This window comes from Mytilus edulis, chromosome 2 (genome assembly GCF_963676685.1).
Source record: "Mytilus edulis chromosome 2, xbMytEdul2.2, whole genome shotgun sequence".
NCBI lineage: Eukaryota > Metazoa > Mollusca > Bivalvia > Mytilida > Mytilidae > Mytilus > Mytilus edulis.
The window spans coordinates 81,109,365-81,181,453 of record NC_092345.1 but is presented as its reverse complement, the minus strand read 5'-3'; the positions used below and the strand labels follow the sequence as shown (position 1 = coordinate 81,181,453).

At 32.1% G+C, this 72,089-nt stretch overlaps 1 protein-coding gene and 1 long non-coding RNA gene across 2 annotated transcripts; both read left to right on the top strand.

The window, feature by feature from the left end:
• The first annotated feature begins 16,601 nt into the window (after positions 1 to 16,601).
• Positions 16,602 to 71,810, top strand: LOC139513100 (protein lev-9-like). The gene is made up of 13 exons (XM_071301276.1): positions 16,602 to 17,009; positions 47,969 to 48,115; positions 48,680 to 48,886; positions 49,236 to 49,430; positions 53,318 to 53,497; positions 59,127 to 59,315; positions 61,338 to 61,511; positions 62,737 to 62,910; positions 64,112 to 64,196; positions 68,400 to 68,491; positions 68,605 to 68,790; positions 69,957 to 70,142; positions 71,181 to 71,810. Exons 1-13 carry the CDS (start codon positions 16,958 to 16,960, stop codon positions 71,474 to 71,476), a joined length of 2,163 nt encoding a protein of 720 aa, XP_071157377.1. The 5' UTR covers positions 16,602 to 16,957; the 3' UTR covers positions 71,477 to 71,810.
• On the top strand, positions 35,981 to 40,122 carry LOC139510695 (uncharacterized). Its single transcript, XR_011661959.1, has 3 exons — positions 35,981 to 36,068; positions 38,185 to 38,396; positions 39,629 to 40,122. It is a non-coding gene; the product is annotated as an uncharacterized lncRNA (long non-coding RNA).
• Positions 71,811 to 72,089: the final 279 nt, after the last annotated feature.

Genomic DNA, 72,089 nt, shown 5'->3' with positions numbered 1-72,089 from the left:
CTTCGTGACAGAAATACAGCACAACAACACGCAAGAACACTCGTCATAGAGAAACGCACAAATAAATCATACAATAGTCGACACAACATGTAGACAGCTGAACAACAACAACCATCTTCCATTAACGACAGACACCACAGAACATCAAAAACAGTGACACACTTACGTAACAAACATGCAATCTCGAAATTAATACAATTATTTTAACAATATCAGCCAAACTATTTTCGTGACCCTGGCGGCATTTAAAGGCTATTTTATAACTATTTGGACTTCAAACGATAAGACATCCAAACTCAGCTAATATACTGCCTATTAAAAATCCACCATTTTGAAAAATCATACTTTCACAGATCTTTACAATAAGTCTCAATATTCGTTTTTAACAGCATCTTTCATAGATTTGATTTCCAATGACTAAAATTGTGAAACATAACCCTAATTAGTGTAACTATGGCATCAATCTGCCTTTATTTGATACAAAATATTACAAAAAGGGGGATGAAAATGTCAGAAATTTCAAAAACATTTATCAAGCCAAAGGCAAAATTTAAATCCATTTAATACTTTTCTGAAACCACTGACATGCATCTATGAATAGATGATTTTAAAAAAGCACGTTTACATACAATTGCATTGCAAAGTTCGAGTGTATATAATCTGCAACAATAACAAATATTTCTGGCCGATACGGAAATGAAAATCAGAAATGTCCTATCAAATATGCACAAAATAAATCTTGTTGGTTATATCAACCCACTTTGAAGGCTACACTATTCTACAGCTTTCTAAAAATGAATTGTATTGCACAATAACTGTTTAGTTTTAAACGCGAAACCAAACTACTAACTGTGTATTGCAACCTCATGGAAAGTAAAATTTTATGATAATCAAAAAGGTAGTTCAGCTGTTGTAAATATTGAAGGAACATCATGATTGGAAATTATACTACCAGTGTCTTAAAAAACAAAACCTTTCTGGTTGATTTCTAACAGTGAGTTAACGTGTGTCCGTTTCATTATAAAAATAAGCAGACGTGGTACGATTGTTAATGAAAAATTTATCTATTAAATTTTAAAAGAAGTGGATTTAAAATGATTACAGGCAACCGCATGGCCTTGGAGAATGAGAAAAAAAGCATACTGTATAATCGGCTACAAGGCCCCGAAAAATATGAAACAATTTAGATGAGGAAAAATTACGGCCATATTTTTATGTTAACAAATTACAAAACAATACAACAGACATAAACCAACAACAACCACTGAACCACAGGCTCCCGACAAGCATATTAAGAACGTGGTGGGGTCAACAGTATATGTGTGAAGGCGCCAACCATTCTCTTCCCGTTTTTGTATTTTTAGAAGATAAACACATGGATTGCCTGTTGGAAATTTTGTAAAAGAAAAATGTATATATATGGATATGTGGAATCGCTTAATATATTACTCGATACAAAAGATCTCATCTTAATCAAACAACCGTCTCATCGAAAACAAAAATAGACATGCAAAAACAAACAACAACAAAAACATCTTCTGCAGATAGTCGGTCTTGATACAGACACACTATGTGGGTGGGTTAAACCAGTTGTATAGGCTCATAAACCTTCTTTATATATCTGCAATAAGAGGGGAATAGACAACTGAAACGATCATTTTGATCTAAACAGATCTTAAACGACAGAACGATACATTAGTCCACTATTTTCTACATAAGAAAATGCCAGTACCAAGTCAGAAATATAACAGTTGTTTTCCATTCGTTTGATGTTTTGAGCTTTTTATTTGGCCATGTAATTGGGAACTTTTCTTTTTTTAATTTTCCTTGGAGTTCAGTATTTTGGTGATTTTATTTCATAGTATATACACACCATCAACATTATGAATCATGAGCCTGAGTTTCTGAAAATCTCAAATTTCTTCTATTTGAGCGCTCTTGTATATTATAACCATAAAGATGTCCATCCATTCCTTTATTCAGAATAGTTGATATCTGCGGGTATGATAAGGTGAGGTGCAATACACGAATCATTTATACTTCGAAAAATACAGCAGAAATCTTGATTTTCTTGTTAATTTCGAAGTATAAAAGATAGAAATGACACCTTTTTTTATATAACACATTTAGAATATATTGTAAAGGCATAGACAAAATTCCACTTCATGACAGATGTAATTTTTCGGATCAATAGCAGTCGAAATTAGTGTTATAATTATCTGTAAAAGAGGATGATTACAAATGTTGTTTTTCAGTTTGTGTAAATTTTATAATTTGAGTAGAATAAGTCATGTTAGAACAAGAAATACGAATAAAGTATATACTAAGTTGTTCCTAAAAGGATTTTTGGCCAGCCATGATAAATGTTCCAATTCAACCGTAAAACATTATTTAGAAAACATGGATCTGGATTTGTCAATTTCATAAATAAAAAAATTGTCATAAGTTTCGTTTCATTGTGTATTTTTAAAAACAATGGGAATAAATTACATGTGTTTCGTGCTGAATGTGTGCTCCCTGCATCGCTGCTTTAATAGATTGTCCTGTAATATCTTCCATACAAATACGTCAACTTTATTTTCCACTGTCATTCCCTAGTGTTTTATACAAGTCTATTATGCTCTGTCTGAAGAATGTTGGAAGAAAAAATAAATGGTTTTTTCTCTGTGTTTGATATGAATAGTAAGTTTGAAATACTTATATGTAATATAGGCAACACTAGTTAACAGTTGCTCACAAATAATTGTGCATTTTCAACAATTGATATCTCTTCAGTGATGTTCGAGGCAGAAATATTTGAAAATCCTAAACATTGGAAGAGCTCGGTCGATTAAGAACAATGTTCGGATGTCCTGACAGATGAAGTTGGTAAAACTTGAATTGTTGTCGCAGGAGTCACAAAACGTTTGCATCTCACCATATCACGCACTTCTTTAAATCTTGCAATGTATATTATGGGATCTATAAGTGGGTTCAAAAGAGTGAGATAATTACCGACTAAAACCAACTTCAGTACAAATTCAGTTTGTTCAGAAAATGTACAATAAATAGCTATAATTTCTCTAGGAAAAACTGAGATAAATGTGACTGTGATTATTATTCCAAGGGTTATTATGTTGACTTTCATTCGCATCATGGCATTCTTCTTCTTGATAATTTCTGCTGATGTCATGCTGTTCACCACTAAGATTTTCCGTCTCTTAATCCTACAAATGACAATGCTATACACGAAAACAATGGTAACAGCAGAAAATAGAAGCGGCACATCCAGTGTTAAAACATATAATCGTCTAGTTGTGTAAGCAACAGTGCATGGTTGTGGTCCATACGATACCTCAATGATTAAGGGAATAAATGTGTACAACTGACACAAAAGAAACGATATCACAACAGATGCATTTGATGTTATTTTTTTCAAAGTTTTCACCTCACGATTGAAGGTGGCATGCAATCTTTCAAAACATATCAGGAGAGTCTGAATTTCAGAAAATCCAATAGTTCCTCCTATTGAATGCTTTAGTATCATGCAACCATATAGATATCCGTCCGTTCCTGTATTTATATAGTTGATAACCGAGTGTATTATAAATTGAAGAGCAATACACGAATCACTTATACTTAGAAACAAAACTAAAAAATGGAATCTTGATTTCCTTAATTTCTTCATAGTACACAGGATACAAATAGCACATATATTTGTTATGAAACATATGGAACATATTATAAATGCATAGACAAAGTTCCACTGCATGATAAATGCTAATGTCGAGGATTAAGATAAATAAAAAATTGTGTTTCATATATCTGTTAATATGGATGATTACATATGTCGTTTTTCATTATGTGTAAACTATAATTACCTATAACTTAAGTAGGAGACATCAATTTTAGACATTATGTTTCACATGAATTCTGAATTAATACTTACATGAACAAAATTATACTTCACTTGTCACATATGGATTATCTTGTTGTATAAGGGTCTGTTTACAGTAAATGGGTCTTTGAACTATAGGAATAGGAAGATGAAGTTTTTTAAAATGCCAATGAGACAAGAGATTCAGATTGATTAAAAATCGAATGATTGATTAAAAATCGAAGGAATGATTAAAAATCAAAGAAAAAATGTATTTATCTTTCTATTATATGAAAAATTACTGACTGAATACTTTCAAAACAGGTAAAAATTGGCATAGAAGTCACATAAATTTGGCGAAAACGTTCTAAACTTTATTTCAAAATCATCAAATCTTCAATTTCAAATACATAGATTTTCTTCTAAAACATACTTATATGTTGTTGAACATCAATTCAAATATTCGGCTTTGAGCGTTCCTTGTTAATGTACATAGAGAAAAGCGCTCCGAATGCATGAAATGTATAAAGTCTTGATTCATTTTTTCACAGTAAATTAATCATGTCACAGACTTTTATAATGATTTACATACCACTGTTATACGTTAAACTTGAACTTAAAAATTCAGGAATAATAGTAATGTATTGAAGAGTTGTCGCCTTCAAATCTAAAATTGACGGTGTCAACTCTTCAAAATCAGTATTGTTGTTCCTTTTCTAATGCGCTTCGTTATTTCCTATGACTGTCACTCCGACCGTCAATGGGTTTTTTTTCTAAATGAACACTACTTTAACATATCTTGTCCCCTCCGAATAAAAAACCCATTGTCGTTGATCCTAGATCATATAATGAGTTTACTTGATTAAAACTTCATAAGATCAACTCGTAGAGAGTCGTTGCCATTAGTCTATTCAAACTGGCGACCTCAAATTAACATGTAAAATGTATGTTTATTATTATTGTGTGAATTTAATCAAACTTTTTCCTCCTACACAGTTCTGGATTAAACGGCTGCACTTATACCTGTTAAGTATGCGTATTGTATTGAGATGAAAATATAACATAATTATATCAAATAAAATTTACAATGGAAATGGGGAATGTGTCAAAGAGACAACAACCCGACCATAGACAAAACAAGAGCAGACGGTCACCAACAGGTCTTCAATGTAGCGAGAAATTCCCGCACCCGGAGGCGTCCTTCGGCTGGCCCCTAAACAAATATATACTAGTTCAGAGATAATGAACGCCATACTAATTTCCAAATTGTACACAAGAAACTAAAATTAAAATAATACAAGACTAAAAAAGGCCAGAGGCTCCTGACTTGGGACAGGCGCAAAAATGCGGCGGGGTTAAACATGATTATGACATCTCAACCCTCCCCCTATACCTCTAGCCAATGTAGAAAAGTAAACGCATAACAATACGCACATTAAAATTCAGTTCAAGAGAAGTCCGAGTCTGATGTCAGAAGATGTAACCAAAGAAAATATTCAAAATGACAATAGTGCATAAATAACAACAGACTACAAGCAGTTAACTGACATGCAAGCTCCAGACTTCAATTAAACTGATTTAAAGATTATGATTTCATCATATGAATATCAGGCACAATCCTTCCCGTTAGGGGTTTAGTATCATACCATCATAACATATATGAAAAGAACATAACCCGTGTCATGCCAACAACTGGTTTTTGAATAAATGTGTTTAGTTCCGATGCAAAGACCTTATAAGTGAATCAATATTAACGCCAAAAAATGCAATCTTTAATGACCTGACAACAGTATCGGAACTATATCCCTTCTTAATAAGTCTATTTAAAGATTTTTATAGTTTCTGAGGTGAATACTGACATTTGTGTGCTTTATAAAGAATATTTCCATAAAAAAATTGGATGTGAAATACCTGAACATATAAGAAGTCTGCATGTTGAGCTATATTTACGAATGATGTCCTTATACCGATGATAAAATGTAGTAAATGTTTTGACTAGTTTGTGATATCGAAAACCCTGGTGTAATAATTTTTTAGTAATACATAAATTTCTCTCGTTAAAATCTAAAACATTGTTACATACACGAGCGAATCGTACAAGTTGAGATATATAAACACCGTAAGATGGTGACAAGGGAACGTCACCATCTAAAAATGGATAATTAACGATAGGAAATGAAATACCATCTCTTTTATCATAAATTTTAGTATTAAGCTTTCCGTTAGTGATATAGATATCAAGATCGAGGAAAGGGCAGTGGTCATTGTTAGTATGAGCTTTATTAAGTTCAACAGGCTAAATTTCTTTAGTATACATACTGAAGTCGTCATTATTGAGAGCCAAAATATCATCCAAATATCTAAAAGTATTATTAAATTTGCTGATTTTTGTCATAAATTGTAACTCATAGCAATACAAAAACAGGTCCGCAATAAGTGGTGCACAGTTAGTCCCCATTGGAATTCGGATAACCTGACGATATACGGAATCTCCAAAGCGAATAAAAATATTATCTAGTAAAAATTCAAGGGCAGTTATAGCATCAGAGCATGTCCAAATGACATAGCTTTTTTGTTTATTGCTACTAAAAAATGTACTGAAGTACTGAACATCAAGTTCTTGTGGATGGTCAAATGCACTTGTCTCAGAAAAAAATCGCATATCTCTTACCTGAAACTGAGGTTAATGTACAGATATATATTTTTTTCTGAGACAAGTTCGTGCGTGGATGATGAATAAATGACAGGAAATAGAACTTCACCGTAATAACTATTATGTTGTAGTGATGCAAATCAGAATACACTGATTTGTTGTTATATATTATATTAAAATGACAGTTACCTGTATATATGATTTCCATCCATTTGTATATCATTCCATTCTACTATTCTAATAATAGTGCAATGCATGCAAGTGCATGGTGGACACATTTCTGTAAAAAATCGATTTTTCTAAAAGATTGGATACGAGTAGGCATTCTTATTTTTCCGCAAAAACAATTACAGAGTTACCGGTCCTTGTCGGTATTGTCGCAATACGTTCTTGAGATATTCTTATGCACGCGTTAACACAATTTATTGGTACGTGTGCATTGATATTATCAATGATTTGTTTTACTTATATACTAGTAAATATATATATTTCTCTAATTTTTCGTCAATTTATCCCTTTCTGCACCCATTGTTAAATCAACGTGTGGTTAGTATGATATCATTTCTACATTGGTTAAAACCCGATTATAACGTCGAATTTTCTTGCTTTCCTCTGAATTTCCTATTGTGACGGCATGAAAAAAGGCGACCATGCCTGATGACGTCACATAGAAAGAACACATCTTTTTGCAGATCATTCGAAAAGAAGGAATACGTTTGACTGCATTTTGTTCGAAAATCATTAGAGTAACAGATTCTACCACCAAATCTCGTGTAATACGATATTTATCCACTCTCGACAGTTAAATTTTAAATATTTAAAACGATCGGCGAGCCTCGCGTTTTTAATTTGAAAATTTAACTGTCTCGAATGGATAAAAAAATAAATATGACCAGTATGAAACAACTACAACAACCACCAAGTTTTAGTGTCAGACTAAACTGACAAAAACTACAGGCTCTGAACTTTGGACAGACACAATAGGAATATGGCAAGGTTATATAAAAATCAGAGGTGGCATGATTGCCAATAAGACAACTCTCCACCAGACAACTAATGATGTAAATTTCCTGCAAACACAGACGGGACTACTGTAAACCAAATAATTTTTCGCGAATACTTTATTTTGCGTTTTATACTTTCTAGTCTACAATTCGCAGCTATTTATTTTTTCACGATTTTCAAGTTTACTTAATGTATTTTAATAAATGAATAAGGAAAGATACATATGATAAACAGTCCCGACAATTTATATGCGCACAATTTATATGCGCGTTAATATAAATAAATTGCTTGTGAAAATAAATCGCTCGTGAAAATTGGTTGGTTTACAGTAAGCAAGATATTTAAACATTTCCCTTAATTGAAAAGACACAAAGTTAAGTACTCACAGTAACTCACAGCTTAAACTAAAAATCCATAAAAACTAATGCATGTAATAAAAAACAGGTTTATGAGCACTCAACCCTACCCTAACTTTAGACAGTGGTTTAACAGCTCAACATATATATATAATACAAGTACACACCCGTGATATCGCGGGTCCGTGACTGATTTAAAGTATATAACTATGCCTAAGCCTTATTTTAGTAATTAGTATTGTCATCTGATAAAGTCATGTCGATTATAAGATACAAAGTTTTCTCTGATTTCAAATCTTTCTGTTTGAACCCGTCGACCTGGAACTTATCAATTATTGGTAATATTAATTATTTGGAAAACATATGGTCCTGGCTGTCCAGGAATGGAGTATTTTTTAATCAACAGCATTGTGCTATATTAGTTATCTTAGAAAGTCTTGCTGATTGCTGAATAAAACTACAATAGGGAACAATTTGACAATGATTGAATTTAGTAGTGTCAGCCCTTTGATTATGACCCGTGTATATAGCAAAATCCTAAATACACCGTTTGGTGTTGCGCCTGTCAAATGCGGAACGTACAGATAAGGTAATAGCTAACAGGTGAATATACTATTGGTATCGGTATCGGATTCGACCCGGAACTTGTTAATTATTGGCAATATTAATTATGTGGAAAACAAAAGGGTCTGGAGTGGTGTAATTTTTAATCTACACCATTGTCCTATATTAGTTATACATAGAGTTGAATTCTTTGATTTGTCGTTTTTACCCGATGACGGCTGACAAATTGGACCTCGTAATTTTAGTATTATAGATAATGAACAAACTGCCTTAACTTGAAAGATTGATAAATGCACAAAATCAACAAATATAAGAACTATAGACAAAAGCATTCACAAGTAAAAAAGGAAATATATTTAAAATGTTAATAAACATGACAAAATAAACTTTTATTGCTGTTTCTCTCTCCATTTATAACATTTTATTTGTTTATTTTGTGTATTTATAGGTGATCAGACATCTTGGTTTTTATGATCAATAGGTCATTACTGAAGAAGAAACTTAAAGTTGAAATTTATCTACATAGTGCCCAATTGGATTAATTTGAACTGGAATTTGTGCTTTCCTGCAAAAAAGAAATAACAAATTTCATCATAATCACATGATAATGGCCATAAACAAAATGGAGTTCTATCATAGATACACAAAAACACTATTGTATAAAAGCAACAAAAAGGAACACCAATTTTATCCACTCATTTACATCGCTCCCTCATATCAAATATATAGAAGAAGATCATTGAAGAACAATGTGCAAAAATGTTTTCTCTTAGAATTGAAGAAAAATGTTTAGTGAATGGAATAATGTATTCACTGAATTCTTACATAGTGGATTGAATAACTGTATACAAGCTGAAACAGAAGAAAATTTTTATTTAAAATAACAGGAAAAGACTAAAGTGTTTATTTTATTATTTAATCTGCAAATACAAATATAACATTGTATAAACAAATTCTTTAGAACACCCCAAATGGTATGCCATTCAAATTGGTTGCTTATTAATGTATTGGATTGAAACAATTACAAAGAAAACAGAATCCTTTGCTACAAATTTTTTTTATAAATCAAAGTTAAAGTTATATAAAAAAAAGTATGAACAATACCTGTCATACCTAGACCTAAACGGTCAGACTGTATTAATTTTCATTTATTAAAGTATCATTTGTATTAATTATTCAGTCTTGTAAAATAATATTCATACTGTTTGTATACATGGTATAGTGAAGAAATGTTTTACTATTAAAAATAAGGGACAACATTTCCTTAAGGGAAATTTGATGTTCAGAAATTTCCTCAGAGGAAATTTGAAGAACAATGATTTCCTTAGAGGAAATTTGTTGTCTTGAATTTTCCCTCAAGGAAAAATGTTTGTCAAAAATTTCCCCACAGGAAAAAGTATTTCCTCCAAGGAAAATTTGAAGCTACAAATTTCTTTTCAGGAAAAAGTATTTCCTCAAAGGAAAATTTGAAGCCGCAAATTTCCTCAAAGGAAATAGAATTTCCTCTAAGGAAAATTTGAAGCCGCAAATTTCCTCAAAGGAAAAAGAATTTCCTCAAAGGAAATAGAATTTCCTTTAAGGAATTCCCTTGAGGAAAAAACAATTTCCCTTGAGGAAAAATCTTTTTCCTTTAGGGAAATTTGATTTCCCTTGAGGAAAACTACTTTTCCTCTGAGGAAATTGTTGAAAAAAGGGGCATAACTTTTTCAACAGTTGTGCTAGAGCCAAAAAATTTTAGGACAAATATCAGGAAACCAATACCAACCAAGTTATCAACTTCATTTTGACTTAACTCCAAAAATTAAGGTGACAACTTTTGCACTCAGCGGAATTGCAAACTTGTCCCGGAGACTGTTAATATCGTATCATACTCGATGCAGTGGTAGAATCTATATATATCTAACTACAAAACATTTTCATATTATCATTTTATGTTGTAAACAAAAATATTGTTATCAGTATTCATTGAAGAGATGTATTTATATCAAACGATTATGGATGTTATTTTGCACTCGTTTATGTGCGCGTATTTATCATGTTGAAAGGTCGGTTACAATCCCAAAATTAATTAACATAATGCAAATCCAGGCGATAACAATACATCGGAATGGCCTCAAGGTCATCACGATGTAAAAATGACTCGATAATGTCTGGTAAAGGTAAATGAGTCTGTAATTCATGACAGAAATAACCAAAATTCAAGATATTTATTGCACGATTATAACGTAAACATGCTCGACCACCCTCCACCGTCCGCCCACCTACCCTCGAAAGCCTGGCTCAAAAGAGGAGCGACAGATACCAGAGGGGCAGTCAAACCCATAGATTGAAAATAAACAGACAACACCATATCTAAAATATAAAAAGACAAACAGACAAATAATAGTTCACAAGACACAACATAGAAAACTAAAGACTAAGCAACACGAACCCCACCAAAATCTGGGGGTGATATCAGGTGCTTCGGAAGGGAAAGCAGATCCTGTTCCGTATGTGGCACCCATCGTGTTGCTCATGTTATTACAAACCCGTTAAATAGTCTCATTCGTTAAGTCACACTCGTGGTTAAAAAAATGGAGATGGATTGTAGTACGCCATAAGGAATATATTAGATATCATCTGTAAAACGGTTATTCAATAACTGTCAACCAACTCGTGATGCGGTCCGTAAAATTCACCATTTGGAACTCCTGATTTAATAGCTTCCTTGTGAGCAGCAACCCTCTACCAAGGAAATCATGATGGGAAATACAAGCCCGGAAATATCGTATCAATTGGGAGATATATACTCCGTATGCAGGCGCTGCTGGAATGTTGCTACATAAAAAAGGTCACAACTGAGAAGCTGATATCCTCTCTTTTGTCGTAAAGTTTTGTTTTTAACCGACCCTCATTGTCAATTTCTAGATGTAAGTCAAATATGAGGCAGGCTTGGTTGTGTTGTCTCTTTTATCTCCAGTACGATGAGATAGATTCGTTCAACATAGTTACCAAGAAATCACGCATCTTGATAATGTCACTTTCAGAGAATGTTTTTTTTTTTTTTACAAAGTAGGATGTTTCACTCACACAGACAAGATACTTGTATATACGTTCGCAATTCTCTTTAATGAAACAAAGCAATACCAGCTCTTTCAGTTTGTCTTCTAGTTTGGAATGGGGAATACTTGTGTAAAGTGTAGAAAAGTCAAATGTTTTAATACTATTGCAAGATGACTCAATTTTGGAAGCAGAAATCTTACTTAAGCTTATCCGACCCACCGCTACTGAATGTAATAAATCCCTCATCATATTTCAGGGCACACGAAAGAAATTTTATTCTATAAGGTGATAACTATTATAACTTTTCTAATATTTAATTTGATTTATGATCAGTAATACTTTAAAAAAAAAAGAAAATGTTCTACAAAGCTCTCTTCTTCTTGTTGAATTGTCGTAGAATGAAATTAAAAGACAAATTTGTAATCAAAATTAATAGGGTGTATTTGTATTACTCCATGAAAACTGCGACATTTCTAGTGAGACTATTCGCAATATAGGCTTTTTGCGATGATGTGGCGTAAAGCAAACACCAATCAATCAATCATTCTAAGGATATGATAGTATCCCATCAGTGTGAAGGTTCGGGTGGTAGATATGATAGCATCCCATCAGTGTTAAGGTTCGGGTGGTAGGTATGTTAGTCAATCATTCTAAGGATATGATAGCATCCCGTCAGTGTTAAGGTTCGGGTGGTATGTATGTTTATCCTTAGTTTTATCTATTTTAGATACTCAGGTATTAGTTCCACACATCCAGTCGAAAAATTCTGGCCTTTGGTAAAGGTCAACCATTTTTTACACAAACATGCAAATCATTTCATTTCGTAGTTACCATGGTACTACAATCCATTGTCTGTCAACTATGTTCATTCACTTGCACGATACGATAATTGTTGTTGATTTGTTATCTTTCGTTGAATGTATGGGACTTTACATTTTATTGTTCGAGATACGCAATAATGGTACTTCTGAATGACCAAGGATTTGTATAGTTACACTATATTAATATTATACAAATCCTTGAAATGACCAAACTCTTTGCAAATGTATGCATATACACACATTCATTCTCAAACCAGTTGTTTTTCTCATATATTTTATGATGGTATGATACTAAACCCCTAACGGGAGGGATAGTACTTTATTTTCATTTGATGTGTACATAATCTTTCCATCAGTTTAATTGGGGTCTGGAGCTGGCATGTCAGTAACTGCTAATAGTCCTTTGTTAATGTATGTATCATTGTCATTCTGCTAAGTTTATTGTGTTACCTATTCTGACATTGGACTCAGACTTCTTTTAAACTGAGTTTTACTGTGCGTATTGCTGTGTGTTTCTTCATTTTACATTGGCCAGAGGTAAAGGAAAGGGCTGATATCTCACAGAAGGTTTTTTTGTGTTTTTGTGTGTTTTTTTTTTTTTTTTATCTAAGTTCAATTGTGTATGAATCGTATGTTTTGGAGTTAAGTATGACGTCAATTTTCATTGAACTAGTACACAATTCTATTTAAAGGCAGTACAGAAATTTTAGTAGAAAATAATATATGAGTATGTATAAGTTGGAAAATGATAAATATGGAACCAAACATTAAAGGTTTTTAATTTATTTTGACTAAAATATTCACAGAAATAAATCAAAACTTGTGGAAAATCTACTCTTACAGAAATAAAATAAACAGTTTTAAACTTCCTTTATCATGTTAAAATGTATTTAGGAAAGACGTATTTGAGGCTTCGAATGATCTTTAAAAACAAAACAAAAAAACAAAAAAAACATATTATAGTGTATATTGAAGTCTACAATCGTAGTCTAGGGGAGACAAGTCATTATCCTTTTTGCAAAAAAACATCCCATATTAATCATGGTCTATTATGTTTTACATGTGGTAAAGGGAGATGACAATGGCTATGACTTATCTTTTTCCGACGTAGTCGGTATAGTTTCGGTTTGTGCCCTTTGGACTTAAGGACGCTTAACTATGGCAACAGAATACGCATGCTCGAAAATCCTTTCTGTGATTAGACAAAATGCTGTCATGGTGGGTGATTTGGTTGTGTTTGAAAAAACGTCTCGTTAATTATATCGTGATGGAAAGCAAGTGAAAAACTATGAATATTTGACTAGATCTTACAAAGATTTATATTTTTATTAAAATAATTGTTTCTCCAATAGCTCTTTGGATCCGTGACAGCTGTTTATTCGGGACAATTATATAATTTTTAATGTAAACTTTGTTGTACGAACGTACATGACTTTTAGAACGGACCTACACATGTGAGATTTCCGCGGGGTTTATGTGAATGTAAACAGAATACTGAACACAAACAGAGAAACGTTATGTAAATGGTATCTTTGTGCTTCTGAAGGTTATCAAAATGATAGTTTTAAACATATACTCAAATTTAAATACGTCGGATATCTTTTTTAAAGATAGTTCTTGTTATTATTATTGCCACAGTCATAAAACTGAATATACAAAAGTTATATAATGAGTATTAGCACTTACAAAGTAAATTTGTCCAAATCATTTAAAGCGAAGAGCTTCATCGCACTGCTTCAAACATTAAGGTCAAGGAATAGTAAATGGGCTATGTCACAGATTATGGTTAGAAATTTTTTCGTTAATGTTATGTGCTTTCTTTACAAACCTATTTTGAAAGAATTCAATCAGTAATATTTCAGAAAGTAAAAAAATTAAATGTAATATTGTTCTCGATTTTCAGTTATATACACATAAAGAATAACAGCCTAAGCATAGAAAAATAGGTAAGCAACCCTTGATTTATGCATTATAGTTTTTTTTTACCAAAAATGTTAATTATTTGTTTGATTATAAATAATTATTTTAACAAGACCAATATTCCTTTTTAAAAAAAAGATGTGACCATACAGTTTTGACCGGTCATGAAGATATCGACGTATCATGAACGTGAACCATGCCTCCCATGCAAATTACAAAATTCAGTTACCTCAAGTGCTTCATGTTTGAGTATTTTTAAGTCCGGCGATTTGAAAATTTTATTCACTCTCTGTGAAAATGGTACGAGGTCAAATATCGGAGGCTCAAATGTAGCAGGTTATGGGCATGCGGTCATCTAGATTATCTTATAAAGTTATTGGACGTGAGATGGGCTACCATTATGCTGCAGTCAACAGGTTTGTGCGGAAACACATACAACCCAATAACGTGAAAGACTTTCCAAGATCCGGTAGACCACTGGTGATATCGCAGCGTGACGATATGGCACTGTAACGCCTGATTAGATGAATGCCATTCCCAACAAGACCTGTCTTTAAAAGAGATTGGTTACATTATATAATAGACGGCTATCAACCAGAACCATGGGCATGTAACAGATGGAAGATTGAGATTTTAGAGACATAAAATTCAGCATATAACCCCCAAGAACCATCCAAGCAACTGTCCCTTATGGTGGAGGCTCTGTGATGGTATGGAGATGCATTTCTCATGACTGCAAATTGGACTTGGTGACAATACGAGGAAACCTTAATACATCGGAGAAGTCAAGTTCTGTGTTTATGGATGACAACGATATGCAGTATCTTTAGGGCGGTTACCACATTTGTTCAAGGCGAAGCAGTAACTGCTCTTCCTTGAGCCCGGATTTGAATCCGATAGAGCATATTTGAGACACGTTAGGCCGTCGGGTACAGGCAGTTAAACCACCTGTACAAAATTTACATCAGTTGGAAGCAGCTTGGCACCGGGAATGGCGGAAATACCACAGCAGGAAATTCGACGACTTACTCGGTGGAGGGATGAGACACATGGTTGAGGCCTGCATCCAATCATGTGGTGGTTTCAACCGGAATGGAATATTGAACTATGGATATCGTTAACAGACTTACAATGGACGTGCTCTAAGTGAAATGACAATTGTATCATGCATAACTTAGATGGTCAAAACTTAAAATGGACATGTCTTAGTGTTCAAACTGGGCTTGTGGTTTTGAAACAATCTATTTATTAAATTGTCATTTGTGTTGCAATTTGCTGTGTTTTTCTGAAAGCTACTGTTATGTCCTAACAGACTGCATTACTATTTTTGCCACCATTTGTTCCGGGATCCAATGACCCTTATCATAGTATTTGTCAGTTCGAAAAAACGTGGAGGTGCTGAACTTTTTTCTTTGTGTATAGTTCAACCAGCAAAAGATGTATGCAAAATTTCATCAAAATCTGTAACATGGCCCATTTACTGTAACTTGACCTGTGTTAACAAAACAAAATATGGATTACTTTATTGGCATTAAATTAATCAAATAAGATCATTTTACATTCTATTTAATACAGAGAGAAGAATAGCACTTAAATTTCAATTGATGATTGTTTTGCTTGAAATAATAAAACACAAAATCTTTTTATACTACAAAAAACAACAGTGAACCAACTTTTTAAAATTAATCTAATACGAACAGCAACAATCGTCCATATCTTTATTTTCGATTTTTCTGTTTACCAGGAGAAAATACAATATTTGTTTGCCAAAAAGAAATTTTGTTGTTTCTTATTGTTAATTTTCCTATATTTGGACAGTGATTTGTTTTGGGGTTTATATATAAAAAAAGAAAAAAAGGCCGTTAGTTTTCTCGTTTGAATTGTTTTACATTGTCATATCGGGGCCTTTTATAGCTAACTATGCGGTATGGGCTTTGCTCATTGTTGAAGGCCGTACGGTGACCTATAGTTGTTAATGTCTGTGTCATTTTGGTCTCTTGTGGACAGTTGTCTCATTGGCAATTATACCACATCTTCTTTTTTATATGTGTTGTTTTTCTCTCTTGGTGTTTGCAAGAGCAAAATGTCTCAGTTTAAAATATACTTCAAATATAACAATAACATGCACAATAATCTACAATTATTTACCCATTAACTTATTTCAAGCATACCAATCAAATTATATAATCGACTCTAAAAACTATACACATTTCTCCTTACACAACACAACTACTTAGTAACTAGGATGATGTCTCCTCTGATACAAAAGATGGAACAAAGACCATGGTAATTGATTAATACTTTTGTTTGAAACATTATTCTATTGCATAATAAATCAATACGTTTGACAAATACCCTCTCATGAAATTCACTCATATAATATCAGTTGTCAAAATTCCATTTCGTGTAGATTGCTGAATAAAACACAGATGAATAATACATTCGGTTATCGCATATTGTCATCATGAAATACACAAAAAGAATCAAAATTTGTCAATATTGGAATTATCAAAGACGTCATTGTGTTGCTTAAAACTTGCTATGATTTTGATCAAATCTCATTATTTTCTCATGGTCAGCTATAAAAGAATAACTATATATATTGGTGAAGTTTATTGGTAAACTATATTTCATAGCAGACTTATCTGTCAGTCAATCTCCTTCATTGAAATAACAATAGCAGAAAGAAGCTTGATTTAATTATCAACAGATGTGCCGTTCAGAATAACAAATATTTGTAATGATGGAACCAAGTGTTATTCTACTTAGTGTTTTGTTTATATTTACGGCCGGTAAGTATAATTTGATTAATTTATTTAGGACAGATACGTTACATTGTTACAATAAAACTTAGAATTTGGAATAGTTTGAGGAAAATAGTAAATTAAGAAATGAATATTGTTTAGATTGGCAATTGTATGTATAACCCGCTATTTCAAGACTGTATTAGTAGTAACTTTTGATACAATACATTAGCTGCGGCACTCTTTTTGAGGAACCTGTAACATATATGTCGTGAATGTGAGACATACCGATCTTTGATTTCTTTGACAGAGGCGTTGGCAATGGCAACATTTAGAATTATTACAGATTTTGACAGAAGCTTTTTTAATGTCGAAGAGATAATGCCTGAAATAAAGTTTTCAAGATATTTTTGTTTTCTTTTCATAATTTTACTGATAGTTGGATTTTGATTTTTGAAGTTTACATTTGCAGAAGTGCTACATGTACCTCTAGGGTACATGAACAAAGTGTTACGTGTACCTATAGGGAACATGAACAAAGTGTTACGTGTACCTCTAGGGAACGTGAACAACGTGTTACGTGTACCTCTAGGCTACGTTAACAAAGTGTTATGTTTGCCTCTAGGGTACGTGAACAAAGTTTAAAGTGTCCCTCTAGGGTACATGAACAAAGTGACATGTACCTCTAGGGAACATGAACAAAGTGTTACGTGTACCTCTAGGGAACGTGAACAAAGTGTTACGTGTATCTCTAGGGTACGTGAACAAAGTGTTATGTGTGCCTCTAGTGTACATGAACAAAGTGACATGCACCTCTAGGGAACATGAACAAAGTGTTACGTGTACCTCTAGGGAACGTGAACAAAGTGTTACGTGTATCTCTAGGGTACGTGAACAAAGTGTTATGTGTGCCTTTAGTGTACATGAACAAAGTGACATGCACTTCTAGGGAGCATGAACAAAGTGTAACGTGTACCTCTTGGGTACGTTAACAAAGTGATACGTGTACCTCTAGGGTACAGAAACAAAGTGTTACGTGTACCTCTAGGAAACGTGAAAAAAGTGTTACGTGTACCTCTAGGGAACGTGAACAACGTGTTACGTGTACCTCTAGAGTACGTTAACAAAGTTTTATGTGTGCCTCTAGGGTACGTGAACAAAGTGTAACGTGTACCTCTAGGGTACGTTAACAAAGTGTTACGTGTACCTCTAGGGTACATGAACAAAGTGACGTGTACCTCTAGGGAACATGAACAAAGTGTTATGTGTGCCTCTAGTGTACATGAACAAAGTGTTATGTGTGCCTCTAAGGTACGTGAACAAAGTATTACGTGTTCCTCTAGCTAGGATACATGTACCTCTAAGATACGTGAACAAAGTGTTACGTGCCCAGTTAGATTATAACGTTAACAATGTGTTACGTGGATCTCTTTAACAAAATAAATTATGACCGAACGGCTTTAATAGAAATATGGTTACGTACTTTAGATTATTATGGTGCTTTTTTTTTTCATTAACCTAAGGTTAAAGGAAATTAGTTTTTTTTAAATTGGCACTGGCAAAATAGTAAGGCGAATATAAGGCGGTGATTTTCCAGTTTTTAAATGCGTAGACCTGCTTTAAACATATGCATTACGGAGTAGTCATATTATGTTTTTATGGTAGCAATTTAGAAAACATCGGTTTAAGATCAATTAAATGTATGTTTAAGAAAGTCGTTTTCTTCTCTTTTTTATCGTATAAACATCCCAGTAGGCAGAAAACTATTTACAAGCTGTACAAACTTGAAATATCCATTATCGACGTAACTATATATAATGACAATGTAACTGCACCAGATGCACATTTCGATAATAAATGTCTCTTCATTGATGCCCGGTGCCAAAAATTTAAAATCTTTAACTTATAAATAGATTGAATAGCTGATAAAACCAAAAAGGATACATACTATAGTCAAATGAATAAGAGCTGTGCATGAGGGAGATATGTTTCTAAATTCAAAATAAATTAACAAAAATTTGTAACAGCAAATTTTGATAAAAACAATTTCCGTATTTGCATGCCAGTACCGAAGTACTGGTTCTTTGGATGGTGACACCCTCGGAGAATACAAAGTCCTCAAGCAAAGTATCAAAAACAGTAAAATAACAAAAATACCAAACTCCGAGAGAAAACCCAAAACGGAAAGTCCCTTATCAAATGGAAAAATCAAATGCTCAAACACATTAAATGAATCGATCACAACTTTCATATTCCTGACAACAATATATTGACAACAGTGTGTCAAAAATAGGTATACAGCAATCACAATGTGTTATAATCTTAATCACTATAAAACAAACAAATATGTCAAGCAAGAATAGCAATTATGGTTAAACTATCCGAAGAACCCCGTCATGCAAAGTTTACCTATGACGGATTCGATCGGCTATGATTTTATGTCCTTTTTTTATTTTTTATTATATGGCTGTTTCGGTTTTTGTACATCCTTGGTTTTCAAACATTCGGTTTTTTGAGCGATCTTGATGATGGGAAATTATGAAGTGCGTTTCGTACGCATGAAATTTATAGAACAATTTTGGGCTTTTTCACAGGAGCATGACAACTTTTTATATATACCTATCTTGACATGGACGACTTCCTGATAGCACTGTGCAAACTATCAAACAACGCAATTCAATAAAACTGCACACAATTGCAAGTTATACTAATCTATGTTGTTTCTGTTTAATACATTACAATGCAGAAAATTTACATACAATTTAATACCATTGTCACCTAATTTCAGGCTAATTTTATTCGTACTTAACTATTTAAAGTTGTTTACAGTCAATTTTGTGAAACGGAAAGTCAATAAAGATACATTAGCACATTATCTAAGATTTAATAGCATAATTGTGTATCTGATGTGATATTTATGGAGGTTTCCACTTGTCAAGTTGAAATGGTTTTTTTTATGACTCTCTTGAATTTTTTATGTGTTATTTTCTTCAAGAAATTTCAAACTTCCAATAAGTACATTCTATGTTCATAAAGCACATATTGGGATAGAGAGCAATTACCCAGCCTTGCAAAATAAATTAAATGACATACGGTCTTCGACAATAAACAAATACTTTTACAACATGGTTTCCTGTTAATTGCCCTGACTCTAGATTTAAAAAAAATGTGAACGAATTTAACAGAGACTTTAAAAAAAAATCTGCTGTCTTCATTAAATCGTTGAATGGCATTGTAACTGACTGGACAGGCACATGAACTACTCTTTTGTATACAAATATCAGCTCTCAGATCTAGATTATTAGGACAATGACATGTACGGTAAAGAATGGAACACTAAAAGTTATTAAACGAAATGCACTTTTATAACTAGTACATGCATAAACACAACAATAACAAAAATATCCTACCAAAGTATGATTGCAGATACTAGGAGAGAAAGAGGTCCTAACGTACTCAACCTGATGATATGAAATTAGGCTTACTTATATTCTATTATACTCAGAGTAGATTCCATACTTCAAATAGTTCCAAAACTATATTTCTACAGGTGTAATACCACCATTGATTTTCCCCTATTAGTCTTTGTTAAATTGGCACTTTAAAAACAAATGTACAGTATTTACCTTTATTTCAACCAAAGAAATACTTTGCATGTATAAAGTTTAATCCTTTCCAGTGCTACAGTGACAATTTCACACTACATTTCATTGCATATAAGAAATTAACCATCACCGGAAGTAAATAACCCAATTTTTACACTGTTATCTACTGGTTACCTGCTTTGGTAACTATGTAACCTTAACTTGCCAAAATATTTTATAAGACCATCAAATCAAAAAGGAATGATGCTTTTAGACACCCAACATACATGTTTATGACTCAGAAAAATTTAAGTGCATTGAAATGTAGGGTTAATTTTCTTGACAACTGTCAAATTCAAGGGAATATTTTTTTAGACCTACTTTCGTATACAACCGGATGTGGCGTACCATGATTTGGTGGTATTACACCTACAGGTAGTTTGTCTTACGATCTTTGTTACTAAATAGTTGGTTGGTCAAGCATGTTAATATTCGAAATACTTATAACCATAAAAGGTCCGTATTAGGTTGCCCTTCCTTTTTGGTTGATTTCGACTTTGAAACCAGATTCTCACCTTTTTTGTGCATAAACAAATAGCTATTAGCTGATAACAACAGATAATCAAACACAACATTTGTGAGGATTTAACTGCTAGTGGTCTCTACACAACTTTGTAAAGATTTAAGTCAAACGCATTGGCGTAGTGGTCCATACTCGACATTTGTTTATATTTAACTCGAACACATTGGCGGAGTGGTCTCTTCTCCACTTTATGAATATTTATCTAAAAACACTGGACACTTTAAATTTGCAAAACACTCATTTGCAAATCCGCCGCCGCCTCAAATAAGAGCTACAGTGTCATGTATATAACCAAAATGTGCGGAATTACATGGGATTCAATAATTTCATTTGTTTTCTACTGTTACTATTATATTTATTTTGCTATTTGATTTATAAAAACATGGGATTTTCAATATCCCATGGGACAGGGCAAAATCCCATGGGATTTACCATTATCCCATGGGATTTTGGTTAAATCCCATGGGATTTTTTTTGGTCCCATGGGATAATTGTAGTCCCATGGGATATTTGTTGTCCCATGGGACAAAAAAAATCCCATGGGATTATTATTATCCCATGGGATTTTTAATATCCCATGGGACAAAATAAAATCCTATGGGATTCAAATTATAAATATAAAGATATAAATATACAGTATGTGTATGTTGCAATGAATGCTGTTTGGAAGTAAAAAGTTTTAATTGTATACAAGTTTTTTTTATATTTTTTATATATAAATATATTTTTTTTTTCATTTTGTCACAAACACGTTTTTTATTTGTTAATATAACAATAAAGATTATAATTCTGATTTTGGAATGTTTAATAAAATTTAAGGTCAAAGAGTAAAGTTCTTTCACTGAAACAAAATGATGACATGTTTAAATAAATAAAAAAATATTGTTTTGAAATCTTTGTCTTGTTTATTTTATAAGGAAAAATAGAACTAAAAAAAATATTTTATATTCTGACTGAATAGTTTACTCTCTCTTTTCATGAAGTAAGGTTTTCTTTGTTATAGTTTCATTGCAATACATGAATATGCAAACAATTTGAATTATATACCTTTGTGGTGTACATAATATTATGCTTATATTTGCAAATTTATAATTTAAACACTTTTTGTGTTAAAGTTTTAGTTTTCTTTTTCGCTGCTTGCTATGTACAATTATTCAGTCCACTATATAAGAGTCAAGTCAATAAATTATTTCATCCACTAGAATATTCCCGCAATTCTTAGACAAAACATTTTTCAATCTGTTCTTCAAAGATCTTCCTCCGTACATCTTTAATGGATGGAGCGATTCAAATGAGAAGACATAGCAGGTTTATTTGGACAACAACATACTAATATTTTTTTCATCCGTTCCTTCTTTCAATTGATAATGACATTGTTGCATTTACATGATCAAGTTCTTGAGCATCTATGATTGTGATGGTATGACTCCTTTTTGTTTATAGTCATTATGTTGAAATTTCCTTTTTCTATTTAATGTAGGAAAAAACGTTCCATTTCAAATTAATAAAAAAAGTTGCACTATTGAGAAAAATATCATCTTCCAAGTTTTCTGTTCAGTACTGATCTGTTGAATGATGACCATGAAGACTGAGATGTCTGACCTACAAATACACAAAACTTAAAATTATCAGTGAAGAGAAATACAGCAATAAAATGGCTATTTTATCATGTTTATGAACATTTTAATAAACTTTCATTTAAATATCTATTGTTAGTACTCTTATTTCAGTGCGTTGTGTCTATGATTTACATATTACTGGTTATTGTTTGGTTCCTTGTTGCAGTCTTTTGAGTTAATATAAAAAGAAGATGTGGTATGATTGCCAATGAGACAACTATCCACAAAAGACCAAAATGACACAGACATTAACAACTAAACGTCACCGTACCTCCTTCAACAATGAGTAAAGCCCATACCGCATAGTCAGCTACGAAAGGCCCCGATAAGACAATGTAAAACAATTCAAACGAGAAAACTAACGGCCTTATTTTTGTTAAAAAATGAAAGAAAAACAAATATGTAACATATAAACAAACGTCAACCACTGAATTACAGGCTCCTGACTTGGGACAGGCACATACATTAATAATGTGGCGGGGTTAAACATGTTAGCAGGATCCCAACCCTCCCCCTAACCTGGGACAGTGGTATAACAGTACAACATAAGAACATAAGCCCATTGCAACAAATTTTTACAATTTGTTCAAATGACATGTTGTGCTGTTATCATGGTTATTAAAACCACTGTCCGGTATAGTGTTTGCTCATTGTCAAAGGCTGTACAGTGAACTATTTTTGTTTCAATCATTTTTTTTTCTTAATATAGGGTTACGCTATAATTTTCTATAATAAATGAACTTTATCTTATACTTTATAGAAAAATAGAAAAATTAAATTAAAAAAATGGGGACACCATTCATTCACACTCACAATCCGCCTTTGAAAGAAGCATATATACATTTTTGTAAAGGTACTTTTTTTTCTGTTGAACTAATAGGAGAAATAGAGGTAATTTTGAAATGAAAAAAGAACTTAATTACAGAAATCGCTTAAATTTTACAATAGTTTAGTTTAAGTAAAGTTAGTTGAAAATGATAATAAAAAATATAAGTCACTGATGAGCTGGAAAAGATATTACAATTCTCATGCCAAAAAATGGCATTTCTGCACCAAAGGGAGATAATTTGGAGCTTTTTCAATGATATATACATTTTAAAGTTGTCTGGGGCCAAAACAAATTGATTTTTTAGAATGATTTCTGTACATTATGATAAAGTAAAAACTAATAAAGTTATAAATAAAATTAGTTATGAAAAAAAAAAAAAAAATATTTTTCTGAAATTTTTATACCCTCGAGCCTCCTTAAATGTCATTTGATCTCTATTGGAGAAAAGTCTTATTTGAAATCAGACTGCTTCTTATTTTTATATCAACCCAGCCATAATATGCCTGTCCAATATCAGGAGCTTGTACATAGTTCAGTGGTTGATGTTGTTTCATATCCGTCATTTTTGTTTTTCATAATATTTTGTTTTTTTATAAATTAGTCTGGTATATTTGAAGTTTGAATTGATGCTTCGATTCAAATTTTGTTAGCGTTGTCTTCTATAGATTACAATATCATGTATAGGGTATGAGTTTTTTCATTACTAACAGGTCATCACTGGCCTCTAATAAGTAATTACAATGGTTACATCCACTTAATTGAACTCTGATGGATAGTTTTCTCATTTATCGTACCACATCTTATTTTAATAAATATTTAATCATTACTCAAGGGCTAAAACTTTTTTTAACAGTGGACTTACCATTTAGGCTTTGTTGACCTTTGTAAATCTACTAGTATGTTTGTTGATAATTTCTTCTGTTTATAGTTTCCCTTTATCTTCAATATTCTTGCCCTACACATAAAAGGGTAAACAATATCATTTAATGACAAAAAAAAACTATTATTAAATAAAAAGTAGGCAACTGAAAATTTTGCCTCATTTGTATATAACTTCGACTTGATCCTCATTCTTGCTGTTTAATATTATCATTCTTTTATGAAAATGAGGTCTTAGTAAAATTAACCTTGGCAAACAGACATCTTTTTTTATATGACACCTTGCATTCATTCCGTACAACAAGTAGACCTATGCTTATAATATCTGATAAAATGACAAAACCAAGAAAACTTAGCATTGACCAAAGAACCATAAAATGCGGTCATGGTTTTATGAATCTACCAGAGAGACATGCACACCTTACAATTGTTACATATCCTACAAATATAATCTACCTGTAACTTTAAGCACAATTATGATAAACAATGCAGTGTTTCATTGACCAATGAAAATGAGGTCAAGGTCATATAAAATATGACAGACAGACATGTGCATCTTACAATCATTCCGTTCACTAAATAAAGTGGCTTTATTGCTTACAGTATCCGGAAAATAAACCAAACCACAAAAACTAAACATTTTCATAGTTCCTTATACCCTGCCACATTTATAATATATGTGCCTGTTCCAAGTCAGGAGGCTATAATTCAGTGATTGTCCTTTGTTTATGTGTAACATTTAACTGTTTTTCCATTTTTTGTACATAAATTAGGTTGTTAGCTTTCTGGTTTGAATTGTTTTCATTGTCATTTCTGGACCTTTTATAGCTGACTATGCAGTATAACTGGGAGTACTCTAAGATCTGTTCATTGTGTCTTTTTGTGTAGGGATGTATAAGTACCTGGCCACGTCCACTTGTGTTTTTGTCCATCTGATGAGTTAAGCCTTTCTCAACTGATTTTTATAGTTTATTCTTATGTTGTACTGTTATACCACTGTCACAGGTTAGGGGGAGGGTTGGGATCCCGCTAACATGTTTAACCCCGCCACATTATTTATGTATGTGCCTGTCCCAAGTCAGGAGCCTGTTTATGTTTATGTGTTACATATTTGTTTTTCGTTCATTTATTTATATAAATAAGGCCATTAGTTTTCTCGTTTGAATTGTTTTACATTGTCTTATCGGGGCCTTTTATAGCTGACTATGCGGTATGGGCATTGCTCATTGTTGAAGGCCGTACGGTGACATTTAGTTGTTAATGTCTGAGTCATTTTGGTCTCTTGTGGACAGTTGTCTCATTGGCAATCATACCACATCTTCTTTTTCATATTTGTTCATTGTTAAGGCTGTAGGGTGACCTTGAGTTGTTAATTTCTGTTTCATTTGGTCTCTCATGGGGAGTTGTCCAATCATACCCCATCTTCTTTTTTTATATTGTCCTATGTACTATGAAAATAAAGTAAGATGAAACTTCTCAGTCAGACATATGCACCTAGTTGACCTTTTGCTAATTTGAAAATAAGAAAATAGAGAAACTGGCCAAAAAAACAAAAAAGTTACATTAAGCAATGAACCATAAAAATGAGGTCAAGATTGAATAAAACATGCCAGTCTTACATGTACATCCCTAAAAATTTTCATACAACAAATATACTTGACATGTTGCATACAATATTAGAAAACCCGACCAAAACACAAAAACTTAACAATAACCACTGAACCATGAAAATGAGGTCAGAGGTTAGAAAACCAGATAAATTGACACAAATCCCTGTGGTAAGACAAAAAGTGCCATAATATTAGTCCAAATGATAATGAAGTCTTGCATGGCTATTCTGTTCTGTTCTGTTTTAGAAAATCCCTCCTTCAAAGGAGCACTTCGCACAATGACGAATAAATGTTTATATATATATATATATATATAAACATAAAAAGACATACTAGGTACACCTCGTGAGATGAGTGTTGGTTACTGTCAAAGACCCTTACGCTTGCTTGGCAGAAGGTTTTTAATTATGAATACGAGTTCGTAGTCCATGAAGAGCAAAGCAAAGCTTCCTTGTTATGTATTCTAGTGTAGCAGGCATCCATGCATTTACATTTGCAACCACAAGCACATATAAAGCTACTAGGGTCCAATATAAAGTTAGTATCTAATGTGAAGGTACCCAAATTGCACCTACTTTGACAGCTTTTTCAACTACGTTTTTTTATGATGAAAACAAAAATGTCCATTCTGTGTTTATTTTGTAGCCCTATCCTTCTTTATTATAAAGGTACACCAATTTGATTTTTATTCCATATGGAATCATAGAAAAATTGGTCTAAACTGACCTCCAAACCATCAATGATTCTGAAATGAGGAGTACCCAAATTGCTTCCATGCTTAAATTCACATAGTAAAAAGTCTAATAACAGAGCTTTTGTTTAATTTCTTTAAATATTTTGAACAATTGGATATTAGTCCATGCTTACTCTTCATTATTTTTTAAATGGATACTTGTAACATATTGTATTTGCTCATTTTAAAAAGATGACGTTTTGATGACGTTGCATGGCGACGTTTCAGTACATTTTGCTTTTTCAGTAAATACTTCCATCTGTTGATAGATACTGTGAACGTTTTGTGCATATCTAAATAGTTTTATGTTGAAAGATGTGCTTAGTATCAAATCATAAAAAAACAAATTGTTTAGTCTCTAGAAAATCTTGTAAGATTTTTGCTGCTAGTTTTGCTAAATAGGTGCAATTTGGGTACCGTTACGTTAGCTATTTCAATTTTTTTCTTGGACGCCGTCATAGTAAAAAAAAATCCTTTCAAGGCGTAATAATTGTTTGTATTACAAAAAGAAGAAACCTAAATCTTACTTGTTAGTTGTTACGGGCTAACAAAAAAGATTTTTTTAAAGTTGGTTATACATACAATACAACATAAGCTCTAGAGCTTTTTATCCAACATACATATATGACAAGCACAAATAATACATAAAACATTAAGTTCATCACTGAGATAGTAGTCTCAGAAAGAGGGAGACGGGGTCAACCAAACCCCTATTCAATCTGAATGTAGGACAGAAAGTCACAGGACAAAAAGTCACGGTCAACAAGTCACAGATAAAAAGTCACAATTCAGTTTAGAGATTATTTTTCTTAAATCTTTGAACAAGAAAACACTTTTTTTTGTATTTTTCTTGAAGTTTTATATAAGAAGCAACTTAGTAATTAAAATTTACTCAATAAATATCAATAATAATCAAATAATTGTTATGAAAACAAAATGTCAAAGTGGCTTGGAATGGCTTCAATTTGCCAATAAATATGGCCCCATAAATATGAATGTAGGACAGAAAGTCACAGGACAAAAAGTCACAGACAAAAAGTCACGGACAAAAAGTCACAGGACAAAAAGTCACAATACATTTTTTCTGATTATTTTCTTTGAATAAAAACCGCTTATTTCTACAAAAATATTTTTGTATTGTTCTTGACCTATTGTATATAAACCAACTTTGTAAACAAAATTTATCAAAAAAATATCAAAGATGATCAAATAATTGTTAAAAAAACAAAATGTTAAAGTGGCTTGGCACTTAAATGGCTTCATGGTGCCAAGAAATATATCTTTTACACGATTAAAATTAAATATGTCTTGAATTTTCAAGTATAATGACACATTTCCTAAACTTTAATATGAATATATGTATTAAAAAGTATATATTACATTATGTTTGTCTTATAAATTCCAACAATTGTCAAAAAATTATTTGTGACTTTTTGTCCTGTGACTTTTTGTCCTCCCAAATTTGTGACTTTATGTCCTGTGACTTTTTGTCCTGTGACTTTCTGTCCGTTTGCAAGATTAAAATCTAATACATTTCCATTTTTCATGTTTATCAAGCTTTATGAGCAATTTCCTTATATTAAAAATGAATGTATGTAATAAAAAGAAAATATTTCAAGATCTTTTTCATATATATTCAAACCAATTGTCAACAATTTGTTTGTGACTTTTTGTCCTGTGACTTGTCCTGCGACTTTCTGTCCGTTTACCTTCCATCTAAATCAGTTAACTGAATAATTGTTTTTTGCAGTAGTCCGGGTAACGAGTCAATATCTGTTATTAATCATTCAAATTGCGAGTAAACACTTACACACCTTTTTCAGAATGTCAGCTAAAAACAAAGAATCACTGGTGATAGGGGAGTGTAACCGATGAATTGATCCTGAATCAGATAAGATTTTCCAAGTATATACGGAGAACCTCTTTATTTGATCACACTCGCCTAGAGATTTAATAATAAGGCTACTAAAAACATTTTATTTCCCCATGTTCGCTGTTTTTCGCTATAATTATTAAGCTGAATAAAGCTATTTGAAAAATACATTAATTTGTGTTTTTTACTGCTACAAGATATTTGAATTAAATGCTAATTACGCACCAGTTGCTGAGCAGAGAATCATTCTAAGCCAGGAACAGTATATACTAACTGTTAACAGTAAGAATAGAAATTCCCTGTAAAAAGGCAGTTAAATCTTAACAGAACTGTAACTTAATGATACATGTATATCAAGTTCCAGCACCTCACCCAGCACCCTGGCCCAGCACACTGAGTTAGCAAACTGGTGTGTGTCAGTCCATGAAAGTAATATTACTTCCATGGTCAGTCTTATAATATAAAACTGCGTAGGTTCATATCGTTAGATTTATCGTTTGTTTGGATATTTTTAGGATCGTTGTAAAATTATATATCTTAAACTTTGTTAAAATACTATTTTAAATTGTTCAATTCGTTATATTTCATAATTTTGTCAAAGTGTACTTTTTAAAGTTTTAAATTTTAAAGATATAAAAATGAATATATATATATATTCCATTTTGATTTGAGGAAAATCTGTTTGAACTGTAATGACATGGTCAGTCAACTGATTTGTTCACGGGTGTCATTCGGTTTATCGAGAGAAATGGGCGTGAAAGAATATCTAACGGCGGTCAAGTATTGAGAGACGATCGTGAAAGTTCTGGTAACGGATCGTGAAAGGCATTTAATGTACATTTTAGTTCAGAATCTTTGAAAAAATCGCTAAATTTTCAAAACGCGGAACAAATCCGAACAAAAAAATATGTCTGTCAAAATGGTATATCTTCCTCAACATAACTGTGAAAGAAGATAAAGAAAATATGAAGTACTTTTTGAAAAAACACAAAAGGCGCAATGCGTGTCTATGAAATTAATTACAAATAACACGCTTTGTGTACCTATAATGGTCATATTTCAGAATATCATGATATATTTGAAATTTAATCTTTGGTCTATCTGATAGTACAATAAAATTAAAGTATGCTCTTCCATTAAAAGCGTTAATTTGTTTATGAAAACCTTGAATTTATTGAATTTCCATCAAACTTGATCGTGAAAGATCAGGCAACGTATTTTTTCGATCGTGAAAGAAAATGCGTGACCAGACTTTATACTAGTAATCAGAAATCAGTATTTCTTTTACCATTTAATAAATCTGCAAGTGGTTGAAGCCTGTAACTATTTTGATAAGGATGAACATTTTATCTTTTTTTTTCTATTCAACACTTAACCTCGAAAGTTAAAAAAACCCAACTAATAACGTGTCTAAATAAGTGTGAACGATTCTCTTTGAATCGGTCTAGTGCACTTCAAGCACACAAACACTAGTTAGCCAATAATATGGATATGCAACGTTTAAACCAAAATGTTATCCATCAAACAAAAAATCATAGCAAAAACAGCACATTTCATGTGTAATATTGGATTGAACGATAACCAACATTTTGTGCAACAGAACTTTTTAAGTTCTTTATAAACAACGCAGATAAGGATTGATTTAACTTTATAGTACATATTATAGAATACCAAAGCGCAAATGCTGTAATGTCTTGATTGCTTTACTTATGATAGTATATTTGTTGAACGTCTATAATATAAAGGGTTTTACTAGAAGTGTCAAATGCGCTTAAGATTATCAATGTTTCATAAAAAAAGGTCAAGGTCAGATGAACCATGCCATACAGATCTCTACAAATATCCCGTACACCAAATTAATGTGTTCCGATCTTTACAGTGCCTTAGAAACTGACAAATGTAAAAGTTGTGCTTAGCCAATTAATTCGAAACATAAGGTCAAAAGTATATGAACCCTGACCGACAGCCAGACATAGACATCTTTCTATCATTTAATAAATCGAACAAATTTGAAGTCATCATGGTCATATAAGAAACATGAAGACAGACATGTACACCATACACGAAACATATTGTCGCTATTGCATACATGTATATATTCAAAAGGCCAAACATCATAAAACAAACATTGCCGAATGATGCATGATAATGAGTTCAATGTTAGTTGAAACCTTGCACAAGTCGAAAATATAGAACTCACAATCATAACAACAGACAGTTATCCTAAACTTAACGAATCTTCGATACGGACTTGACCCTCTAAAATGAATCTTCATCCATGATTTATTTCGTATCTAGAGTCTGTAAAAAGACTAGCTACAACGTAGACATATATGCACGTGTAGTTAATAAATTAAAAAAAACTGTTATGAAACAGTCACACATCTATCTATGATACTAGATACGAAATAAATATATAAAGGTCGACCTCTGATGAGGGTTTACCTGGGATTATTCCCGAAAAAAACCGAAACATTGCATATTAAATTCTAATGAATTAAGCAATAAAAAGTACGTAGTGTCAGGTCAGAAATATTGATACGATACCATGAAAAAGTGGGTTTATGGTCAATTTATAAAACTAGCATCAGATCTTTCACGATCCTTTTCACGATCTTCAAAAATGCGGTACGTGATCTTTCACGATCCAAAAAATCAATTTTGTGTGAATAGTTCTTTATTAACCAAGTTTCAGATTATATTTATACGAAATAACTATGAGAACCGTTTAATTAATTCAAATACAATGCCCTTATTTTGATAAAGGTAGTTTATCTAGTCGAATTTGTGAAAAAATCGTGTTTGTTTACATTTTTTATGTCATTGAAATGTCGAGAAGCAATCTGCCTTTTGTCGTTTTGTAATAACTGTGTACTTTTGAAACTGGATATTCTGACATACTGATCATAATGTTGAACCATTTTGACAGACAGTTTTATTTTGTCGTAAATGTGTCTGTGTAATTAATTAAATTAGAATATTTACTGACCTTTCATATGTCTTCTCGATTAAATTTCTTTCACGATCCGTTACCAGAACTTTCACGATCGTCTCTCAATACTTGACCGCCGTTAGATATTCTTTCACGCCCATTTCTCTCGATAAACCGAATGACACCCGTGTTGTTGCAAAGCTGATTACAGGTAATTATAACATACAGTAATTTTCCATTACGACAGTGCGTGTACTCTCCGGTGTCTCGAGCCGGTGTGTATAACGGAAAGTTTTCTAGAGAACATCCTGTCTACGTGTAATACAGATTGATGGCATTACACACAATTTCTTTTGATAAATGTGCTTAGGTATCTGTATCTATTCCCTATTTAAACACCACAAATTTTTCGAAGAAATTAATAAAAAAATCGGTGTGGTCACGTTTCTCCAACATTTGGTAATTAGACTAAAACAACATTAGGGATTATGGGGTCCTCTTAAGGACTGGATCTTGATATCTACCTGTTATTCACCTGTCCTTGGCCAAAATATTGTTAAAAAGGTATATATTTTTTTAAAGATATATATATTTTTCAATAATCTTCCAAAATTGTAAAAGTCCATATAGTCTAACACAGTAATGTAATTTTTTATTTTATATAAAAAAAAATGTGCATGGTATGATAGACAATGAGACAACTCTTTACAAGAGACCAAATGAAACAGAAGTTAACAATTATACATAAAAAAGAAGATGTGGTATGATTGCCAATGAGACAACTATTCACAAGAGACCAAATGACACAGACATTAACAAATATAGATCACCGTACGGCCTTCAACAATGAGCAAATTCATATCGCATAGTCAGCTTTAAAAGGACCCGAGAAAACAAATGTTTAACAATTCAAACGAGAAAACTAGGCCTAAATTATGTACAATATAATGAATGAAAAACGAATATATTACACAGCAACGACAACCACCGAATTACAGGCTCCAACACTCCCCCTTATCTTGAGACATTGGTGCAACAGAACAATAAAAGAACTGTACAAAAACATACATGAACAAGCAACTAATAATTTAAGACTAAATTATCAATCACTATACACATCCAGTATCCGTTACCGTACGGCCGGAAGCATTTTTTTTTTTTTTTTAATAATTTTGTTCTCTATTTTTCATAATAATGTTTTATAGATTACAATGTTGCGATCTTGAATAAAAATTAACATTTTATATTTTGAGAGCTATTAAGAATTTATATATCTTGAGTCAATAATCTTATATAAAAGTACAAAACGCAGCTTATTATCACCGATACAGTTTATTCAAAATTCTTAGTCAACTTGCATTAATTGTCCAAAGCTTAAGTAACAAATCGAAAAATCAATTATATGAAATAAAGAAGAAAAGTAGCAAATGTCAACTTCAGTAACTAGTAACTGCGCATTGAGTAAACATAATTTCAATATTACATGAACCAACAAATGGAAGTTTTTAACGAATACAGCCCTTGCAAGGTCGGTAATGAATCAACCCTTGACAAACCGTATACATGTAGGCCTATGTAGAAGTGTTTAAAAAGACCAATTCCTATTGGTTATATTTCACACTAGGACCTTAGATAACTAGAACTAAGCAGTGGTTGATCCAGAAATTTTCATAAGTGGGGACCCATTGACTGCCTAAGAGGGGGTCCCTGCCAGTCATGCTTCAGTGATTCCCTATATAATCTCCCATTTTCCAAGATTAGTGTGTGTGTGGGGGGCTGGAAAAAAAACATAAATCCGCCTCTGCTAATTGGGAAGTCATTTTGTCTGATACACACATATAAATACCTATTATGTACAAAATGCTTCAAATATATGCATATATAATAATGGTGCGTCTAAAAACCGTTAAGGATCTCCTCGGTGCACACAAGACATAAAAAGTCACTTAGGACATGTATTTTAGTGTTGAGGGTATTCATTCGATTCATAACTTATTTCATAATCTTGTAATTTTTGTTTTGATAAAATTTGAGACATAAATACATGTATTGAGACATATATTACATGTATTATATGTCTCTGATAAAATAAAACCAACTTTAAAGAAGTTATTTAAGTTTGAATCGGCTGTCACCTGTGTTTTGCATTAGGATGCCAAAACATTAATGTTATTTACAAAAATGCCAAAACCTGCAAATATATTTTAGGCAAAAAGAGACATTTATAAATCGATGATTTTTACACTAAACGTTTTTGTAATTTGTTATAGAAATATTAATAAGTACATGTACATAGTTTTATCAAGGATTTTAATTTTGTATAGTAACTATACACATCCTTGGTTTTATCATGGAAGTATTATATTGTCAATATAATACTTCCATGGTTTTATAAAGTCCTTCATTGCTTCAACCCCTTGGTGAAATTTAAATGGCGAGACGATAATTAATAAACTATCTATCTATCTATGGTTCATTCCCTCTATCTATCGACATGCGCCGTTATTTGGGATTTTAGAATATGTCACGGATGACCGATGATCATATTCAATACCAATCATCATTTGAATTTTGTCAATTGATCTTTAATGATTAGGACTGATTGGTGATGGCATATATAAACACATAGAAGTAAACTTTACAAAAAAAAGTTTACTTGGAAAAAAATATAAAATTATATGAATATGCTAAATAAATTTTTCTTTGGTATGTAATAATTGAAGACGTTTAGAAACATAAAAAATCTTCACATAGTTGGGAAATTTTCTATTCAAGTTATATCATTTAAAAACGTTTAGAAATATCAGAGACATATAATACAAATTATACAAATTGTATTATATGTCTCTGGAAATATAGATCTTTTTCGATGTACAATTTGGCCCGCTTGGAGATCTTAATAATTGTTTGTCTACTTTCGTCTATTTATATTGCTGAAATTCTTTAATCAAGGATTTGTACAAGCCCTTGCTATAATATAATGAATCTAGTCGCCAATATCACCATAATAACTTAAAGAACAGATACAATCTTATCCTAAATAGTTTGCCATCTAACAATTCAAAAAGAAATTTTGAGTCGAAACTGAAGTACCAAATCTTTTAAAAGAATCACCTTTTTGGTACAGTATAGACGTCGAAAATTAAACTGTATATATATATTCTTTTTTCGAAACTCCTGAAATAATTTAAAATTACCTTTAGACAGCTTTCATATGCAAATCTTTTTAGAAGTATGTGAGCGTATTACCCCCCCCCCCCCTTTTTTTCCTTCTATAATAAACTATTGAATGAATCTGAATCTATAAAATTTATTTGTAAACGATTTTGTGTGTTAATTTGTGTTTGCTAATTAATTGCGGTCCATGCTGTCAAAAGTCAAAAATGTCTCCTTGTGTATAAGTTATTGATAAAAAAATATTTGAAGCCGCCAGAAGAATAAATCATTTCCTGAACTTAAATACATTTATCTGTAAATAAAGACAATTTGCCTAAAACATTCTCGCATATATTTAAACAATTTAAAAATAATTAATTCAACGACTTTCTTTTTCTTTTTACTTTTCTTCTTCATTTATTTTTTTTATACCCATTGCTTTTGTTTATCCTATTTTCGTATAACATGTTAGCAGTTGAACGGAATTAAGTACATTTTTCAGGAATTTACAACTTAAATTTTCAACAACAAAATTCCACACTTTTTTACTTGAATTTTTTTTTCTGTTTGAAGTAGCCACCAGTGACACCGTAGCACACATAACCAACACCTCACATGCGTGGCGTATTCACGATGTTGAGGTATTGACATACAATCACCAGAGACATATAATACAGTCTCTGCAATCACATTTATCAATATACAGCAAGTATGTAATTTTTGTTGAATGCCAGTAGGTCAGAATTTGTTAATTGAATTTTACCTGTAAAAGGGTCACTACTAGCTGTCAAATTCATGTTCATCTATTTTAATCAAATTCACATAACGTGTGGTGTTTAATTGTTTATTAAAATTCCACACACAATCTTGGCTGATATGCATAAAACCATTATTTCATGAACCTGCATGAAATATTGACTTATCACACAAGGACGTATATTAGTTATACGTCCTTGTTATCACAGAACTAAAAAAATAAATCACCGAAACCCACATAAGAGAACAGAATAGAGAATAACGGGCAAAGAAAAAAAGGAACAAAGAATAGTGAAAGAAAAAGAATAATGGTAAAACGTGTAAGTCATTAAAAATATAGCTTAAAAAAAGAAGCCTCTGTCATCGATTTGAGGAATTTACCCAAGGTTAATTTTACGGCGGCTTATTTTATTTTGGATTAAAAATAAACACAATTGACAAGTTTCCTTCCCCTGCATTTTCGATCGCACATGTAAATAGCAAGTTGGTCTCAAATAAGACACTGATACATTACAACACTTGCCGTCAGTATATGAAAATATTAATTAAGAAGGTATAGAAAATTAATGCACGCACACTATTATCCTTCACAGGCCTAAATCGTTAGTCCGCAAACAACGAGGGTGATAATTAAAAAAACCCCAGCACTTTGAACACAGCCACCGGCATGCTATGAATTTGAAAGCTTCCCAAATTAGCAACTATCAATTTCTACCCATAGAAAACTTTTGTCCTTCTTTATGAAAAATGAAATATGTTGATATTAATGGTATAAAGGTTAAATCAATTTATTCATATATATTTGACCGACTAGAATTAATTGGGGAATTTAAACAAATTCCTATTGTAAGTGATAAAACTTAAAATTTATATCAGATCATATCAGGGTGATTGAAATGAGGAATAGGGGGTGGTGGGGGGTGGTGATCAGATAATTTTGGGGGAAGAAAGAAGGGAGGGTGAGTCCCTTGGGGGTAATCCTCACCCCCTTCAATTTGAGAATACGCTATTATCTTGTAAACGGTTTAGATCCCCACCCCTAAACCATATATATTCTTGAATGGGACAATAAAACGAATCAATTAAAATTAAAGGGATGTCCCTGGGGGTCACCCCACCCCGTTCAATTTGAGAATGTGCTATTATCTTGTTAACGGTTTAGATCCCCACCCCTAAACCATATATATTCTTCCATGGGACATTAAAACGAATCAATTAAAATTAAAGGGAAGTCCCTGGGGGTCACCCCACCCCGTTCAATTTGAGAATGTGCTATTATCTTGTAAACGGTTTAGATCCCCACCCCTAAACCATATATATTCTTGAATGGGACTATAAAACAAATCAATTAAAATTAAAGGTTAGTCCCTTGGGGTCACCCATCCCCGTTCAATTTGAGAATGTGCCATTATCTTTTAAACGGTCCAGATCCCCACCCCTAAACCATATATATTCTTGAATGGGACAATAAAACAAATCAATTAAAATTAAAAGGAAGTCCCTGGGGGTCACCCCATCCCGTTCAATTTGAGAATGTTATTATCTTGTAAACGGTCAAGATCCCCACCCCTAAACCATATATATTCTTGTATTGAACAATTAAACACATCAAATGAAATATAGGGAGAGTCCATGGGGGGTCACCCCCACCCTCACATATTTGAAAAACTTTTAAATGGTTGAGATCCCCAGTGGTTGAGTGAAAAAAATTCCAGATCACAGGGGGAGGATTCTAGGGGTTGGAAGTTCAACTTGGAACCCCCCCCCCTTTTTTTTTGACAATCAATGCATTTGAATGGAAACATATAGTTGGAACCACCCCTCCTAAATCCTGGGTTTGGAACAGGGAACTCCCTTTATAAAATTGCTGGATCCATCCAGGCATACCATCTAGCTAGCTATTAAGGCTTTCAAAATATGAAATAAATCAAACAAGGAAATTAACGGTGTAGGCAACTGTTTTGAATTAAAAAAAAAAGCCTTTATTAACAATGTTAAATTTTGTGTGCATTTATTTTTGCTTATTTTCAATAACAAATAAATAATGGACAGAATTGCGTGATTGATTATTGTAATTTACGAAAAATCTGCATACATGTTATAAAATGGGAAGTAGAAACTGGGAATTTGTCAAAGAGACAACAACACAACCAAAGAGCAGACAACGGCCGAAGGTCACCTATGGGTCTTCAATGCAGTGAGGAAATTTTGGCACTGGTGTTCAGCTCATAAATATGTCTCAGAAATGAGAATGATATACAGCTCTCATTTGCATTAATAAAAACCTCACAATATGTTCTGAATATCAGAATATACAGTATTGCAAGATACTCTCATATTGTACACATGGAGCTGAGAAACTGTAAAATTAATCATGCTAATTTAACATTTAAGTCCACGGAATTAATCTTAATATGCATACAAAGGAATATAAGTATGCAAAAGACATATATATATATATGGTCTTCAAAAATAAGAGTATTAATGCCATTAATTTATGACAAGATCTTAATCAAGTAATAATTTTGGTTTGTTTAAATATTTCGGAGTATGACCTCCTTTTTTGTGATGATGTTTTCCTTTTAAGCTCGGAAAAATTGTTTGTATCAACAAAAATAAAAACACAAAGTTAATCTAGAATTATGTTTTTATCATTTTTTTATGTTTAGATCATGTAGATTGTCAGCAAGATGAAAAGAAAAAAAAATATGCAGCTCAAAAGTCAAAATGTGGATAAGCTGAGGTTCAAGGTCCTACTTTTGCAGATTTTCATATTTTGCATGAATGAATTTAAAGTTTATACCATGGACAGCAGAGAAAGAAAAAAAAACTTTTCAATTTTCCTGCTTCTGAAGAATAAATGTAAAACATCTTGTTTTTGGTAAGTTTTATGCTCTGTCTTAATAGTGTTTGTGCATTCATCTGTCCAGTCCTTCCTCTAAATTGTATCCTCTTTATTTTTTTGGTGAGTGTTTGCCATGAATTTCAGTAAGTAGCCTGTGGATTTACATATATATATACTCAAAATTTAGTACTAATATTAAGGGATTTTAGCATGACATCCTGTCGAATGCTTGTTAATCATGTTTATGTTCCAGAACATATGAGTATTAAGACTACGCGTACAGTCTGCCCAATTTTAAGAAGTTGGTCAAGTTTGTTATAAACAAATATACATTACAGATCAACATAACTGAAATCTTTAATAGATTAATACAAAAAGTTTAATTGCAGTAGAAATAAAAATACATGTTTGTTTGAGCTCTGGTATTAGACAGTACAAGTACTGGGTATACTCAAATGGTCTGATTGTATGCATATGGTCGGACTGTAAGAGTATACTTATATGTTTCGGACCGTAAACGTACGATCCAAATACTTATATGGTCTGGAACATTTATACATGTCTTAAAACTAGTATCTGACAAACACGTTGGTGTTTGTGAACTTGGTAATAAGGTATTCGATAGAAATATAATGTTTTCAGATTATAAAAATAATATCCCATATTTACTTTTAATAAAGAAGAAGATTATTGATGTATGTATAACTGTAAAATGAGACAGCAAGCCAACAACACAAAAAATAAGTATAAAACAATATATTTTTTTGCATCAATGTTATAATTTCCAATATGTCCGAAGATTTCAAGGTATTTTTACATTGAAATTAAACACAAATTGAACTCTGTCAGAACTTCAAAAGCTTAAAGATATATTGTTTCTGTTGTCTGCATTTTGTATAATATATTGAAAATTCTAGTGAATAATGGAGTATGTTATTATAATTGCCTAAAGTTTTAACATTGATCTTTATATATATATCTGATATATATATAACTTGGGAAAATACCCAAATATTTTAAAGAAGAATAAATTAATTGATTGTTATATACCAGTAGTATTAGAATAGGAAGATGTGGTATATTGCTAATTTGACAACTCTCCATCAGAGACCAAAGGATGTAAGAGGTTAGCAACTGATGACACTGGACAACCTTTAACAATCAGTAAAATCCATACCGCATAGCTATTTTTATTATAAATCATATTATTGCTATATGTATGCAAAAATTTTTATATAATACTTCAGATTTTATTGGTTCTTTTTCAGAAGGATTGAAATTCATCACCTAGAATAAATGGAGAAAACATAAAAAAACAAGACCAGAATAAATTCAAAGACAAAAGTTGGATCAGCTATTATTTTCACCACTCAGTCAATGATTTGAAGATCTTTTAAATACCAAAAGATATTGAAACCACAATAATGTCAATGTTCTGTGCTGAATGACCAAAAAGTGGACTATAAGATCACACAATGCTGGATGATAAGAAACTATTAATGTTTTGTGTGGAGAGATATTGTGAAAAAAATAGATTTACTTAAATAGCTACTGTAAATTCAAGAATTATTGTGAGGGTTTATATTTGCAAAAATTGCAACACAGTTGTAAAAGCAATAATTTAAACTCCCATTTAGAAATATTTTATATGAATTAAACTGATCTCAAAATCGTAAAAAATTAAAATCTCATTTTAGTCTTAAATGACAAAAATCCAATAATAAATGCATGCAATAATTTCTGAATTTACAGTACTAGTATGTTCAGCCTTATATTAGAGTTTTTCATTGATTTCAAATGGTAAATAATAGTGTTTCAAAGTATTCAATAATTCATAAATAAACATATATTGATACTTACATTATCTACTTTGTTGTTTAAAATTTAAGTTTTGAACAGTTATAGAACAATATGTTGAATTAACATTTCCAAAGAAAAAAGATATTCAATTAAAAGATTCATCTTATAACAATTTACTACCAAATAGAATACATTGTAACATACACATTACTGTGTATTTATATCTATATATTTATAATTTGAATCCCATAGGATTTTATTTTGTCCCATGGGATATTAAAAATCCCATGGGATAATAATAATCCCATGGGATTTTTTTTGTCCCATGGGACAACAAATATCCCATGGGACTACAATTATCCCATGGGACCAAAAAAAATCCCATGGGATTTAACCAAAATCCCATGGGATAATGGTAAATCCCATGGGATTTTGCCCTGTCCCATGGGATATTGAAAATCCCATGTTTTTATAAATCAAATAGCAAAATAAATATAATAGTAACAGTAGAAAAGGAATGAAATTATTGAATCCCATGTAATTCCGCACATTTTGGTTATATACATGACACTGTAGCTCTTATTTGAGGCGGCGGCGGATTTGCAAATGAGTGTTTTGCAAATTTAAAGTGTCCAGTGTTTAAAACACATTGGCGGAATGATCTCTACACAACTTTGTAAAGATTTTACTAAAACGCATTGGCGTAGTGGCCTCTACTCAACATTTGTAAAGGTTTTGCCGTAGTGGCCACTACTCAACATTTGTAAAGGTTTTAACTCAAACCCATTGGCGTAGTGGTCTCTGCTTGACATTTGTAAAGATGTAACTCAAACGCATTTGCGTAGTAGTTCCTACTCGACATTTGTGAAGATTTTTAACTCGCACACATTGGCGAAGTGGTCTCTCCTAAAATTTGAAGAAATTTAAATCAAACGCATTGGCGTAGTGGTCTCTGCTTTACATTTGTAAAGATTTAACTCAAACACATTGGCGTAGTGACCTTTATTAATTTTGTAAAAATTTAACTGAAAAACATTTGTGTAGTGGTTTCTGCTTAACATTTGTAAAGATTTAACTCAAACACATTGACGTAGTGTGACACTCGTGAAGATTTAACTCATTGGCGTTGTGGTCTTTACTCCACTTTGTAAAGATTTCACTCAAATCATTGGTGTAGTGGTATCTACTGATTTTACTAAAATGCATTATCGCAGTGGTCTCTGCTGGACAATTGTGAAGATTTTGCTTCTATATCCTCAATGGCATAGAAATAAAAAGGGATCCGATTAGTCAAGCAACTAGTATTTTTTTGTCAACAGATCAAAATCTTACACTCGAAAGTTTTATTATCTTGGAAGAACCATGCAACCCAGTTCCATACCCCCTGTATAGTTCTAAAAAGTATAGATCATTCACTATAACATTTCCTTTATGGCTTTAAATAATCAAAACATTATAAACTGAAACTTTCAAGAAGCCATGGCTATAAAACATTAACGTTATTGTCACAATAATCGCCTTTTCTTTTGTATCTGAATGATATGAATTTGTCCGATGGGCGATGCTGTAGTATTTGATAGTTTACAGTGGCATTATGTATAGAACGCCATGACTGTCTTATGTTAATGATCAGCATCATATGCAGTGCTCACAACATTATATGCAGTGCTCACAAAATTATATGCAGTGCTCACAACATTATATGCAGTGCTCACAAAATTATATGCAGTGCTCACAACATTATATGCAGTGCTCACAACATTATACGCAGTGGTCCAAACATTATATACAGTGTTCACAACATTATATGAAGTGCTCACGACATTATATGAAGTGCTCACAGCATTATATGAAGTGCTCACAACATTATACGTTTTTTGTTGATGAAGGTGATGATCGGTGATGGTGATGATGAGATGATAGTGGTTCAGATTCGGTAAACTTCGGGGTTTTTTTTAGCGGAAAATTACCGAATCAATAATTGATAATGCCCAGCAAACAAATTTAAACAGTTATTACAGTCATGCTATCATTAAGGCAGTATACAATATTTAAAACTGATTGAAATAAGGAAATTAAGAAGTATGATCAATTTACCACAAATTTATTCCACACCAGGGCAATTTAAACCTATTTTGAATATCATTTTCTTTTCATCATATTCACAACTTAATATGTATATACTTTAAGTGTTTAATACATTGCTGCGCCGAACGCAGCTGGATACGACCGCAGAGTCAAACCCAAAACCGTTGGGACAAAAATGGACACACTATTCACGTTTCATACAGGTCTGAATTTGAAATGTAATTAGATATTTAACACATAATAGGTTTCTGACACAGAATAACTGTATTAAAAAAACATAAAATTGATTATATAATTTGAATTTATACTTATTTTTTTGGTTTTGCACTTCGCTGTTGCGAATTGCCCCACCCCCTCCAAAAAAAATACCCCCTTTTTAGTTGATTTTGTGCAAAACACTATGCTGTTGCATATTGACCACAACCCGAAAAAGAAAAGGAAAATGTATCCCCCACTTTTTTTGCAAAAACAAAATATATGAAGACATTTTCTTTTTAATTTCTGAAATCTGATATGAGAAAAAAATTTCTTTACACATAATTTTAAAGCAGTGTAAGGGAGGTAATCAAACATGTTGTCGACGACGACGTGATAGCAATATACGACATTTTTTTTAAATTTTTTTTTGCAGTCGTATTAAAACATATAGATTTATACACATATATCATTGTGCATTTCTGATCATTTAACTCTAAATAAATATCTTCAGACTACTCGGGACTGCAATTAAGATATGTTATGACCTAGTTTTTATTTCAAGGAGAACCAAATATGTCAGAAGTATATTGTGCATTGCATTTTTAAATTTATTTCTTTATTAATGTTGGTCAGCGATGTTATTCGAAATGGAATTTTACTTAAACATTTACGATTTTCAATCTTATTTTAAAAAGGCATGGCACAGCAATGTTTAGTGCAAAATAACTAGTTTGTGAATTTAAATCCTTTTAAGTATATATTTCGGACTATGCTATACATAAAAGTCAATCAGTTTCGACAAGTTTCCTATTTTTACCCCGTGAGAGATCCATATACAGGGGAAAGAAGCCCCACAGAAACAATCAAGATCCATCATCAAAAGTCACTTTCCAGATAACGAAAAACATTCAGATATGAAATTTTCAACCTCTTACATTGATCCTAACATGGGATATGGAAAAAAAATTGTGAGCAAAAATAACAGAAATCCCCAGACTATAGACAAGCTTGTATGTGAGAAGAATTAGAACGCCAATAACAACAACGAGAAGAATTCACAGTAAAATAATACTAGTAGTTCTTCGTTGATATAATAAGATTACAACAAGTGTGGACACAGATGAGTGTGGATAGTATGTTTGGATGTTTGACAGTGTCTTAAGACAAAAGGAGTTCCATGTTTTCCTATATGGTGTTATTAACTGTGTTGCACGATGACAACCAATCTGAGCATTAGGAGTGTTATTTATTTATTTTTTTTTTATGTTAAAGACGGGCATGGAGGAGACTGTAATTGCATTAGTTACCAAATGATTATGATGGAATATGTTCTAAATCTTTGATTTTGGATACATTTTGTAGCTAGGAGAGCAACACATAATAGGTTCATTTTTTCACATGTTTTTATCTAAATGGGAGATGATATCTAGATTTGAGAACATGATATAAGGAGCCTGTTATTCAGTGGTTGTCGTTTGTTTATGTGTTGCATATTAGTTTTTCGTTTATTTTTTTAACATAAATAAGGCCATTAGTTTTCTCATTTGAATTGTTTTACATTGTCATTTCGGGGCCTGTTATAGCTGATTATGCGGTATTGGCTTTGCTCATTGTTGATGGCCATACGATGACCTGTAGTTGTTAATTTTACAAATATATATTGACATAATAATGAGTAACGTTTTTTTTTGTTCTTCTGTAACAAAAATTTTGTGTGGACCTTCAATAAAATCAAAGAAGTGCTCAGTAACAAATAGCATTCCTCTTTTATGTGTTGTTGCTATCATCTGGACCTTAACACGAATTTTAATCTTTTTTCAACGTCCATTGTTATCAAAGAAGTGCTATCTAAAATATATCATTCTTCTATGACTTGTAGTTGATTAGATTTTGTATCTTAATGTTTCTTTACCAGAATTAATTTAGGTCAGGAGGACTCTTTTTTCATGGACAATCGTTACCATCCAACACTAGTTAATCATTCTTTTTTACTCACAGTTTGTTTCAATCTTTACCTAAATGCAAAACTTAGATGCACGATTTTTTTTATTAGTTGTTAGTGGCTTTGAACTAGCTGTCATTAATTGCGTGTACTCTCAGATCAGTTCTAAGTGTCTTTTTGTTGTTGGGATATACAAGTACCCGGCCACGTCCACTCTGTTTTTTGTTAGATGTATTTATATTTGTATCCATCTGATGAGTTAAGCCTTTTTCAACTGATTTTCATAGTTCGTTCTTATGTTGTTCTGTTCTGTCCAGGTTAGAGGGAGGGTTGGGATCCCGCTAACATGTTAAAACCCGCCACATTCTGTATATATGTGTCTGTCCCAAGTCAGGAGGAGCCTGTATTTCAGTGGTTGTCGTTTGTGAATGTGTTACATGTTCGTTTTTCGTTCGTTTGTTTGTACATAAATTAGCGGTTAGTTGTCTCGTTTGGAATGTTTTACGTTTATCATTTCGGGGCCTTCTATAGGCTGACTATGTCGTATGGGTTTTGCTCATTGTTGAAGGCCGTACTGTGGCCTATAGTTGTTAATTTCTGTGTCATTTGGTCTCTTGTGGAAAGTTGTTTCATTGGCAAGCATACCACTTTTTTTCATATACTAATCTTGCAGACTGACGAACAAACGTAGTAAACGTTTTATTCACCCCCACAAACTCAGTTTTCATAAGAGATGATAACTATAAATTAAAATGTTAAACTGGGTCTTGAAAGGGTAAATTTTTCTTATGAAAGTTTATATCTATATATATGTATTTCTTACGAGGAACATAACTAGTAAATGAACTTCCAATAAATTAATAAAATTATATTTGTCCAACTGCAGACAATAGCAGGCGTTATTTTTTTTTTCTGATATAGTTTTCAATCGAATTGCCTTGATAACATGACTTCAACAACTGTTTCAATTTGTTTGCGGAGCACTATCAATTATCACTGTATTCGGTAATTTCCGATTTAAAAAAAAAACGAAGTTTACCGAATCTGAACCATTACAATCTCATCATACATCAAACATCATCATCACCATCACCGATCATCACCTTCATCAACAAAAAACGTATAATGTTGTGAGCACTTCATATAATGTCGTGAGCACTTCATATAATGTTGTGACCACTGCATATAATGTTTGGACCACAGCGTACAATGTTGTGAACACTTCATATAATGTTGTGAGCACTGCATATAATTTTGTGAGCACTGCATATAATGCTGATCACTAGCATAAGGCAGTCATGGCGTTCCATAATTATGTACCAAATTCATTACCATCGAATTGACACTTTATTTAATTTATATCATACTATTATTATTATTATTATTATTAACTAGAATCATAAAGGTTCTATGGGAACAATACAGAATGTTTGAAATTGCAATAAAGTATCAGAATTTCGTGCGTATTTATAACTAGACTAAAGTATCGAACTAATTAACCAAGGAGATGACTTTCAACGAATACGATCGTCACGCGACCATCTCTACACCCATTTCGCCAACTAAAGATAAAATTAAAGGTTGCACGTATACGGACTAAAATAAGGCCAAACTATTCGGTTGGCATACAGATTCTGTAGTTCCATATCGAAAACACTGTACATAGTTGACAATTCGTCCAAGAACATGGCATGTTATTGTCACATCTCAGTATGGCATGAATACCATAAACCACGCACAATCAAATCATTCGATTTCCGACAACTAACAGAGGACTTTTATATGCAGAATTTTACATACATCTACCAAATAAACTCATCATAGATAGCAGGATCAACATTTTATATTTACGCCAGACGCGCGTTTCATCTGAAAAAGACTCATCAGTGACGCTCTAATAAAAAAAATGTTTATTAAATAGAGTACAAAGTTGAAGAGCATTGAGTACCAAAAATTCCTAAAAGTTTTGCCAAATACAGCTAAGGTAATCTATTCCTGAGGTAGAAAAGCCTTAGTTTTTCAAAAATTCAAAGTTTTGTTAACAGTTAATTTATATTTATGGCTATATCAATCAAAAATTCAAAGTTTTGTTAACAGTTAATTTATATTTATGGCTATATCAATCAATAGTACCACTCAATACAGATACAACAACACCGTACCGCTATCATACAGAAATGTAACCACTAGAACTGTTAAGGTAGATCATAAGTAAATCTTTTTTGAGACAGAATTTTCTTATACTTAGCCAGAATGAAGATTTTAATATGCTCTTTTCAAAAATATAATAAAAAGTAGGGGTCACCGTGCTATTTTTCAAGCTATGAGTCGTTGAAAATTGCCTAAATTTGGTTAGATTGTTAATGGAAAAACACAATTGTGTGCATAAAAAATAATCTATGAGATAGAATTTTGAAATAAATTGTGAAAAGATAGGTTTTGTAATATGTTTTAAGAAAATAAAAAGAAAAAATGGTGTCACCGAATTTGTTTTCTTGCTACAAGTAAAAAGAAAAAAATTCCCTATCTGTCCAGTATAAATTTTTTACTAAAAGAGTTATCTTCCCTGAAATGGCTCATTTGAAAAAAATGATTTAAAAAGCAAAATAAAATGATATTTGTTTAATTATTTTGAATTATACAATAAATTGCCAAGTTTTCTTTATATTATTAAACAGTCTAACCATCAAATTGCAAATCTGTCTCCAAATTTGCAGATTTAGGCAAATAACTAGACCGGTTTTTTACTGTGATTGTACAATCCAAGATGGCGGTATACCATGAATCTACCTTAAGCTATCGTCATCCTTTACTCACAATCCACCAATCGTTATCCTCTGAAATATAACTTCCACATCAGATTCACAATTATTTAGACCTTACAATCAAACCATATTCGACGATGCAATCCTCTGTTATCTCACATCTTCATAACACCGTACTTTACGGAGTCACCTTCAGCACACATCTGAAAAATGCTATCCCATGTGATCTTACCATCTGAACAGATCTTCATAACACCATTCTTTGCGAAATAACATTTAAAATATATCTGTATTGCCCTTATAAGAAGTTAGTGACTTTTCATACCCCCGCTTTAAAAAAAATTGGAGGAATACTGTTTTACCTTTGTCTGTCCGTCAGTCCATCCATATGTCAGACCATCCATTCATCCATCCGTCAGTTAGTCCGTTCGTCCCATGAATATTTTTCGTCGCATCTTTCTCAGGTACTACATCATAAGGATTTCTGAAATTGGGTACAGCGTTTAAATAAATCAGCTATACCGTGTACGTCTTCAGATTCATCACTCAAGAACTTCCAGTATTCCGAACACTTGTATTATTTTACACATGATAGCCAAGTTGAAAATTTTCGTCACATTTTTCTCAGGAACTACAATACAAGGATTTCAGAAATTTGGTTTTGGGGTTTATATAAGTCAGCTATATTGTGTGATACGTTTTCAGATTCATCACCTAACAACTTCCTGTTGACCAAAATATTTTGGCGGGATATCATAAGTGAGCAGTAGCTCGCAGTTTACCTTCATTTATTTATCTATTGTATCCTTTTTCAGTGGTAACTTGTAATCAACCAAAATGTGACCCAAGGAAAGATAACGTAAACAGAAAGTGTCAAAAGCCCTGTGCTCTAGAGGCCTGCAAAAGCAAAAGAAAAGACTGCTTATGTGATGGAGATTGTGGGTTAAGTTGTATAAATAAAAGTATGTCACAGTTCAATATATATATATTTGATGTTGTACATTCTACCACCTTTCATTCAAACAATTAAAAACATGAGTGTGAACCAAGGACAGTTTTGATCTAACGACTCAAATAACACACAAATACACACACATTTAAAAGTGAACATTCATTCTTAAATAAGAAAATGACAAGAGTGAACGTGAAACTGAGTAGCTCATTCCCGAATTTGATATCGAGCTTTTCACTCATTATACATCCATGCGTTTGATGTTACTTTCGAGATAAAATAAAGAAATAAGTTTTTCTTCCTTTTGAATTATACTGTGCATCATTCAATCCTTTACCTTTGCCAATAACAGATTTGAGCTTTTCAATTAAAACATTAAAAACTTTAGAGTCAAGTGAGGACAGATTGAGAATGCTTGTTTAGACTTCTCATGGTTGACAAGGTTTTTGGAGCGGACAGTGCTATTCAATGTGAAATAGTGTGTTCTTATTTTAAAGGAATTATAAAAAAAAAAAACTATTGAGAGTGACGGACCATAAAACCGAATCACATATTTTTTCATTGCACTTTATAGATATGAAATGCGAACCAATAGGTTCTATTCAGTACGGAGAAGTTACTGTACTGCCATATAATAAGTTCGCTGCTATAGCAAGATATCAATGCCACGAAGGATATGAAATACATGGAAAACATCAGAGAGTTAGGGTATGTCAAGGAGATGGACAATGGAGCTTATCTCCCCCTGAATGTAGAATCAACATTAATCAGTCTATTCAAGGTATGTGAAATAATCAAGTAAAGATTAACATGATAATTCCTGAAATATAACTATATAGTATACATGTAGGGATTTATTTAAAATAAATGCTTGTTTAAGAAAACAGAGCTCAAAATTTGTTAAAATAAAAATACAACAACCACTGAGGACAAAAGTACAATGAACGTTTAGAGCAACATGTTTAGAGAAACGATTTTTTGAAATAGAGGTGGAGGATCGATTTTATTTTTGAAAAACAGATTTTGATTCAAAGGTTTGCCTTAGCATATCGATAACAACATTTATTTTCGGAACACTTGTCTATTTCCTTCACCTGAAAAATATTTCTATTTTTTATTATTTTTTATAGCAAAAGCAGAATGTGGAAAGCCTCCTGTTGTCAGTCATGCTCACCATGATGGAGAAATCTATCAAACAACTTTTGATATTGGAAGCATGTTACAATATACATGTGACACAGGAAACACAGGCAATACGAACGACATAAGTAGAGCGTGGTGTGTCGGTGCAGGCATTTGGGTTGGTCCTAAGATGACATGTAGTAGTAAGTTTGTCTTGACACATTTTTTGGTAAAAACTACGTGATCTATTTAAAATTCTATTATTATTTATTTATTTTTCTATGTGTGAAAGGTTTATAAAATGACCATTACACTTTTTTAAATCTTACCGAAATGTGTTTTTTTTTTTAAATCATTACTTACTGTAGTTTTGTCTGTCAAAACTAACAAAATAACAAATTTTGACATAAGAATGTTAAGAATTGAAGGGGCACAAGCTGTCAAATTCATGGTCACCGATTTGACTCAAATTTTCATATTTTTTTTATAACAATGTAAAACATTTATTCAAACTATCAAAAGTGTAAAATAAACAGTTTACAGAGTATAGGGTCAATAATATGTAGTTTCGTTTCGTGTGTATTTTAGTCTAGACTCCATCTAATTAAATATCGAGCTGACCTCAAATGACCGTATAAGCGATGTAAACATAAATATGCTAATGATTATATATAAATAGATTGAGCAAACACGTGCTTTTGAATTTTTATAGGTCTGTTTAATTTTATTTTATAGATTTAAAATATATGTTTCTCGTCGTTTTTACATGTAGATTTTTATTGGATCGAATCAGTCATCAAATGATTTACCTATGTTTCACTTTCAATGTTGACATTCCTTTCCTTTAAATAAACAGTACACGTACAAAGCATGCGGTGTCCATCTCCAGTTAAGGGGTTAAATTGAAGTTCATATGAATACGGATTTAATGAGATCGACTTATTCACTTGCAAGTAAATAAGTCATTATCAATATCATTTAGCTTAATTTGACAAAATTGAACCATTTTGGCTGCTAAAAGCGAATTGTTATTTCACTATTTCACTTTTATTATTGATTGAACAAAAACAAATCATACTTTAAATGTGTATGCATCTCGTAGCTAGTGCCCCTTTAAATCATAAAACTTACATAACAAACAAATAGTCGCCAAATTCAATGCCGAATCCATAAGTTTCAATTTAGTATGAGCGCAACTTTTCTCCCAATGATATAATTTGAAATTACTCTCCAATATAAATTTTATATAATGGAAAATTTAAGTTGCAATGATCAACACATAACAATGGAAACTAAGCCATGACAACAAGATTAATTTCTGTCTTTGAAGAAAACCATTAGTATCCTAAATCATTTATGAAGTAGCTTTTATGGATGATTCACTGATTTCATCACATCTTTTTTGTAACTAATGCTTCATCATATCTCTCACTCATTATATTTTAATGCAATATTCTTCGATAATGCATATGATCGTACAGATAATGACACGTTTTGATATAATGAAACAGTTGTTTAATATTTTAATGCCATAAATTTGATAGATTTTCGTTTACATGTGATGAATAAATTAAATATTAATCGTTGATTAAATCGGTAGTATCAGACTGATACATCACTTTTGAATGTGGCAGAATTGATAAAATACAATTATCAAGGTAAATCTGAAGTTATATTTTGCACCTGTTAATGTGAGTTATTAAATAACTAACAATAATTAATGAAAGTACTTCTGATTGTTCAAGCGAGATTACTTCTTGGCAAGGGTGTTGCGTGTTCGGTTTGTTACCTTTTGCGCGGTACATTACAAATTATGGTTACAACATATAATGTTTGTAAATAAAGACAACAGTAGTATACCGCTGTTCGAAAGTCATAAATTGATTGAGACAAAAACAAATCCGGGTTACAAACTAAAACCGAGGGAAACACATACACTATAAGAGGAAAATAACAAAACAACAGAAACACAGAATTGAACAAATATCAAACGACAATGCAACACAAACAGAAACGAACTATCATTGTCATTACAAAAGTGAGAGGGTTAGCGCTATAGAACCAGGTTTAATCCACCATTTTCTACATTTGAAAATGCCTGTACCAAGTCAGGAATATGACAGTTCTTGTCCATTCGTTTTTGATGCGTTTTGTTATTTGATTTTGCCATGTGATTATGGACTTTCCCTATTGATCTTCCTCTAAGTTCAGTATTTTTGTGATTTTACTTTCAGATACCAAATGTCATTTTCCTGACTTGGTACAGGACATTTAAAGAAAAAATGGTGGGTTTAACCTGGTTTTGTGGCTAAGCAAACATCGCACTTAACGATATGTTGTCATACTACCACATCTTGATGTTTCTCCCTTCAATTTATAATTAGAATACCCCCAGAAAATGCTAATATTCTTTATCACTACGTTTACTTCGATAAAATCTTTATGAAATAGATTTTTTTCCAAATAAAAATATACTGTATACTACGAATTGACCTTTTACCTGTCTTTTCACCATAATAAAAAGGGTTGTTAAATGAATTTCAACAAGATAACTGTACTGAATTGTAGAACGAACTCTGCACTGAGGTTAAGAACAAAAAGAGTCGTTAAAAGAATTTCAACCGAATTCAATAAATTGTTGACGTTGAAATGGGGTTTAGATTTAAAAGTTTAATCTTTGAATACATATCACAAGTCCTTATGCAGATATACAAACACGGATGTCGAAATCGCATGTAGGTGGGCCGATATACTAGTCTCCTGCTTCCAAAGTCACTTTCGCAAAAAAAGTGTTATGGAAGCAAAATTATATAGAACTGGCAATAATGTCATTAATGTGACGTGTGAAGCTATGTTAGAATCAACTAGTAAAGTAATTACGACCGTATGATTGTCGTTTTATGATGACTTCAGACGTCTGTTTGATGTAAGTTTTTAATTAGAAACACACATTCTTGTTACCACGATTTCGTGTTGACTGAGATATGAGATGTTATACCGAGGTAAGAACTAATTAGTGAAAGGACATCATCTTTATATCAAAAATGGAAAAAAAACGGATTTTGCTAAAAAAAATCTTGTATCACTAAACAATCTTATTTAGGCAAATTTTTGTTGATTAAAAATCAGAATTTCGAGATGTCCACATTGGTGCATTTGTTTTGGGAATATTTATGATACTTGAAAAAGCAGCATTTCTCTGAAAAATTGTTATATGCGTTTACCATTACGTAATCAATGCTGTTAATCTGGAAGATGCATGCAATCTGTTAATTCAAAATAGTGGAAACATTGCTGAAAAAGTTAACCGGTTGTGATGAATTTCTTTAGCAATCCACTTCCTAATATTTTTGCCCTTCTTGATTGCGTTTTTTGACTCAAGTAAGGATGTTGTGGGCTAACATCATTATCTAATTGTACTTCATATTGGAAACATTATTATAAAAGGGAGGATTATTCTCAATGTGTCAAATTTAAATGTTCGAAAAAAGATCCTATTTATAACGTAGCACTTTTGTATAAACTCGCGTGTCTTCTTTCGTGAAATAACATATATATATATATATATATATAGAAAGATGTAGTATGAGTTCAAATGAGATAACTCTCCATCAATGTCACAATTTGTAAAAGTAAACCATTATAGGTCAAGGTACTTTGCTCACACCGAACAGCAAGCTATAAAGGGCCCCAAAAAATTACTAATGTAAAACCATTTAAATGGGAAAACCAACGATCTAATCTTTATAAAAAACGAGAAACGAGAAATTCCTGTATACTGGTGCATTATTGAAATGTAAAATCAGAAAAATTCTTAACTCCGAGGAAAAGGACAGTTCCTTATCAAATGACAAAATATAAAGCTCAAATACATCAAACGAATGGATAACAACTGTCATATTCCTGACTTGGTACATGTATTTTCTTATGAAGAAAATGGTGGATTGAACCTGGTTTTAAAGGTAGTTAAACCTCTCACTTGTATTACAGTCGCATCAAATTCCTTCATATTGACAACGATGCGTGAAAAAAACAAACAGACACAATAGGTAAAAATATCAAAAATATTACACTTCCATATTTCTATCAGGTCCAGGATGCCCTAGACCTAGATCGATTGATAATGGAAGAGTAAAAGAACCATTCAAAAATAGCTTTGGAAACGAGATGGAATACGAGTGCAATGAAGGGTATTTCTTGACAGGAAGGAGAATGAGGACATGTTTAGCCAATGGTACATGGGATGGGCAGGAACCAAGTTGTGAAACTGGTATGTATTGATAAATGTTAAGTTTTTGATCCTCATAGTGGGAGATATTATGGACATAATTGTGCAAATCGTGATACAAGCATGAAATTTGGTATAAAGGTTAACTAAATGATACTTATAAAAAATCCGCTGCTGGCCAGAAAAAATAATCATTTTTTCAAGATGGCCACCACACATTTTGAAAATGGCGTCATAACAAATTAGCCAATATTTGTTAATCCTTTGACAGGTGTGTTATATGTAAAAATCGATTGTTAGATTTGATAAAAAGAAAATGACAGTTCATAAATAACGACTAGACAATACATTAATGAAACCTAAGGTGACTTCCGGTTTCAAAATATCGGCTAACGAGTCAAAAATTTCGATTTTTTTTTACTTTCAATCAATTTTACAAGTGATTTTAATCCTTCAAAGATGTGTTACGTATAATTCAATGTAAGATATGATAAAACGTTAAAAACAGCTCCTTAGTACGACAAAACAACACATAACTGAAGAAAAAAAGTGGTTTCCGGTTCCAAATTAGATGCAAATACGTAAAAAATATTTTAATAATTTTCATCAACTTAACAAGTAATAACACAAGCATGAAATACAAGCATGAAATTTGGTATACAGGTGGACTAAATGATAATTAAAAGAAATCAGGTGCTGGCCATCAAAAATTTCTATTTTTTCAAGATGGCCACCGATCATTTTGCAAATGGCGTCATATCCAGTTGTAAATCTTTGAAAGTTGTGTTATAGGTATAATCCAATGTAAGGTTTTATTTAGCGTAAATTGCTAAAGTACGGAAAAACAACACATAAATGACAAAAAAGAGTAATTTCCGGTTTCAAAATGGCGGCAAAATTTTTGAAAATGTATTTTTTTTATAATTTTCATCAACTTAACAAGTGATATCACATTCTTTGTTAAGATTAAATGCCTAGTTTTGTTAGAAAGACAGGTTCGTTATCTTAAAATTATCGGACAGTAGCCAATAACAAAACTCGTACAAGGAAGGACAGAACGGTAGCATTTACAGTCACCAACACAACTGGATTTTTCGCCTCCTCATTTCAAAAGTTCCCGACAGGGAATGCAACTTTAACGGTAGCCGAAGAAGTCCTCGATTTATTTCTTTCATCCAACCCCAGTGTTCATGAATTGGTACATAAATCAGGCTGAGCCCAAACTTATCCTCCTTGATACGCTGCTCTTTGGATGTGCTCGGAAAAAAAACTCTTGTAGGCGGAACTACATCACAATGCCGATGCTTCCTGGGTAAAAATTTACATCGTGCCTCGTTAACAGCAAATAGTGATGTTGTTCTGTCATACATGATGCAAACAAATGCTTCTTTTATGTCCTTGTATGTGTCTTTATACTTCAGCAAAGAAATAAGTACTTCCCTTACATGTTGAAATACTTCCTATGTCATCCATACTGACTTTTCCCTTAGTGTCACATGCACTGAATGTATGAATGAAAGGAAGAGTAGCTACACGAGGACCAGACGCATTTGATATATCACGTACAGGAAGCTACCAAAAGTCTTCATTCCTGCCAAAACCTATTCACAGTTTGTTCCACCATATTTTTGGAGTGCTGCAATTCTTAATACTATTACATCTGTGTCGGTGCTACCTTAAATTACCGTCCTACAACAATTTTCATAATCAGGCCGAAAATGGACAAACACTCGTATATCTGCTTCTCCATGCTTACAAGGGGTAGCTGGAAAGTATCCTTAGTAGTCTCTTCAGAAGCATTTCTGTCGGCAAGACACTTGAAAAAAATTTCGTTTCGTTGTCATCTTCATAGAGAAAACTACTCCAGAACCCAACTTTTGTCTTCTCACATCTAGCCTTTCAATGATTCATTTAGTAAATCTAACACAATATCTACTCTTGAATACTTATCGATGCAAGATTTTATTTAAGGCCGTATAACACAATTGCAAAAACATCCAATATTGATTCCCTACAAGGTGGCCTGGAATTAACCTGGAATTAACCATTGCTGCTCTATCAACGATAAATGCGTCAGAATTTGGATCTGCAAATTACAAAATGTTTCAAGTTTATCCATTTGCACCGATTTAATACCACTGAAAAACGGAGGAGCAGTTTGTCTTTATGAATTAAGAAATATTCCAAATCAATTTGTCCACTGCCACAAAAAATAAAAGTATAGAAAAGATATCTAAGAGCTTTAGCTTTGTTTTTTACAAAAACGTTTACAGTTTTATTTTACCGACATAATAGGAGTTGTTCTTTTTAATCTGGTTATAAGAAACCGGTTCTCCTTCGTTTTGTATTTGCTTCAAACGATCTTCAAATTAATTGCTCTTTTTAAAGAAACCCTTGTGTGTTCATTAAGTCGTTCATCTATTATAGAATGCCTCAAACCACTAGATCTTGCAAATTTATCTGAAAGTCTACTGACTTCTGGTCTAGCTACCATCAATACGTCTAAATGAGGTCTTCGGTTAAACCTATGACAACACATCGCCCTTTACAATTGCATTATTCTGTTTTTGTCTGATCAATTGTTTTATTTGAAAAATATTTTCTGGTCTTACGTACAGTAAAATTGTCATTTTCAAAATCAATTGCCACCTGTGGGTGACTTAAGAGAAGGGAAGCCATATCTCGGAGAAGGTCGGTCGCGATCGAGAATATGTTACACAATCAAGACCTAAATGAATACCGTATCATGCTTTATATGGACTGTTTGTACAAAATCTGATTAATGAAATAAGCATACTACCAAATTCACAAGAAGTTCTTATTTAATAATTGAACGCCAGGAATTGAACTGTGGTAGAGATGACTATATTTTCTTACGCCAGTCTATCAAATCATTGAACATCACAGAGTCATGACATGATTATAATTTCTGTGTTTAGCTTTCTTAAGCCGATTTATACCTTTCAAGCTAAAACACATAGAGTTATCTGATGCGCGTGTCTAGTCCTAGGTACATTTGAACATACATACAAGAATATGCATTTCTAGGTGTTGCAATAATGGTTTTAGTGAGGATACATGACACATGTGTCCATCTACCTTCACGTAATAGATCACCCAGAATTTTATAACAAGTCATTTCAATGTGAAATCCACCTCACATGAGCTAAACTTATCTTCTCTGTACAAATCAGGCAGTTCCCACTGAATATCCATTACCAAAAGTGGCTGATCTGCCGTTACTATTGATGTTTGTCTCGTTTTAACCACATTTTCCGTCTTATCTATCAAATACCTGATCATTGCAACTGAATTGGCTTGTTTTTAAACAGTGGCATCATAGATTTTACACTTACTTGCTTTTTAGAGAAATGAGATGAACTACGATTTATACCAGTTTGCCCTGGTAGTGCATACAAATCACTCATAATGTCTATAAATAGTTTGCGCATGCGCAAAATTGTTAAATCATGTGTGTCATAACCTTGGAAAATGTTATCAAACCAAATCATAATATCATTGAAAATCCCAAATCACTTATTTTATAGTAAATAGTTAAAATATTTTTTAATGAATTTTGTTACATTTTCGCGCATGCGCAAACCCTGTATGTGTCAAATACTCATGTATAGTGAATTATTCACATGTAAAGAAGGTAGCTACCAAACCTGACAGCTGTTTTTCACCAAAAGAAGGTAAACGAAAAGTTTCCAGAAAAAATTAGTATTTTCAAACTGAAAAAACAGCCATTTTAGAAAACGGCGGTGGCCATTTTGAAAAAATGTTTTTTTTTAATGGCCAGCAGTTGTTTCTTTAAAAGTATATAATAACGATGCTTTGTGGTAATTTTCATGCTTGTATCATCATTTGCACAATTCCCTCGATTTTGCCTGCTAATATCTTCCACTGAATGCTCTTCAACATTTTACATGTTTTTGGATTTCTAATTATTTTTATCTGAGTGTCACTGGTGAGTCTTGTGTAGATGAAACGCACTCCTGGCATATCAAATTATAGGCCTGGTACAGGTGATAACTATTTTCACTCCTGTTGCGATGCCACTGCCGATGGACGTTTCGTCCCCGATAGTATCACCAGCCCAGTAGTCCACACTTCGGTGTTGACAATGAATATCAATCATATGGTCATTTTTATAAATGAACTGTTTGAAAAAGTATGAATTATTAGAAATACTTAGAAACTTTTATCTCAGGCATAGATAACCTAAGCCGTATTTGCACAACTTTTTGGATTTTTCGGTCCTCAATGCTCATCAACTTAGTTCTTGTCTTTGCTTTTTAATAATTATCAAATTATAATCCTGGTACCTTTAATAATTATTAAAAGATCTGATCAGACTGATAAAGCGAAAATGAAAACTAAACCTGATATATATGATGAGTGTATTTCTTCAAAGTTCCAATATTTTAAGGTATATAAGACCGAGTGACAATCAGGATGATACTGATGTTGAAAAACAAATCATACATGACATCAAACGTGTGCTGTCTGGCCAAGAAGTCAAGGCCAAATGTCTAATCAGGAAAACGAAACGAAAATAATCAGTACTTGCTTTGGAATAATGTCCTTATACCCATTCGTCAGTGTGATTGTGCCCCCAACTGATCCTCGAAATATCTTAGGTGCCATAATTCTATTAAAACTATTTTTCGTATTTTGTAAATAAGATTTATTGTGTGGTCATTGATTAAAAATTCTTCAGTGTGTGTCAATGCTTTTTTTAGTATAATAAACTGCATGCTATGAATTATTGTACAAGTGAATTTAAATTTTAGTCTTATTATGATTTGTACACGCATTTTTTTTGTACAAAGTCAAAAATACAAAAGGCTAACTTGTACAAGATGTAAATTTTTACAAATTATAATTTGTATAGGGTTTTTGTACAAGTTATAAGTTTTTACACATACCTTGTACCAAGGAATAAACGTTAATCTTCTAAAATGTATCAGTTTAATGTCCTTAGTTCAAGTTTATATACTCCAACATAACATCTGGTGCTATTCTTCTTGTCCTCAAACTGGAAATAATGACACTTGAATTGTTTAAATTCGAATTTTATTTTTCTTTCTTCTTTAACCAAAATCATACCCATACACGATCTTTTTGTTTTTTTATAATGTTTTTGAAATCAATGGTCAGTATTAGATTGTTTCATGTAGTCATGGAAATATATAAGAAATATTCGAAACAAAAGGCTGTGTGCTTGCATTATTTTGTGTTAAATGGTTTATAAAACACTGATGACTAGTACCCCAAAAAATGTGTACACAACATATATAAGAAAAAGCTTTTTTCTTAATCTTTCGTATAATGCCGTAAGTGGTCAAAGTACCAGTTCATCCAATTACTAAAAAATAAATTACTGTCCACTCCTATAAAATGTTAAAAAACAGAATATAATTTTCTTCTTGTGTGTATATGTGTCCATTTATTCTGCTGTGGTGATGTATTTAAAAAATGAACAACATCGTGACATTTTGGACTAAAATTAGACGGCAATATTGTTAGCGTATACAACAAACTAATCGAAATAACCGTATCTTTTAAATTTCTATTTTATAGCGTTGTTTCAAAAAGAAAGAAGAGATGTGCTTTCATTTTTGTAATTCCATGGAAATTCAAGTATAATGCAAGATTTTTGTTTTAGTCACTTGCCAGGAACCCCCAAAAATAGTGAATGCAGTACATGATGGCTATGACGAATCTAGTTTGTACCCAGCCGGGCGACAAGTGACATACGAGTGTATTAAAGGGTACAGACAAAATGATGGACATCCACGTGCGATGTGTAATGGGGATGGTGAATGGGTTGGACTGAGTCAATTTGCCTGCGGTCGTAAGTAACACCTATGCACTTTTTCGTTTAATACAAATGTCTCATTTAAAGTAACCAATTTACAAACATAATTTAAAAATGAATGAAATACATGTGAGTTTGGCAATATACAAATTAAAAAAAGTAGTTAACGACAAGGAGTTACCTAAGCAAAGGTATTTCAACCGTTAACAATACTTGGATCAGTCTTCGGTTTTGTTTTGAGAAAGGCCACCATTTCAGATCTTTTCCATCGGATAGACTTTAAAATAAACTATATTTTTGATATTTTAAAGATGAAACACTGCTTATCCATGTGTAGCAATTGTATTCAGTCGCAGTTATCGGGTTGGCGTTAATCAATCTTTCGGTTTCAATTGAGTAATTTAATAATTGTGGTTGGTCTAGAATTAGCTTTGAAGATATTTCAGTTATGAATGAATTGAAGTACAATTGTGAGCAGTATGATACGACATTTATCTATTCTGAATGATGGATGAGGCCTTAATTATTTCAATATCTGTCTTTTCGGAATAAACAAAACAGTATCCCAATTGATGCAGCGGTCATATATCTTTTAATTATTATTTATGAACACGATATCACTGTTCAATTAGCAACTTATTCTATTTTTTGCATGACATTACTTGTTAACGATTTTTTTCGTCCTTGCGTTTTATTAGTTAACATTGTTGTAATGTTTTAAACTTTATCGTAGCATTGTCATTTAACGTAAACCAATCCAGACACTGCCATTATTGCCAAGGAAATCAATCAAACCTGTGTCCAGCACCAGTTTGTGTTTACTTCTCCTTTTGTATGTTGCAAATTGTACTGTTCCGTTGAATATATCCAATAGCTATTGTCATGTATGGAATTCATTAAATGTGAAGTTAAAATTTTGCGTTGGAAAAATCAATCATTTATTGAATAATTTTACTGTACAAAAAAGTAAACTCATAGGGATGAAAAAACTTGTCCCAATATTAAATAATGATGTAAGATTATACATCATACAAGGATACCATCCAGAAACAAACACAATATTTATTCTAATCTGTCTCTAAAAATGATGGCATAAACAATTATCTATACTTGGAGCATTCTTTTTCAATTCAAAGGTTTTAGACTGATGTGTTGGTGCTGATAGACGTGTATTAAGTGCAAATTTAGATATAACTTAAGGTGGCTATGGCGTCTTAATTGAAATCCATTGATTTTTTTAATAATTTGTCAAAATGAAGTATTTACCCTGTTTTTTTTCAAAAATATAATAAAAAGTATGGGTAATCGGACTTTTTTTTCTCACTCTACAGATTGTACAAAATTGTCAAAACATTTTGTATAGATTATGCATGGAAAATCCAATTTTGTGTTATAAAAAATAAACTACACCATCCAACAGGAGAGGATAGCTCTTATAACATGCTTTCAGATAAGAAAATGAAAAAAATAGGGTCACCAAACTTTTATTACAGGAAAATTCACAACACTTTCTATTATAGAATAATTTTATCTGAATTATCTCCCCTACTAAATGAGTTATCTCCCCTTATGTTGCAAAGTCGAAAAAAATAAAACACAAATATGCTTTTTTTTCTCCTGAAAATTACAGCCGTAATTATGTTAAAACACATTGTTTTTCTATATTTATATCAAAAGTCTTGCACATGAATAACTCTACAGTTTTGCATATTTCATTTTAAAAGATCTAAACCAATTGGTATGTGCTACTTAAAAATCCAAGATGGAGGAATACACCCGTGCAACTTAATGAGGAAAATAGTTTGATCTAAACAGCTCCTAAAATATTTTTTTTAAAAGAACACGACATAACATTTTTCAAATCATATACAGTATACTATAAGACCTCTGTCGATAAGAGTCTCGAGCCTTTTGCTTATAACTGATATCAATGAATATTTGTTTTGTAATAATGCAATCTATAAATTTCGTAGTGGTGTGGTATACAATGGAGATTATAAGAAAATTAGTAGTTTTGATTTGTTTATGTTAAAGTGTGGTTATATATTATAATTGTAGCTGTAAATTGTGGTTTCCCTGTTGATATAAAAGATGGATGGAGAGAAGGGCATATGTTTGAATACCAAAATCAAGTTAAATATAACTGTAAACAAGGGTATAAACTTCATGGTGATATGATATTAACATGCGAAGCTGATGAGACATGGGCAGGTTTAGTGCCTGAGTGTATTCGTAAGTACGGTTAATGGTCAAGTTTATAAAAAAACGTATTGCGTCCTAATATAATGCAAGCAACTTTTGGTATTGCTGACGTGTACAAAAAATGTATCTGCAATTCAGTAGGATCCAAAATGTTTTCCTCACTTAAATCACTTTGCCATAAAATTTACTTATAATCAAAACTTGTCAGCAACAAACAAACAAACATGTATCTCTGAGCTTGCATTTTGGCACAATTTATCATAGTGATCTCAACACAGTTTAAATGAGTTTCAAAAGGTAAGGTAAATAAATATTGAAGAGCAGAATGAAGTTTTTCACAAGAAATTGTCACATAACAAACAACAACTTCCAAAACACTTATTTTTTTAATATGACAATATCAATGATAATTTATGACAACACAGATTGCTGACCACCTGACTAGTGATACCTCTACCAGCAGTGGCATCGACTCAGTAGTGGTGAACGAAACTCATCAGGCTTATAAATTTGTACGCCAGACGCGTGTCGTATACAAAAGACCGATCAGTGATGCTCGAATCAAAACAGTCATATAAAATAGGATGTTGAAATGCACCGAGGTCATAAAGTTCAAAAGATTTTCTCAATCGAGTAAGAGTCTTTTTCTATTTGTACGAATTGTGACTCAATCAAGAATGTCAAAACAGGGGAAAAACTTAACAGTTCAGAGGATTATTCCTGTGTGTAAGGTCTAATTTTATGATACTATGATCTAACCAGGCCGCCACATATGCATTTCGCTGATTTGTTTGAACTTAATTCAGAAAATCATTTTGTTAACCCTAACGTGTGTATGCGTTTATAAATATTATATCACACTGAATAAATTCTATGAATATGAAACTTTTTATTATGTACACAAGGGTTAATGAATGTCATTATTTTAAGACTTTTGAAAATATACTTATTTAAATTGATTGATGCTCGTTATTGGACAAAGTCCATCGTCTGAATGAAACGATGTAGAAATAAGGTAAGAATCTAAGTTGAAATGAAAATGTTATTTTAATAGCATTTGCTTGGCAGTATTTAAAAAAGCGTTGATTGGTTTTATTATAAACATTGCTGAACATAATTGGAATTTATTTTTTTACATTTAATATACGTTTTGTAGCAAAAAAGTTTCTTCCAGCTAACCGTATGTATACGAACAAAACATGAAAAGAATGTTGTAAATTTTTGCACTTACTTAATAACCCATTATATGTTCCAGCCGTTGAATGTCCACATCTTAACTTACCTCGCTATGGTACTATTATTGGATCCGGAAATGCTTATGGTACAGTTTTAAGCTTTGAATGTATGAAAGGTTTCAAACACGTGGGATCAGTAGAAAGACGATGTCAAGAAAACGGACAGTGGAGTGGAGATGATGTTACATGTTCAGGTAATGTTATTCATTTTACAGTATTTCATAAATCATATGTGAATATTAAGTAAATCTCGCTTATACAAATTAAAACTAGACAATGGTAGATAAATTATCCATTCATCTACACTATGTAACTTAAATGATCTTAAATCAATATCTTACTAAAATCTAAATCTTTAGGAAGTAAAGGGATATGAACAAAAATGTTACAGTCTTTAACAAACTGTAGTTTATATTGTGCCTTTTCCCCAAAAAAAACTTTATTTGAAGAATAGGTCACCAATTCTTTTATCAAATTACATATTGCGAATAATTGGCAATTTTTTAAGGATTATACAAACAAAAAGCATAACCATGTAAATAAAAAAGAAACTAGATAACAGAACTATGGAACGATAGCTCTTAAAAGTTATATGAAAAATTCTTGGAAAAATGGGGTCACAGTACTTTTTATCACATCTGGTTTACAAGCCATGTGAGCTTTTCTCGTCACTTTGCGTCCGCGGTCGTAGTCCGTTGTCGTACAATCTACTGACATGATCCTTATGGTATCTAGTTAAAAATATTATCCGGGGAATTCACTTATCAACAAGCATGCTGATTAAAAAATATTTCATAAAGACTCATCAATAACGGTCGAATCAATTTTTTTTATTATTAAAGCTAAATAAAGTATGAAGTTAGAGAGCACTGAGGATAAAATATGCCGAAATATTTTGACAAATACAGCTATGGTTGGCTATCATTGGAAACTCATTAGCATTCGACAAATTCAAAGTTTTGAAAACAGTTTATTTATTGACCTTAAATAAAGGCAACAGTAGTATACCTCTGTTCAAATCCACCAATCGACCGAGAGAGAAAACAAATTCGGGCTACAAACTAAAACCGAGGGAAACACATCAACTATAAGAGGAAAACAACGAAACAACAGAAACACCGAAGTGCAACAAAAAAATAAAACATAATATTGATTAGTCTTGCCAACACAGAAGTGATGCCTATTGTGCTTGTGATACTCTTGGGGACGAAATTTGGCATCGATTAATAGGTGTAAATAAAGTCAAGAATACTGTGAATATAGGCTAACTGATATTATACAAACGGTGAAACTTTGGTTTTTTAAAGTTTTTCATCGGTATAAACATAAATAAGCATTTTAGATTGGTTTTATATATTTCTTAACTTATTTAAAATTTATTTTACTTTGTAACAGAAGTCAACTGTGGATGGCCAAAACCCTTTTACAACGGATATCTTTTAGGTCAGAAAACTTCCGTTGGATCAGTTATTTTCTACAGGTAATTTTTTATTTGATCACGTAGGACTTAAAACAAACTGAGCAAATTTATATGAGAATTGTAGTAGCAAATTGACCTCAATTTAAAGTGCAAAACAAAAACACTGGTATTGCAAAATGTGAATATTTTATGCTTGCTCTGAATTGTTTCGATTGAATATGGGTCTAAATGAAGGTTGCAATTTCTTCGAGAAATTGCAGCTATCATAATATGATTAAAGTGCTTTATTTTCACCCTCACAACATGTATGCACGTTTCGGCAGTTAAGTTTATCGACAGGCTATAAGTACTCGTATAGCTACCAATGCGCTCATTTTAAAAACAGAAATGTTTTGTATTTTTATGAATTACAGTTTATGGCTAAGATCTGTCTAAATTTCATTTTATTGATGAATTCAACAACGCATTTCGACAATCAATGTCCCTGAAGTGATACACGAGGTTAAAATATTTGAAAATCTAAAGCTTATTAAGAGAATGAAGAGCTATAAACCAGAAAGAACAAAAAAAATATAGCCAAAAACTGGGCAAAAGATCAGAGCTATTGCATGAGGAAGATACATTCATTAATTATAAATTATATCAAAAATTTTGTAACAGCATATTTAAATCACACAAAATTCATATCTAAAAAAAATTTACACTGTAATAAAATCTTTGAATATTTTGTTAATCGGTACTTACAGTGATTTTGTTATCAAAAAAATAAAACATAGCTAAATATGCAGTATACTCATTGTTGGTTTAAATTTTCGTAATATATAGATGATGAGCTCTCACTAAATATATTTCAAAGTTTGTTGATTATGGGAAACGCATGATATGGTAATATTTATAAATTTACTGTTTACAAATTTTTGAATTTGTTGAAAAACTAAGGCTTTTCTACCTCAGGCATAAATTACCTTAGCTGTATTTGGCAAAACATTTAGGAATTTTGGTCCTTAATGCTCTTCAACTTCGTACTTTATTTGGCCTTTTTAACTTTTTTGGATTCGAGCGTCACTGATGAGTCTTTTGTAGACGAAACGCGCGTCTGGCGTATATACTAAATTTAGTCCCGGTATCTATGATGAGTTTGTATACATCCCATCTCACCTGAATTAAAGAATATAACAGAAAAAGTTACGTATGAGTCTTGGCTAACATCTATCAATTGACAATGGGGTTTGGTTAAGAAGTTAGAAATACGACAGAAGAGATGATTTTAAGCTTCTCAACTTTAAATTTTTATATAGCAACATTCCAGTCGCACCTGCATATGGAGTATATATATATCTCCGAGTTCAGACAATACTCCAGAACTTATATTTCCAATCAGGATTCCATAAAAGTGGGTTGCTGCTTACACGGAAGCCATTGAACCAAGGTTCCAAATGATAACGTTGAAATCATCTTTGAAAATCTTACAAACTCACTCATGATTTGTTTGACCGTTATGAGTTATCTGTTTCACAGATGACGACATATATGTTCTTATTGTCGATTCCGTAATCCCGTCCTTTTTTCTTTGATAATATTAACCAATCGAATTAGAACTATGACAATGTTTTACTTACATGAGCAACACGGCGAGTGTCAGTAGTGAAACAGGATGTGTTGACACTTCTGGAGCCTTTGAGATTGAACCAAATGGAATATCTATTTCACTAATGACAACGGATATTTTCCAATAGTCGTTATCACAATCCCGTCCTAATTTACTCCAATGTGACCTACTGAAATACATATATCACCGAAAAGACAATTAAAGATAAATAAAACACAACACATTCAATTAAAGACTGAGCAACATACTCAACCAAAAACACGTGGTAATCTCAGGTGCTCCAAAAGGTAGGTGAATCCCTCTCCACATGAAGGTAGTATATCCTTAAATGCAGTGTGATAATGGTTGCTTTTGGTTACTTAATATTGGGAATAATGTCAAGTGAAAATCACATGATAAGGAAGAAAAAAAGTATAACGTCAAAAGAAAACAGATAAAATTGAGAAAGGAAATGGGGAATTTGTCAAAGCGACAACAACCCGACCATAGAGTAGACAACAGTCGAAGGCCACCAATGAGTCTTCAATATAGCGAGAAACTCTCGCACCCGGAGGCGTCCTTCAGCTGGCCCCTTAAAAAATATGTATACTAGTACAGTGAAAATGGACGTCATACTAAACTCCGAATTATACTCAAGAAACTAAAATTAAAAATCATACAAGACTAACAAAGGCCAGAGGCTCCTGATTTGGGACAGGCGCAAAATTGCGGCGGGGTTAAACATGTTTATGAGAAATCAACCCTCCCCCTATACCTCTAGCCAGTGTAGAAAAGGAAACGCATAACAATACGCACATTAAAATTCAATTAAAGAGAATTCCGAATCCGATGTTAGAAGATGTAACAAAAGAAAATAAATAAAATGACAATAATACATAAATAACAACAGACTACTAGCAGTTAACTGACATGTCAGCTCCAGATCTCAATTAAACTGATTGAAAGATTATGTCTACATCATATGGATATCAGGCACAGTCCTTCCCGTTAGGGGTTTAGTATCATACTATCATAAAATATATGAGTACTATCATAAAATATATGAGAAGAACATAACCCGTGTCATGCCAACAACTGTTTTTTTTTTAAATAAATGTGTTTAGTTCTGATGCAAAGACCCTATAAGTGAATCAATATTGAAGCAAATTGTACAATCTTTAATGACCTGACAACAGTATCGTAACTATATCCCTTCTTAATAAGTCTGTTTAAATGTTTTGTAAGCTTTTGAGGTGAATACTGACATTTTTGTGCTTTGTAAAGAATATTACCATAAAAGATTTGATGTGAAATACCTGAACGTATAAGATGTCTGCATGTTGAGTTATATTTACGAATTATTTCCTTATACCGATGATAAAATTTAGTAAATGTTTTGACTAGTTTGTGATATCGAAAACCCTGGTGTAATAATTTTTCAGTAATAAATAAATTTCCCTCGCTAAAATCTAATACGTTGTTACATACACAAGCGAATCGTACAAGTTGAGATATATGAACACCATAAGATGGTGACAAGGGAACGTCACCAGCTAAAAATTGATAATTAACGATAGGAAATGAAAAATCATCTCTTGTATCGTAAATTTTTGTATTAAGCTTCCCGTTAATGATATAGATATCAAGATCAAGGAAAGGGCAGTGGTCATTGTTAGTATTAGCTTTATTTAAAGTAAGTTCAACAGGATATATTTGTTTAGTACACTTACTGGAGTCGTCATTATTGAGAGCCAATATATCATCCAAATATCTAAAAATATTGTTAAATTTTTGTATCAAATGTTGTTTCGATGGGTCTTTGCTAATAGATTTTATTTGTATGCATTTTATTTGATAGAAATAACATTATTTTATATACCTAGTAAATGCTCAAACTTCCTAATTAATAAATCAATATTACCACATGTCTCTGTATCATTTACAAGACAATGTAGGTTTTCATTATCCCATTTCAAATATCTTGCGATTAATTTTCAAAAGAAAATATTTTGAAATGACCTTCTACATTCGAAACTATGTATATTTTTTTCTTTTCCCCATAAACCAAATATATGAAAATAATACAAATTTGTTACTTTGAAATAACAGCAAATACAAACAAAACAATGCAATGTACCTATACTAAACATTATTGGATAAAAAAAAACAACAGCAAACCAAAACATTCTTAAATTTTATAAAATTGATCTTATCCTAAACAGATGGCCAAAAAATAGTTCATTCTCCTTTTTCAATATGAGCTAATCCATTATAAATGTAAGATGTGGTGTGATCATTAAGACTATCCAGCAGAGTCCAAATTAATCACATACAATAATACTATTTAGCAAGTATAGGTCACCATACGGCCTTCAACAAAGAGAAAAACCCATATTGTATAGTCAGTTATAAAAAGGCATGATAAAATGTGAAACAATTCAAACGGCATTATTTTCTACTAAAAGATTTGAATATGTCAAACAGCAACGACAGAATTACAGACTCTATACTAGTAAGGTATATATAAACAGCAGTGGTGTTAAACATGTCTATAACTGCTCAACTCTTTCTAAATATATATATGAATATCTTTCAGTTAACTACTATTTCACGTGTCTTCTTCAGTAATATGCTATAGATTAATATGTTTCAATTTTCTTATTATTTCTTTACAGCTGTGACGTTAGGACGAATTTTGATGGTTCATCATTTAAGTCAACATGTCTAGAAAACGGAACCTGGTCCCATCCTCCACCTCTATGCCTAGGTATTTTTAAGATTATTATATAAATATGTTATCTACTTGTGAATAATTCAACGTGTTCATATTAGAAACTAGAAACACCTCAGATAACTAGTAAATCATGAAATCTTTTTCAGGACAGTGTCTTATTCCTAGTATACCAGATGCAACTTTGAATGGACAACCGGACAAACGAGAGGGTGTTTGGGCCCGTCATGGGACTGTTTTAAATTATCAGTGTAAATCAGGATTAGTTCCTGATGACACTAGACCAGTGCGATGTAACAACGGGACGTGGACTTCTCAACCTAAATGCACACCTGGTAAGATACCAACTGATAAAAAAGTGGATCAACTGCGAGCTACTGCTTACTAATGATTCTCTTGTTTAACGTATTCGATAAGTAAACGTTGAATAGCAATGCATGTAAACAACCATCCAACGGTAATCTATGTTCACATAAATGTTGATATCAAACTGAAGAGATCTTTTGATTTGTAGATCCTCAATAATGTGACGAAAAATTCATCCATGTAAGACATTATCAGTATGCCCTAAAAAGATGAATGTGAAGCATTTAGACGAAAAATTCAACTATAGCATATAAACTAGAAGCCTCATAGCAAATTTCAGGAAACTCTTCTTTTTAGTTCTCTTTGGACAAAAGTTGATATAACTAAATATATCTATGGTTAAGTATTCGATAAACAAGACGTTGATGAGAGTTGAATCTTAACACGCATTACATTGTATTCATGACGCATTAAAGGAAGATCTAATTCGTAGATCACGAAAGACAGGGGTAAATTTTTTGCATTTTAGATCATTAATGCTCTTCAACTTTGTACTAGTTTGGCTTTATAACTATTTTAATAAGAGCGTCACTGATTAGCCTTTTGTAGACAAAACGCTTGTCTGGCGTACTAAATTATAATCCTTGTACCTTTGATAACTAAGTAAAACAGTATATTCCCTCCTAGGGAGATGAGATATAATCATCAATTTCAGTTTCTCTACTTCTTTCTTATTGTATTACCTTTCTCAAATAGTTAGTTTTACTGCATAATAATGTCTAAAGGACGGCACACATAAAACAGAGGATGAACAGTAAATGATTGTAATATTTTTTACATCGATTTCTATTTACTAGTAGAACCGAGACAATTAACTAAATGTCAATTGTTATTTAACTTTTGTTAAAATATTCTAAACTTCTGGATAAATAAAATAGCATATTGGTAACCGTTCTCTACGCTTCTAGCACCAATGGTGTTGTGCATGAGAATCTAAGATGTTATTTAAATTATATCGTTAAGAATTCAATATATCTAAAGAGTTTCGTTCGATGATACCTTCAAACTTTTGTCATTTATAGATTATAACGGTAAAACATTACTAAACATTAATAGAAGTTAACGGTTCTTTCCTAAGTCACTCGGAGTCACATTACTTTTACTCATGACTGTTTATTATCTGTGCTCATTTCAGCTGCATGTAAAGGTCCACCGCCCCACATTGATAATGGATTGAGGATATTTGAAGGATTGAAGCATACTCACAGGGCTAAATACATATGTAGGAATGGCTTTCAAATACTTGGAATTACGGACCACTCGCCCTATCTTATTTGTCTTTACGGAAGTTGGAGTGGTGGAACTCCTAAATGCAAAGAATGTGAGTATTAAAACTATGTGGCGATAAAATAAATCTTTTATAATTCTGGTACTTTTGATAACTATTTTATGCATGCAAATAAAATTAAAATATATTTGCCATTTATGATCATATTTTAATATTTTTGTGGGAACATTCCATGAAAATTTTAACCAAAAGCGCGCTTAGACATCGTCGTCGAAAACAAAAATCACTTAAATATATTGTATGGAAATGCAAGAAGAGACTTAATTAATGTAAAGAAGATTATTCAATAATTATAATAGCGAAAAGTAAAATCACAAAAATACTGAACTCAGAGGAAAATCAATTCGGAAAGTCCACAACCACAAGGCAAAATCAATATAAAATATATATACATGTATGATATAATATATGATATAATAATGTATCAAAGTAAAACACCAGAAAAGAATACGTTCAATAGAATTAACACACCGTAATGGGAATCTTCATGACAACTACCATAAGCCATATACTTATTGTTCGTCAAATTTCACAATGTAGATGATATTACAAAATACTGTTTTCGAAAAGAGTTCATGTCCCAAATACGTGTCAAGATAGAAAAACACCTTTTAAAATAAAAACGTTTAGGCAATTTATGCTTATAATTACGACCTTACATTCGTTCACTTATTTTGTTATTTGATTTTGCCATGTGATTATGGACTTTCCCAATTGATCTTCCTCTAAGTTCAGTATTTTTGTGATTTTACTTTTTACATGTAATTACATACAACAGTAGTATACCGCTGTTCAATAGCATTCGATTTAGGAAAATCAAATCAGGAAAACACTGTTACAACAGAAACACTGAACTTCAACAAAAACAAACACCAACATACATAAAAACGTAGAAAATAATTTCCATATTCCTGACTTGAAACAGGACAATTTAAAAAAATGGAGGTTGAACAAGTTTTAAAAAAATCTGTCACCATCGCCAACTCTCTCAAGAACAAAACAATGTCAGTTATTTCGTAAAAGACGACACTAAAAATTGCGTGTTAATACACTTTCCTTCATATATTTTAGTTTATTGTCCAAATCCAGCGGTTGAAGCACCACTAGAAAATGGAATAATTTACAAAAGAGTCAACAATGGCAAGTTTCAATTTCAAAAGTACATAACAACCATTAGACATGGAACAAGACTTCTTTTTATCTGTGACCCAGGTTTTATCAGAAAAGGTCCGAGTGGCGCAACATGTGTAAATGGAACATGGAGCCCAAGTATTGACAACCCTGGAACAAAATGTGAAGAACAAAATCATCCAGAGTTTCCAAAACTTTGGATGGCAGAAGAGGAAAAAAATAGTGAGATTCCTTGAAAAGCTGCAATTAGCAATTGAATTCCCTATAGCGAAGCAGACAAAGGCATATCTACACAAACACTTGCCCGAACGATTTATGTGTTGTTTAGCTAAATGTAACAATTTAAAGGCCTTAAACTTTCTACAGTGTTGTCAAAATATTGTTTTAACTGTCACGTTTAAATTTGATTATTCTTTTTCTCAGAATTTTAATCGAAATGTTTAATTGATGTTCGTGTGTTTGGTATAAATGTGTCTCGTATGAAAGGGAAACTTCATCTTGAATACTTTGTAAGCATATTTTGAGACGTCATGTGACCACTTTAAACATAAAGATGAAATTTTGCAATTATTCCAATTTCAAAACGTTTTACTTTTCCAAATATGATGTTCGTCAGACAGCATGGCGTAATTGAGATCTAACCGCTGTTTTTACTTAAAACCTATTGTACTCTATGTTTATGGTAATTATCAAAACAAATATTCAACAACCTAGAAACAATAGAATCCTTTGTGGTATTCAAATCGAGAAACTTGCTTGAAAAGCTTTGATATATTTGATGCAGACACTTGTTTTCACAATTTTAGATGCCCTTTTTGAAGGTTTTAAACTTTATATTTGGAATGCCTG

Bases quoted from the DNA above. Each gene is read 5' to 3' on its own strand.
- LOC139513100 (XM_071301276.1), top strand. From the start codon at position 16,958: ATGATGGAACCAAGTGTTATTCTACTTAGTGTTTTGTTTATATTTACG. The intron at 49,431-53,317 runs GTAAGTTTGTCT...TATTTCTATCAG, and splicing joins TCCTAAGATGACATGTAGTA to GTCCAGGATGCCCTAGACCT. The intron at 64,197-68,399 runs GTAATTTTTTAT...ATTTCTTTACAG, and splicing joins GGATCAGTTATTTTCTACAG to CTGTGACGTTAGGACGAATT.